Source organism: Cricetulus griseus (genome assembly GCF_003668045.3).
Source record: "Cricetulus griseus strain 17A/GY chromosome 1 unlocalized genomic scaffold, alternate assembly CriGri-PICRH-1.0 chr1_0, whole genome shotgun sequence".
Classification (NCBI taxonomy): domain Eukaryota; kingdom Metazoa; phylum Chordata; class Mammalia; order Rodentia; family Cricetidae; genus Cricetulus; species Cricetulus griseus.
The window spans coordinates 266,551,858-266,623,946 of record NW_023276806.1 but is presented as its reverse complement, the minus strand read 5'-3'; the positions used below and the strand labels follow the sequence as shown (position 1 = coordinate 266,623,946).

The following is a 72,089-nucleotide window of genomic DNA, read 5'->3' as shown; positions in this document are numbered from 1 at the left end:
GGTGGCGCTATGCTTTACGACCCTGGGTGTGCTTTACGGACAAGCGCACGACAATGACGTAGAGAGCATAGCAACCACCCTGGGAGGGCCTATGAGCCATAACAACCAGTTGACCAATCAACACAGGGCAAGCCCTCCAAGCCTGGAGGCACACCAATCATGAGCCTGTGCGTAAGCCTGTGCGTACCCCTAGACACTCCCCTTACGCTGCCCTATAAGATCTTTGGGGAGACCTTAGGAGCCGTCTTTTCTAGCTGTCCGCCATGGCGGGTGGGTGAAAGACCCGAGCTAACATGGGGTTAGTTCGTTAAATTACAATAAAGCCTCGTGCAGTTTGCAGCAAGCTCTCGAATCCGCCTGGTGATTGTGGTGACCGCGAACCTGGCCTGAGACCCCGGATACTTGAGTTTTCGGGGGTCTAACAGACTAGATTGTGAGTCCCCAGGATCTGCCTATCATTGCTTCCTAAATGTTGGAATTACAAGCTCGTGTCAGCATAACAGGCTTTTTAAGTGGGTACTAGGTATCGAAGGCAGGTCCCCAGGCTTGCATGGTGACAACTTAACTAAGCATCTCCCCAGACCCTCTGATTTTGAGCATACATCTGAAGGGACCAGCTCCCCATTTCGGCAGCCATGACAGTAACACGTGCTTGCCATGACCTTGCCTTGGTCACTAAGAGGTCAGATGCCTGCCTCGTGGCAAGGAACCAATCAGAAGTTAGCTAGCGGTGCTATGCTTTACGGCTCTGGGTGTGCTTTATGGACAAGTGCACAGCAATGATGTGCAGAGCATAGCAACCACCCTGGGAGGGCCTATGGGTCATAACAACCAGTTGACCAATCAATACAGGGCAAGCCCTCCAAGCCTGGAGGCACACCAATCCTGAGCCTGTGCATACCCCTAGACACTCCCCTTATGCTGCCCTACAAGATTGCTCTGCAGCTTTCTTTTCTAGCCATTCACCATGGCGGGTGGATGAAAGACTCCAGCTAACATGGGGTTAGCTCATTAAACAACAATAAAGCCTCATGCAGTTTGCATCAAGCTTTCGAATCTGCCTGGTGATTGGGGTGACCTCGGTCCTGGGCTGAGACCCCGGAGGCCTGAGCTTCCCGGGGGGTCTTACACATCTATAGCACGTGCTTGTGCTGGTGCATGAACAAAGCTACCAGGATAATAGTGGTGCAGCATCAAAAACCAAGTACAGTTCACAAGACGTGGTAGCAAAATAATCAGATGTGTTACTGGGTTATGAATTTACCATCCTTTATATCCCAGTTTCAGAGTGTACTTTAAAAATGTTTGCTGTGAGCTGCAGAGATGGCTCAGCAGTTAAGAGTGCATGTTGATCTTGCAGAGGATCCAGCACCCACATCTGGCAGCCTACAACCACCTCTAACTCCAGGTCTTGTGGATCTGGTGCCACCTTCTGGCTTCCTAGAGTACCTGCATTTCTTTATTCTACAAATCTTTATTTTTGAATATCCATGCCCGTATTGTCAGGTATTAGAAAATGAAGTATGTACATATACTATATACTTTGCACATATATTATATACTTATATATACTGTATATTACATTTTGTATGTATCATAGTATTTATATTTATAGTATATAAATTATATACTATTATATATAATATTTATACTATATACTACACTGTAAGTATATAGTATGTATACTATATAAGTAATTGTATACATTTATGAGAAACAATATATTATCAATGAAAAACCCAGCAAAATATAAATTTAATATGGAACCAAGTAGCACAGTTTTCTCATTCACAAATGTGAGCCAGTTAGAGTGTGCCATAAAAGAGAATAACCTATAAATTAATTACCCAAAACCCAGCATAAAATACCTAGAGACAAAAGTCTAACAAGAAAGTTAAAGCTGGGCAGAGTGGTGCACGCCTTGAAGCCCAGCACTGGGGAGGCAGAGGCTGGTGGATCTCTGTGAGTTTGAAGCCAGCCTGGTCTACATAGTGAGTTCCCGGACATCTAGGGCTGGTGGTAAGACCCTGTCTTAAAAACAAACAAACAGAAAACAGAAAAAAATAACAGGAATGTAGAAAGCTCCATGAAGAAAACTGTAAAGAACATCTCAGTAGTAACCCTGAGCAACGGGAAACTCGTGACACAGAAACACAGTTCTCCCAAGTTAATCTATTTCTCTGTTGTGATTCCAACAAAGGCACCAAGGTTTCCTGTGAAGACAATTATCCTCAGCCACAGAGAAACAAAGACACAAGACAGACAGTGTGATGATGGGGAGGGAATATGCCTGTATCAGACAGAAATACAAAATTGTGAGTCTTGTAGAGTGAATTAGTATAGTGTTTGTGGAAGACAAGATCAGGCCAACCCACCAGAGTTTAGAAGAATTTTTAAATCCCCCAAATAGGTCCAAACACATGCATAAATTAAACGAATTAAAGGTGACATCCCAAATCATTAGTTTTATTGGGTGGGTACCCGGACAGAAGTGTGCATTACGAAGCTGGGCAAGTAGCCCCCACCCATAACCCCAAAGCTATGGAGTATCCCTGGGCCTTGTGGCTCCGCCAAGGCTCACTAAGGACCAGCGAGTAAAAGCAGGAGTCACTGCCTTGACCCTGTCTGGTGAAGGAGGGGCAGAAATAGAGAGTCAGGAGAGACCACCTGCCGGACTTCTCTGCCCATGTTTCATCCTCACTGTGGTCACTGCAGCGCACAGAGCCCAGTGTCTTTGACTCCTCAGCGAGTCGCTCCTAAGGGAGCAGGGAGTTTAGGATGAACAGAGACTGCTGGGAGACAGGCAACAAGCCTCCAGCCGGGCCAGTGGCTTCAGTCACAGTGGCTTTCAGGATTCAGCATGATTTCCAAGCTCAAGCCACATCTTCTCTAATGAAACCCCAGCAAGCAACTGAGAGCAGCACGGCACAAACAAGAGGGACTGGCCATTTCCTTGGACCCCACTGATGCTCCAGTCCTTAAGCCACGGGCCTTAGGGCCACGTGAGATAGCGTTGCTGAGTGTGGGGGTCGAGACACACTGCCAAGCATAGACGGGTTGTGCAATATCCAAAGCTGAATTCCAAACTAAGCCTGTCATGACATCCCGAGGTACTTCTGGCTGCACTGGCCCAAAGTGTGTCACAGGGCTGCAATGGAGTCTTGTTCTTGAACACGTAACATACTGACTTAGTACCACATGTTCCGTCCCACCACCAAGCAGCAAAGAATGCTGCCCAAATCACCTCGGTGCAGTTGAGGCCACTGTTATGAACTGTGGTTTTTACCGTATCTATGACAGCTGCCTGGTCTTTTAAAAATGTAACAGTTTAGTGATCAAAAGCAAAGACGTTTAATATTTTCTTACAGGCATTCCTCAGTATGGAAGTATCACATTAGTATACCTTGGGATTCTGTTCTGTGAGAATACTAGAGTTTTAAAAACTTACGTTTGGAATGCTGACTGAAGTTTCATAAAATGAATTCTGGCTTGGGATTAGGGTGGCATCTCCAACCATTTCTGAAATGTCCTAAGTGTACTACTCCTCTCATTTTGTATTAATTTATGCGAGAGCATTCTCAGCATTATATAAAATCAACTATAAAATCAAAACATCAATGAACTCTGAAGAACACTGAACGCTGCTGTATAGCCTGCAGCATCAAATGTTCAAGATTTGGCTCTTTATTAAACAAACAGATATCATCAGTATGCAAATCTGCTTGCTTTCATTTTTAATAAAGGGTAAACAATCAAATACCATTGTACACCAAGGAGGAGTCGTAGAGTTGTTATTTATACCAGGAAATACTTGCACTGTTTATCTATTCCACATATCTGTCTACCTAGAGTTCCTTAAAAATTATTGGACAATGATGGCTTGTCCCGCGTGCTGTATTTTCTCGCCAGCAAGAAATACACGCAGGACACTCGGATCCTTCTGCAGACAAGCTTTAATGCATCTTGAGAGTGAAAGAGCATAAGCTTTCCAGAGCGGAGACACTGAACCAAGAAAACCATCCCTTATAAAGGCTGGCCAGCCGCCTGGGACGTGTTACCCTATGAATGGCTTCAGCTCCTCAGGCCAAATGAGCCACGGGATAGGCAGAGATCAAAGGAATGGAGATTACCCAGCGCCTGTGAAGTAATTTACATCTTGGTGTCTTCAGGCACCATTATTGTAATGGATAATGCAGGAACCGGCTCCCTACAATGGCTATGATAACGTATGCCTTTAATCCCAGCACTTGGGAGGCAGAGGCAGGAGACCTTTATGAGTTTTAGGTCAGCCTTGTTTACAGGGTGAGTTCCAGAACAGCCAAGGCTTTTACACATACATAGAAACCCTGTCAAAAAACCACACACACACACACACACACACACACACACACACACACACACACACACATATATATATTTGATAATGGAGTCCTGGGTGGGGAAAATGTTAAAGCCCTGTTCTGACAGGTCACCTTTGCTCTGGGGTGTCCCTCTGCCACAGCTCAGTGTTTGTTATCTGAGGTTCCCTGGGCCTGTATCCTGTTATTTTCCAGTCACCTGACAAAACCAACTCAAGGGAGGGTTTACTCTGGCTCAGAGTCTGAGGATGCAGTCTATCATGGTGGGTATTAAAGGTGGATCTCCAGTCATTAGTTGTTAGGTATGTGAAGACAGGAATGTGTACAAAGAATCTGAGCACTATACTCCACACCTGTAACCCCAAAACTATGGAGGCAGAGACAGGAGGATCCCTGGGGCTTGGGGCTCAGTCAGGGTTCACCCCAGACCAGCAGGTAAAGGAGTCACTGCACTGACAGGTGTGACTGACCCTGTCAATCTCAATCTAGAAACTCCCTCACAGATATGCCCAGAGGTTTGTTACCATGGATATTCTAATCCACATCAAAGTCAACCACCCTTTCTCTCCCCTTCATCTTTCGATGCACGCTCTGAAGGAAAACCCACGCTTTCCTATTTAGTTATATCTGTGTCTGCTTCCCCCGGGATTCAACTGACATAAATGGTCTCGGATCTAAGCTACAGTTTGTGGCCGATGAGAGGGTCTAGCTATAAAGGCAGCTAATGCCAAGCTTTTGACCTGAGTTTGAGCCTGGGACACCACATGGTGAACAGAGAGAATGCTGCCAGTTATCCTCTGACCTCCATACACACGGGCAACTGCATGCACACACAGTCACACATATGGGCACACACACACACACACACACACACATGTGCGTGCGCGTAAATGACCTATAGCTCTTTTTCCAGCTATTCCAGCATCCAGCAATCCCCCGTTAGCCTGTCTCTACCCCCCAGCACTGTGCTTACAAACACACGCCGTCATGCTTGGTCTTTTTATGTGGGTGCTGAATCCTTGCTAAGTTCTCTTACCAGCTGAGTGCCTTCTATACAGCCCCAGGTTCCATATTTCAAATACTGGTCTGAGGACCACTGAAGCAAGGAACCCAGAGCAGCTGTTACCACACGCAGGAAGGCCCATGAGGTAGCTGAAGATAATGCCAGGTACCCTCAGGTCTGTCTGCTCCACCAGCTGGGATGGCTGTGGACCTGGGCAAGCTATGCCACACTGTGTGAGCACACTTGACAAAACCTGCCTGCCTACACCTTATCACCTTATCACCCCTGAAGCCAGCAACTGGGTAGCCATTAGAGAAATTGTGCTCCCTCCACACCAGGCTTGGCCCGCTGTGCCTTCCAAATGTCCCATGGCCTGTCTGAGGGGTCAGGCTGCAATTGCAGCTGGAAACTCTTGTTTCCCAACCTTTGTAAGCAAGCACTGGAGACATCTCTGGAAGTGCAGCAAGTGCTAAGGCACTAGTACCTCAGCCGGCTCCCTGTGTCCCTGTAGGCTGTGACCTGCACAGGGAAAGGTATCTTCTGGTTTGAGAAAAGAGATAGCCAAGGTATATGGAAGGAGAGCACAGCCCCATAGGACTTAAGCTGGTCGGTCTGAGACCGTGGCCCTTGGAATCTGTCAAATGCTGTCTTCTGCTGCCCTCTAGTGTTTGGGGAATGAACTGCTTTTCATGGAGTCTTAGTTTCCAGGACGAGTAGCTGTGAATACCTGGTACTAAGAAACAAGAACTTCAGATTGCAGGAAAAGGCCACCAGACTGTCAACACATTACCACAAACTGATTCGGTCGGTTGGCATTCGGGTCACATTTTCCCTAGCGTTATTGGCTCAGGCCTCCTGGTGTAGGATATTTACTCACCGTCATCAGAGGGGTTTGTAAATAGATCAGAAAGCTGACCTTCCGGTTTGTGTGAACTTCCCAGTAAGTCCTACCAGGAAATATCTGATTTGTTGCTAGTTAGCATTTCTTTGTAGCTTATCTTTACAGGGCCCTAAACCCCACCATTCACCCAACCCTCACCATGGATGGAGAATAGAGGGTAAGGCCTGTAATTTGTAGAACTCAGCCAGTAGGAAACAAGTGACTATTAACAAGCTGAGTCCTGGAATGAAGTGTCACTTGGTGCCACCAATAAACTAGTCATTGTGTTTGTGATTTTAAATCACAGACCTAAAATACCAATAGAATTATGAGCCAAATAGTAAGCTAGATTATTGGAGGTCCCTCCCATGCAGCACATGTTTGGGTCCCCAATACTGGATTCCCTGGGAGGTAGTTCTGTCTTTCCTAATGGCCACATGGGTAAGACCTGGAGCCAATGCTCCCAGGTTAACTGGCCGTCATCTTCTCCTCCCTCTTTTTTCCTCATAATCATTTCCTCATAAAGATTGAGATTGAATTGGAAAATGGTTTCAGATCTTTTCATAAGGGGGTTGGCTTAGAGCAGGTCACACTTCGAACCACTTGGTCTGAGTTGTCCACACTGGCACAGAGGTCAGAAGCACATTTACCCATCAAGATTGTTCCAGACCCTTGAGAGCACACATTGCTTTGTGCCTCTGTGGAAGGAATTAAACACCGGTGGGGCTCTGCCCAGCCAGCTTCCAAAAGCTCTTCAAAACCACCATGACTGTGGTTGCAGTGCCTTTTGTGGGAACTGTCTCTACCCCAAGACCACCGCCCCTGAGGAGTTCTAGATGTTTGCAAACTTTCTGAGACAGTTTCAAACCACTGTGAGCTGGAGAGGTCAATGGAAAACATTTACTTTCTGCTTAGACAGCAGATCCTTTAGCTTCCAGGTGCCTGAGCTGTTCCCATCCAGTCTCTGAAGCGCTCTGCTGTTAGGGAAAAGGCATTTGCAAACAAGGTCAGGCAGAGATCAGAGGTCCCCTGCATGGTGTGGGGACAAACATGACACTCTGTCCATCTGCTATTTGCTTTCCTCCTGGGGAAGAGATGGGCTCCCCTTGAAGCAGTAAGGATGAAAGGCAGCATGAGTGGGGGGAAGGGGGTGACAGCAAGCTTGGAGCTATGTGTGGGTCAGGGCCTGTGTAATCAGGTCTTAGGAGGTTCATTTTCTGATCTACTTCAAGGCTTTGGAATCTGACTCAAGGGATGTCAACATGCTGGGTTCACAGAGGAAATTCTCAAGGGCTAGGGGTGCTGACCTAGACACAGAAGTGAGACCACAGAGGGACAAACACTTAGGAAAAGAGGTTGTCTTGCTGTTGTTGTAATAATGAGAACAACTGGCAGACTCCTGTGATGAGCAGTGCAGTCATACATAGGACAAGAGTGTGGCTCTGGGAAATAAGTCAAGGTGACATGAACAATTGCATCACTCGCAGAGAGAAGATACTGGGAGCAAATCATGGTAGTTTGCACAATGCCACAACACGCATCCAATTAAAAATTATTTGGACACACATTACTAGCTGGTCTGTAATTGGAACTACCTGCGTCGGGCACTACAGCACCACAGATCAAAGTCACAGGTGCAAGTGTCTCTAGCATTCTGCTTTAAGGAATTTGTCCGAATGGTAGCAGTACAAAATGAGATATAAGAGTCTATTCACTGAAGCAAAAGTTTCTGCAATTCCAGATTTTAGCAACCATCATTCAGGGACCTGCTTTAAGAGTTATGCTGCAGCCCCACGGGATATGATGCATCCTGAGAGAAGGCGGATCTGAAAGAGTGCCTCTGCATCCTAATACATAAGACTCAGTAACAACAAACCCTCCAAACACAAGTTTCAGAACAGACTGTATACTGTGCTATCATTTGAGGCTAACAAAGCAGAGAGAATGAAGAGGGACAGTTCGTCTGATGAGGGCCCACAGGCCCCAGAAGCCTTTTCTATTCCCATCAGTGAGGTCTGCAGAGGTCCCAACAAAGGGTAGGTTTGGCTGAGGAAAACACACCCACACATTTTTCCCCCTTTTCCTGTGTGTCAGAACTTAGGTTTTAATGAATATGACTTATGCAGGGATTGGGATGTGGCTCAGTGGCTAAAACACTTGCCACACAGGTATAAGGACCTGAGTTCAAATCCTCAGAACCCTTGTAGAATCTGGACACATAGCAAGAGTGAGTACTGCAGAAGGGTTTGAATCCCACCTGGAAGTCAGAGACAGCTCAAGCAGGCCAGCTAGCCTGTCAGGCTCAGAGGTAAAACACAAAGGGGTTTGTCTCAACCAAGGTAGAAGATGAGGACTACCACCCCACCCCCACCCCCAGTTATGATGAGAGGCTTCGATAACTCTGGCCTCCAGTCTAGAATTGTCTGTTTGCTAAGAGGCTATGTCACAGCTACTTGCTATGAATCTCTCTGGAGAGAAGAGGCCCACAAAACTCTTAAGTTATTACTTCATGATACCATGTGGACTCGAGGAGAGGAGACTCTTGTAAACTTGCAAACCCATAACAGGTGAGTTACCTATTGCCTTCCTCCATGACTAACATGCCAAGAGAATCCACTAGAGAAACAGAATTCAGAGCTAGGCTGGAAAGCTGGCTCAGCATTGAGAACTAAGAGTGCACACACTGCTCTTCAAGAGTTTCCTTCCCAGGACACATTAGGTGGTCCACAACTGACTCAAACTGCAGCTCTGAGGGTCCATTTCTCTCCTGGTGTCCTTGTTGATACAAGAACACCATGTATGGGTACAAACCTGTATACACGCACACAAATAAACACAAAAATTTTGTTAAAAATAAGACATCTAAGTTATCTTAAAGCCACATAGCCTACGGAAAACCTCAGCGCTAAGAAAAACTAAAAATCCCAGAGTCACTATAATAAAAAACATCAACAGTTTATGGAAACAATCCATGCATATGTTCAAAGACAATCATGACTGTTTGTCATGATTGAGCTAGAGTCAGGAAAGGGTATGTGAAGCTGGAAGGCAAGGCCTGCTCTGATATTTCTAGACATGTGTTAGCCATGTTTAGGTGTTATGGTTTGCAACTGAGATGCCCATCAGAGTGCATGTGTTAGAGGCCTGGCTCCTAGCTTGTGGTGCAGGTGGTGGGGCCAGCTAGCTTCAGGAAGGGATCACTGCGATGCTTCTTTGGGGAACTAGATTTTGCCTCAACTGCTTCTTGTATCACTTTACTCTACTTCCTATACACCGTCAACCATGAATAGCATCTTTCTCTACATCCTTCCACCAAGAGGTTCCTGCCTAACCTCAGACCCACCATCAAAAGATTCAAGAAGCTGTGGCATGAAGTCTCTGCAGCCACAAGGCAAGGGATCCTTCCTCCCCTCAAAATTATGCTAGGCATTCTGTCCTGCAAACAACAAAACATGATCAAGTGAAGTATCCTTGCCTATGTTATAGACATTGGACAAGAGTTCCAGTCAAAGCTTGGGGGGTGGTCAGGATCTGAACACTCCTAAGCCACTTCTTAACCATTAACGATTTTCACTTCCTGCCACCCTCTTGGAGAAGTGGGGGCTGAGCCCAGGGCGTCATGTATACTAAGACAGGCTCCTTACCCGAGTGTGCTTTAAATAAATTTCACATTCTGATTTGGATCTTCTTGGACATCACATTTATATCAGAAACAAGTTAGTTTCTAATGAGCTGATTTAAATGATAGGTATTTTTAAAAAACACAGTTCAAATTCATGTTTAGCATTTAATTTAAATATGTAGTTTTCATTAGCATTCCTAATTTTACAAAAGAATGGTTTCGTGTCTATTGCATTTTATTATAAATATAACCAGTGACTGAATTACCAAAGGTATTTGATTTGTTAATGAGAAACAATTGGTAGTACCAGTTGTGCATAATTTTACTTTTTTGCTTGGGAGTTTTACAAATTCGGAGTAATAAATTCATTTTTATTTTTTAAGTTCAATTTTAAAAAGTACTGTTTTATACTTCAAAACATACCATGTATACTTCAAAACATACCTTTTCAAGCTTGTCAGTGGCAGGCTGATGCCAAGTGTGATAAAGAGAAGGAAAGAGGGTAGGTATCAGGGAAGAAGACAAAATTCTTACAATAAAGATGTCTAAACAGAATTGATGCATGGGCACTATCATTTCATCTACATTAAAGCTGCTGTTTTAGCATCCCCTCCCTGGTGGTACCATGAATGAGAAGAAACCCAGGAAGATTTTCTAGCTACCTTAAATCCATCTAAAATACACTAATATCAGCTTTTAAATTCAGAAATAACACTTGTACAAATTAGGGTTTTTTTTTTTTTAAATTGGTTTTAAGGGTGTCTCAGTTAGGGTTTCTAAGTTGCCATGACTACAGCAACTCTTATAAAGGAAAACATTTAACTGGGGCTGGCTCATAGTTCAGCGATTTAAGTCCATTACTGTCATGGCGAGAAGCATGGCGGCATGCAGGCAGACATGGTGCTGGAGGGGCTTAGAGTTCTACATCTTGATCCACAGGCAACAGCAAGTCAACTGTCACACTGGGTATGGTTCGAGCATGTGAGACCTCAAAGCCCACCTCCATAGTGACACACTTCCTCCAACAAGGCTACAGCTCCTAACAGTGCCACTCCCTATTGCCCAAGCATTCAAGCAGGTATGGCCTATGTGTGCCATATCTGTTCCAACCAACCCAAAGGACACTGTCAAAAAAGGAGTTAGGCAAAGGAGCAGTTTGTTAGCAATGTTACATTAACATCAGAAAAGAAAACCAGCCCAAAGTCCTTGTAAGTCTCAATAGTCAGACAACTAGACACTGACACTCCAACCACAGAAGCACGGAGTCCCTTCATGGTGACCTAATGCTGTACAGACACATCTTCACCTCATCCCTTCAGCTCTTTCCAATACTTTTTCAGCTCCTTTGACAACAGCTTTGTTGCGGGGGGGGGGGGGGAAGCGGGGAAGGTGGCGGGCTAAAAACGGGCTTTTATGAATGGCCATTAATTACTGATGTTGAGTTCTCATCCTTGGCAACAAAAAAATTAATGTGTACAACTATGTGGTAGGTCAGTCTTCAACATGTACTGAATTTTGAAAGGCATGGCATAGAAGCCAGGCAGTGATGGCACACTCCTTTAATCCAAGCACTTGGGAGGCAGACGCAGGCGGATCTCCGTGAGTCTGAGGCCAGACTGGTCTACAGAGGGAGTTCCAGGACAGCCAGAGGTAGAGACTGTCTTTTTTTTTAAAAAAAAAGGGGGGGGGCACGGAAAGCTATTGACAGTGAGCTTCTTTTACAAACAAGGACAACCATATTCAACCACATATCATGAAAAGGCCTTTACGTTTCCCATTCCCTTCCTGTACTAAACGGCAAGCTCTTGAACCGTGCCTAGGAAGGCAGGATTTGAAGCTAGGTGGTTCCACGGTTAGAGCTCCCTCTGGGGAACTCTAACATCACCATGCATCACTGTAGGGCCTGCTGCTCCTGAATGGCTCTGAAGCACTTGGCCAATGCTGAGTCACCGTTTCCTCCATTCTAAGGACAGCACAAATCAGTTCCCTCCCAGACACCGTGGGAATGCAGGGAGAAAGTCTCTCCTGGAATTGCACTTGGGAAGGACTCTGTGACCGCACAGCTCACCCCACCCAGCCTCTTCCCACATGGCTCCAAACACAGTTTCAAACCCATGCCATCTACTTCACCAAGGGAAAAATCAGGCCTGAATTCCAATCCACTGGAGGAAATTATTTTATTTTCAAGTTTATTTTCAAAATTCTGATTATTATTTATTGATCAGGGGGTTGCTAGGAATCGAATCCAAGGCCTTGCACATTCTAGGCAAGCTTTCTACCAGTTATATCCCCCAGCTCAAACATATAAATCTCACATCTCCCCTCCGTATGTTCCACTGTTCCTGCTGTCAAGTTCAGAGATGTCAAAGCAAAGAGAAAGGCCCGAGTCTTCTGGAGCTCTGAGCGCACAATCTCTGTTACCCCATGTCTCTGAGATCTGCTCAGTTGTGTGGGGTTCAAACCACTTGTTCTCTAAAACAGAACAGAGGTTGAATAGTTACGCTTACAGTGACCCAAAGATGACCCTGAGACAGGATGACAGTTCCATGAGAACATCAAGCACGGCTGAGAAAACTGACCCTGCTTGCCCAGTAGCCACACTGCACCATGCCACAAACCACAGTGGCAAACTATCTGCCAAGGGCCACATGTGTACGCTACGCTGTGGCTTCCTGCCTTGTCCCTAGCAGAGCACCCGTGCACAACAAACCTGGGAGCGCATATGGCTATGTTCCAATAAAATTCTATTGGCAAACACGGAAGATCATATTAATTTTCACATTCATGATTTTCCTTTTAAAAACCTACTTAAACTCTAAATACATTACTTAATGATTAGGCCCTGAAAAGCAATCAGTCGTGGCTGGACCTGGCTGGCTCCACGGCTGGCTCTCCCGCGCAGGCCCTTATCAGTCATGGACAATGTCTCACATCTCTGACTCTGGAGACCTCTTTTCTCACATTTAAAAATTTAGATCACACAAGCTCTGTGAATATTCTCACATGAAAAAGTAATTCAGGGAGGAAAAAAGTCCTTACCTTAAAAAAAATGTTAGCCACACAGTTCGTCTAAAATTTACATAACTCAGAAACATGTTTGAAAAATTAGAATTTTTATTCTATGCAATAAAAACAATATGCATAGACTTGTTACATAATTTCTTAGGCTTTAGAAAAAAAGAAAAAGATGAGAAAGGTTTGTAAATCTTTGTTCATACTATAAAAGCTGCTATGATGTCAATAATCACTTATATGTACAAACATCAACCCCACACATGATTTATGGCTAGGAATCACTTCATCTAATGAGTCTGGAAGCTTCTTTGAGTACACAGTTACATCATAGCTTTGCCATAGCTGTGAAAGCAGTTATGGCCCTGGAACACAGAGGCCACACTTGCATGTAACTGTCATCAGTGTAAAAACTTCACATACCCACAGTATTGTCATCAGTGTAAAAACTTCACAAAACCACACGTAAAAGTGTTATAAGTGTAAAAGTCACTTCACAGTCTATCTAGCTCCATCAAACACAGAATGGTTCATTCACCACTACATGCAGATGCATGGACGGTCTCATCTCCAGTTCTTAAGCAAAAAGCAGAACTCTGCAGAATCTTCCTCTGTCAGGCTTGAAATAAAACAGAATGTATTCAACGGGCAGAAGTCCATTGGCTACAGAAAAAAGAACTGAATATCAAATGTAACCAGCCTTATCCTTTCTAATTTGACAACTTAAGGCATTGAGACCTAATTGGTTTCTTGTGCCTAATCCCAGAGATAACTCCATCTTCTATCTTAGTCCTCAATGATGTCTGAGCGTCTCACATTGCGGCGGATGAGATCACTTCGTCCAACTTCAGCCATTTGCTCTTCCCAAGACTTCATTTCGTTATCATAACGAATTCTATCATCTTTAGCAAGCTGAATGTATGCCTGAGAAAGAGTATTAGAATATTTTATTAGAAAAGAGCAATTAATCTCTGGAATGCTCCCACCTATACAGAAATTATACCACTATTCTCCATGCACCAAAGGAGAATACAGAAATAATTTTAAATAAAACGTTTGGAGAGAAAAGGTTGAGAGAGAAAGTGTTTAGGAAAGTGTTCTTTAAGGGTTGGTAGGTTGTTTAAGGACTTGTGGGGCAAGAAGGAGGGGCAGGTGGCACAAGACATGTTGTATTTGCTGACACACTCGTGAGAGAAAGCCAAGTTGGCCTTAATGAAGGCAGTCTCTGAGTACTGCCATCACTGGAGCTGCTGGGTGACGCTACATGAGCCAATCCTACCCTGACGGGCATATAAAGCCAGAAACTGTACTACTCACCTGCCTTTCATCACTAGATAGACTTTTCCAAGCCTCATTTATAGTCTTCAGTCTTCCCTGTAAGACAATGGAGAGTTAAGATGGACACACCTAAGAAGACAGCAAAGGAGACCATTCCCCATTCATTCCAAGAATTCAGATGCCGTTCACAAGCAACGTCAACTGACACTTATTTCTGTTGGACTGTTACATTTTCATTTACATTTTGAAATATAACATGAGTATGAAATGAGTTCTCTCTAGTTCTCTCTTTTGATTAAAAATGTTTGTATTCAGGTATAAATCTCCATTCTGTCATAAAATAACTTCACAGGTTTTTTTCTTCCCTGTAGTGTTTTATTCTAAACTTTGTGCCGAGGTGTTAGGAATCATCCTGGGAATAAGCAAGCATTCCTTAATTCTACTCAGCTGGTCACCTGACCTGAGCAGCATCACAGCAAAGAGGCCACTTTACATTCCTCAGGCTTTGTTTATATAAAGTAATGGGGGGGGGCACATTGAGTTTTGCACATTCCTCCAAATTTCACTAAATAAAAAGTTTAAGGTATAAAACCAACAGAAGAGGGCAGCACCAACATAATGTGGACAGTGACAGGCTGGGGAGGCAACTGGATTAACTGACACTGGCTGGAGTGCCTATAGGCAGTGAGGTGAACCCGAGACCATCAGATTTACAAGGCAAAATCCAGTGTCCCAGTGGCAGCACCAGGTGGCTGTCAGAGGGGAATGTGAAAAGAAGCTTAAATGTCCACCAAGGTACATTCCAGGACATTCATATTCTCAAGAGAGTAAAATAGTCACAGTGAAGAATAGGCAACTTGAGGACAATGACACTTTGCAAAAAAGCAACAGAAATACATGGAAACATACAGTATCTAGGAGATGGGAAAGAAATTCAAGACAGTGAGAAGACAGACTCAGAAGGTCTATACAAATATAAGCTATATAGAGTCTAAACAGAAAGCAACAAAAAACCAAACTCAAATTGGTTTCATCTAAACATTTCTAAAATTATATTTTACTCTGTGTGCACATGTATGTACGTACACAGTGAAGATCAGAGGACCACTTAGAGGAGTCAGTTCTCTCCTTCCACCATGCAGGTCAGGGGAAAACAAACTCAGGGCAGGTGCCTTTACCATCCCACCAGCCCAGACTTTATTTTTTTACCCCCTCCCCAGACAGGGTTTCTCTGTGAAACAGCCCTGGCTGTCCAGGAACTCAATCTGTAGACCAGGCTGGCCTTAATCTCAAAGAGATCCACCTAGTGGATCTCTGCCTCCCCAGTGCTGGGATTAAAGGCACGTGCTACTACCACCTGGCTCAGATTTGATTTTTTTTAATCTGTATTTTTTTGGGGGACAGCCTGGGTGGCCTCATACTCTCGATCTTCCTGCCTTAACTACTCAACTGCTGGTTATATTCTCAAAAATCATAGTGGCTAGAAAAGCAGTGGTAATTTTGAAATGCTGAAGAAACATTTTTTCCCAATCCAGAACTCTATGGCCAATCTAAAAACACAGGACAAACAGGCAGTTTTTAGACATATAAAACCTGAAATACTAATTTCACACATATCCTTAATTAAGGAAAAGCCAGAATGAGAGTAAATCAAGAAAAACAAGAAAAGGCAGAGGGGTACTAATGCAGAAGCTTGGCATGCTGGTGTACACTGGACAGATGGCAGCTGCCAATCCAAAAGAGAGCAGAAACTGACGTCATACTAGATGCACTCAAGGAGCAATGACAAACTCGGATTAAAAAATGATCTTAAGTGCAAACAAGATCGTAAATGAAGCTGGAAAATTTGAATAATGTTTCCTTTGTAAATATACTGGGGATTCAACTGCTGACCAGCCCCTCATGCATGTGTATATGTATGTGTTTGTTGTCTATGTGCATCTGTATGTGTATGTACCTATGTGTCTGTGTACCCTGTGTATACATGTGTGTGTGTGCCTGTGTGTATGGGCATTAGAAGGCTGCGGTGCTTGTAGATGTTCTCATGTGGCTCAAGCTGGCCTAGAATTCTCTGTGATCTAGACAGCACTGGTCTCTCAAGGACTGGGAGCACAAACATGAGCCACCCTCACAACTTAGCCAGTATTTTTAAATGAGTAAAATTATAATCAAGTTATATTTCTATTACCAAGGACAAAACCCAGTCATTCAGGCTTGTAAGATATTTCTAGGGTACGGCTGCATGCCAAAGTGGATGTATTCAAAGTTCTCACCAGCACAGCTTTAAAAACAAAAACACAAAGGTACCTAAACCCAAAGTTAATCAGTAACTGAGGAAATTCTAACGATCAATAAAGTGAAACTCTATCAATTAAAAAGGTAAGCTTTCATCTCATTATCATTGAGTCACAAAGACGAAAATCCCAAGGAGACCTTCTGCATGGCCGTGGCTGTTAACACTACCACCAACCCTTGCACTCTTGGCACTAAAGCTTGTGCAAGTGTACAGTCAAGATTTCACAGTGTGAACCCTAGCCCCCCAGGAGGCAGAGGCAGGTGGATCTCTTGAGTTCCAAGCCAGCCTGGTCTACAGAGTGAGTTCCAGGACAGCCAAGGCTGTTAAACAGAAATCCTGTCTTGAAAAGACAAAACAAAATAAATAAAGAAATAAAAAAGACCCCCCCCCCAAAAAAAGAACAAGAACTTCTGTCTTTTCCAGTGCTGGGAAGCAAAGCCAAGGCTTTGTCCTAAAGACCCAGCTGGTCTGCCAGAGAACTACATACACTCAGCTCCAAGGATTTTTTTGGTTCAGAGACATAACAAATTTCCAAATTTTCTATTTCTCTTCATCATGTGACATGCTAGACATACAACTTCCTACATGATTTTAAACAAGCCTACGAACAATCGAACAACCCGAAGCTCTGCTTACCGGAGCAGATCCATCTTTAGTCTCTTGGAAGCTTTCAGATACGTAAATGTTGTATGCTGATCGAGGTCTTTTTGGTTTTCCAAGCAACATTAATTCCTGAATAAAAAAAACAAAAGCGTCAGATACAGTCACCAGGAAGCCTACTATCTAAAGAAACAATTCACTACAATGCATAACAATCCTAATGAACATTACAATTTTGTATTCTTGAGACACGGACTTGCTGGCTGCCACCTTGTGGCCAGCCTCTTTCCTCTGCCTCCCAAGTGCTGACATGCAGTGGCATCTTGTTCCACCACCAACAGATTTGAAGTACTAGGCTTAGATGTGGCTTCCTTCTAAGGAAGAGGAGGGGCCTCACTCTCTCTCTCTCAGGTTGTGGTCTGAGCATCCTGCATGGTGAATCCTGCACCACCAGGGGCAGAGGACCTCGGTGGCTACTTACCTTCATTGTGTGAGTGTTCCCCAAATAAATGTTAGGACAGCCTGCACCACACCAGGAAATAGTGTGATCTGTATATAAAGTATGTTTGTTACATCTTAGAAATCAAAAACTTTTAAGCATAAAGTCTTAAAAACTGTAATATTATGGGCCATTTCTCCATAAAGAAAGGTATTTCCTTTACATGTTATTTTTGTAGCTTCCATGAACTGAATATAAAATTTTCTTAAATCATTTATTTAATCTCCTTGCAGGACACATAAAAAATGGCCCAATTAAAACATGCCTTCTCTGAACCTCAAAAACACAAGACCATTTAGTAACCTTATCTCACTCCTCTTCTTAATGGCTCGTACCATTTAAAATTCAAAAGATGTATTCAATTCTTAACAGTGCCAAGAAGAGGAACTATGGAATGGGCACATGGCATCTCTTGCACTTGGTCCCATGTTCACTGGGATAAATGCTGCACTCTATTTTCTATTTGGAGAGCAGCAGCATTTGCATTTTTAAAATCCTGGGGTGGGTGAGATGGCACAGCAGATAAAGGTGTGCATTGCACAACCCCTGTAAAGGTGAAAGGACAGAATCAACCCCACAAAGTTGTCCTCTGACCTCTAAGCCAGCATCCCTCCCCTCATTGCATACACATATACAAAAAAAATTGGGGGGGGGTGTCTGGGAGGTGTTAGGAGACCAAGGGTGTTATTAAATGTCTAAGGTCTTATCTACATGGGTTTTATTATAGAAACTGTAAGAGCATTCCCTAAATAAAGAAAAATGTAGCCTGACTTTGAAACAGTGACCTTTACGTGAACAAACACAAGAAACAAAAAATTTAACTATGCAGATAGATATTTTAATAGTTATTTCTTTGAAAGGAAATAGAATCCTACCATGAGGGAACTCCTTACTTGAATAACTGGCATTTTCCTCTGATGTGCTAATGAAGTAATTGAGAATACTCAGTAACCTTCAAACTCATGATCCTCTACAGACTTCAAATGTAAAGTTACTCTAGAAGGAAGACTTGGAGTTAAGATTCTAGCTGTTCATCATTTGCTTGCTTCACAACTCAAGCTTCAGGCCAGTCCTATTGACAGTTGCAACCAGGACTTCCCAGACACACCATGTGAGATATAATATCCTGCTTTTGTTTAACTGGGGTGCCCAGTAGTATTCTGCTATGTCATATCTACTGTTATGGACGAAAGAGAAAACTACCTAGATTTTTGGTTACACTGATTCTTTTCCACAGGAAAACAGCATTTCAATGATACTTACTCTCTTTTTTACTGAGGCTTTCTTTTTTAAACGTTTTTGCCTGACTTCTTTCTCAAAAGATACCAACTGAGCTGGAGTTAGCTGGTCTTTAAACTTGCTCAGAGCTTCTTTGTATGCTTTCCAGTCTGCCCTAAAATCAGCTTCATATACCTGTACATTAAAAAAAAACAAAAAACAAACAAACAAAAAAAAATCAATGAACTGGTGCTGGCAAGCTCAATGCATCACATTTGCCAGGGTGGACAAGGTGATAATGTGCTCTAAGATGTATTACTGACATGTTGCTAATCAAGATGTAAGGACAGCACCTGACCATTCTTCCTGACTATTGTCAACCATTTACCTGTACTCCATCCATCCATATCAACATCATATATGAAGCAAAAGGTATAGAACACCTGTGTGGACATGACTGTTAAGGGAAGAGAGAGGAAACTAAGAAGATAACTCAGTTGGTAAAGTGCTTGCCATGCCAGAATCTATAACCCTCATGCTGGGGAGGGGGTGGGGGCAGAGACAGGTGGAACCCTGGAGCTTGCTGGTCAGCCAGTCTCGTTCAGTTGGCAAGCTATGCGCACAAGTAGAGACCCCATCCAAAAGTAAAAGATATGAGCTACCTTTGAAAAAACATGCATCCCTAACTATAGAACAACTGGTCAGCAAAACTGAAAACATAAATGCTTACCTTTTTTTCTTCTTCCGGTAGTTCCCTCCATGCGGCTGCAATTTTTCTAACGAGGTCCGAAAGTTTTGCATCTACAAATGAGAACAGAATGAAAATGGATTTCTGGATTTTATTTATTGGGGGTAAAACTTCCACAAAGTTTGTAAATAGCCTAATGGCTCTAAAACCAAGCTGCTTAGATACATCTCTACACCCTATAGAAATAACTGTATCCAGAAATGCTAGAAAACTGTTACGTAGCTTTAAGAAGTATGTATCAGACTACCAAAAGCAGTCCTTGGAAAGCTACTGCTAGTGCAAGCACCTGGGTAATCAACTGCTGCTCATTTCTTACTTGTTTTTCTTTTCTTTTTCAGTTTTTCAAGACAGGGTTTCTCTATGTAACAGTCCTGGCTGTCCTGGAACTCACTTTGTAGATCAGGCTGGCCTTGAACTCACAGAGATGCACCTGCCTCTGCCTTCTGAGTATTGGGATTAAAAGGCATATACCACCACTGCCTGGACTTACTTCTGTATTTCAATTGAAACATTCTGTCAAGTCTTTCAGGAATTGTTAGTAAAACCCAAATAAACTATAGGTTAATCTTGATGGAACAATACCATCTTACATTTCAATTACAGAAATACCATTCTCTATTTCCTTTGTCTTAATGGGGATACAACTGTTTTATCAACCATGTGTTAGTGCCAAGTTTTACATTTTAGAAGACAGGGGTATGGGTAAAAGTATGTCTTTTAAAAGTTTACTGTCTGTCCCTTATCTACAACGAAGTACTTGAATTACAGCTCATATGATTTTCACTACTGCCTTGTGAGTACTCTAAGTAAGCAGGCTTTGGAAATCATAAGCAACCACCAACTTATTAATTCAGCTATTATCTTTACACTGTATATACAAGTGAAGCCCCTACAGCCCTTTCTTAAGCTATATGGAAATCTTCCCTATTTTTTTTTTAAGAACTCAGATAATTTCCAAAGACGTTAGTGGTGATTTGTATAGACCATTGTATTTTATGGACTACTTCCCAGTAAGTTATTTTATTGCACTTGACAAACAAATGTCCTATCACAGAAGTAACTAAGCAATTTGTTAGTGTCTTCTAAACCCAGGGCAAGTAGGCCTGAACTTTATCATTTTTTTTTTCTCTAGAGTGCTCTTCACTCTACAGGTTATTTTAAAAACACCGTTGTTTATATTTAAAAAATATCTATTAGTTATAAAATGTTATGCACACCATCAAAGAAAGTAACTGTTGCTAGATGCTCTGGCAGTGCAAATCAAGACAGCAGTTGGGAAAAGCAAATAAAGCAACCCAAATCACAGTAGAAAAGAGCATAAGCCTCAAACTTCTTACCTGGGTGTTTAGCTTTAAATCTGGGTAGCTGTTCTGTAGAAAATCGAAGGTATGAAGTCATAGGTTTCTTTGGATAATTACCCACGTTGGATGAAAAACATTTTGGAATACAGACAAGGCTGCACACAGATAAAAAGAAACAGATGACAGAATGTCGTTTACCATTACTACACATAGACCTCAGATTCTAAATACAATGTTAACCAAGGGGCTAAATAAATATCCAACGTCTTCACCAAAATTGCTAATAACCTTTAAGTGATTCTCCTGCCCTCTGCTGTGTTAATAAACTCAAGGGCTTCGTTTGTAGAAGCATGCTAGCAAGTCCTTAGAAACTTTCTACATTCCACAACCGTAAACTCCCCAGCCTGAGGACTTACTTTCAAACCCTACCCTAGCCAGGCGGGTTTGAATCCCAGCACTAGGGAGGCAGAGGCAGGAGGAGCTCTTTGAGTTCGAGACCAGCCTGGTCTACAAGAGCTAGTTCCAGGACAGCCTCCAAAGCCACATGGAAACCCTGTCTCGAAAAACTAAAAACCAAACCAAACCAAAAACCAACCCTACCCTAACCAAGCAAGAGGCTGCTGGAGCCTGCAAACGCGGTGCCCTGGGTGACCTAGCAAACGGAAGAGGGGGCTGCAGGGCGAAAGCACAAGTACTGACACCTTGGGTGACCTAGCAAACGGAAGAGGGGGCTGCGGCGGTAAAGCACAAGTCCTGACACCTGGGAGATCTAGCAAACGGAGGAGGGGGCTGCAGGGGTAAAGCACAAGTCCTGACACCTTGGGTGATCTAGCAAACGGAAGAGGGGGCTGCAGGGCAAAAGCACAAGTCCTGACACATTGGGTGAGCTAGCAAACGCAGGAGAGGGCTGCAGGGGTAAAGCACAAGTCCTGACACCTTGGGTGAGCTAGCAAACGGAAGAGGGGGCTGCAGGGCAAAAGCACAAGTCCTGACACCTTGGGTGATCTAGCAAACGGAGGAGGGGGCTGCAGGGCAAAAGCACAAGTCCTGACACCTTGGGTGAGCTAGCAAACGCAGGAGAGGGCTGCAGGGTAAAGCACAAGTCCTGACACCTTGGGTGAGCTAGCAAACGCAGGCGAGGACTGCAGGGCTGAAACACAAATCCCCGCGATCTGGGCAGAGTCGGGCGAGCTCTCCGCGCCACAGCTCCGGGCCCCGCCTCCAGGGCACGAGGAGGACGGCGGGAGCCGTGGGCGTCCAAAGGTAGAAGGTGACAGGAAGTGGGGGTCGGGTTCCAGAGGAGCGGGGCCCCCGGCGGCCCGGAGCCTCGGCCGGAACCAAGGCAGACGGGTGCGGGCGTGCGGCGCCCCTCGCCTGCGGCCTACCTGAGCGGCGAGGGCAAGCGACCTCCGCAGCCCGCGCACAGCTCGGCCCCCGAGCGCCCGAGCGCCCTTAGCGCGCCCCACAGCCCCTGGAACAGCGCCATCTTTGGGGCCGACGACGCGCAGGCCCGGCGCCGCCCGCGGAGAGCCGCCGTCGCACACACCACGGCGCCTACACCCGGCCCAGCAACCCGCGTGGGAAACCCGGGGGTTTGTTAGCATGCCCGCCGCGCGCGGGGCACTGTGGGAAACTCGGACTTCCGGTCTGGGGCAGGAGGCGGGGCGGACGGAAGGCGGTGTGCGTCCCCCTCCCCCTCCTCGGTGGGCGGGGCTGAGAAGGGGGCGGAGCCTGCGGCGAGGCCCGGAGATCTTGTTCGGAAGCGGGTGTTGCTGAGCCGCCGCGGCTGCTGGCTGCCCCGCCGCGCGGGCTTGCTGGCTGTTGCAGGGCAGGGGACCTCGCCGGCCAGCTCAGGTCAGTGACGCCGGCGCTGCGGCTTGTGTCACAGTGCCTGGCCCCTGAGGTCAGAGAACAGTGGTCCTGCCGATGCCCGAACTGCAAACTGCCTGAGAAGCCCCCAGGAGAGCGCACGGGGCTACCGAGAGGAATGCGGAGGAGAGGGAGGCGTGGTCATGAAACGCATCGCTATGTATGCCGTCTTCTCTTTAAATATTAATAGAGAAAGGGAGGTGCTAGAGCACAAGTCTGGCAAGCTGAGTTCGGCCCCAGGATTTACATGATGTGAAAGAGAACCAACTCAAGCAAGGTGTCCTTTGACCTCTTTGACCTTCACGCACAGATGCGAAAGTAAATGTGTCATAAAAAAAAGAAAAGAAAAAAAAAAGCAACCCAGCTTGCTGGTGCAGGCATGCAATTCCTTCACTTGGTAAGTAAGTGGAGGCAGATGCTCAAACATTCTCTGCTATATATCGAGTTCTAAACTAGCCAGGGGTGCATGAGACCAACAATAATAACAAAGCAAAAATATTAACAGCAGCCAATCTCAGAGGCCCTAAGATTCAGTTTCCCTCTTTGACGGATCATGTGGACTAGTTTGTCCAGTCACAACCCTGAGATTGTGTGACAATGACAACTTGAGATGGACTGATGTAGTGTACAGTTTGGGTCCTACAAATACTAGTTGGGCTTTTTTGTTTTTTTTTTGTTTTTTGTTTTTTTGGTTGGTTGGTTGGTTGGTTTGGTTTTTAAAGACAGAGTCTCTGTGTGTAACAGCTCTTGCTGTCCTAGAACTCACTTTGTAGACAAGGCTGTCCTGGAACTCACAGAGATCTGCCTGTCTTTGCTTCGGAGTGCTGTGATTATTTTTTTATGCAATGGCATGGAAAAGATTAGGACGATCTAGGGCGTGAAAATAATAGCATCTGCCCAATTGTTTAAAGTGAGAATTTGGCCCTGTGGGGAACAATGGTTTCTGTTAAAAGTCTCATTTTAGTAGACTGCCAAGTGCTATGTGAGCTCACTGAGGATCTGAGCTCAGTGAGAATCACTGGAAGCCAGGGTTGCACATACAACACCCCTGCCTTTTCAAACCAAAGTATGTTTGTCTCAAGTGTCCTCCAAAGGCTCTTGTCTGAGATGGGCTGCACCCTTGCCCCAGCTTTATGACAGAAAGTATAGCAAACAGGCCCAAGAGGGAAAACATTATGTCCTTGAAAACAGCTGAAAAGTTAAATTATTTTTGCATTAATCTACACATTGGTTCTGTATAGATGGGGTGGTTCTGCACAGACATGCGAAGCACATTTTGGTGTTGTATATATGAAAATAATGATTTTGTTTTATTGATACTTACAGTGGTGACGCACAAGGTAACACTGCTAGTTAGTTTCCATCAGTGACCACAGGCCTGGATAATTCCATGCTGGGTAATGGAGTGAGATGCACCGATGGCCTTCAAATACAGGGAAAAATATTCCTAAAATAGAAGACAGTTTTGTTTCTGTGGTTATTATAGGCAAATATGTTAGCCACAGTTAGAGCTAGGCCCGAGGGGGGGGGGGATCCCAATAGAGAATCCGGAGCCAAGCAGGATGTCACAGTAAAAGAAGAAGAAATAACTGCAGAGAAGTAGCATCATCAAACTGGGAGCTCACTAACACCCAGCAGAAACACCCTGTGGAAGGCAGCGCTTGGAGTCCTGGATAGAGCGATCAGGATGTCTCCTTGGTGAGATTTCCCAGTAAAAGAATGCAAAGCAACACACAGAGAACATCATCAAAATCAGGTGCTTAGAACACTCAGCAGAAGCTGTCTGAAAGTCGGAATCAGCTGGTGAGCTTTCTCTCCACGACGGCACCTCAGTCTTCTATCTCCCACTGCAGGCACTTCCACGGGATAAACAACAGTAGCCACTAGTGGTAGTCATTTCTCTTCTGGCTGTTTTCAAGGACATGATGTTTTCACTCACGGGCTGTGTGCTGTACTCTCCTCTCCATCACGGAGCTGGTGGGAAGAGTACAGCACACCCACGAACAAGGAGAGGCTTTGGAGGACAGTTTGAGACAAACATGCTTGGGTATATGTGAGTGGGTGTACGTGCAACTCTGGCTCCCAGAAAAGATTCTCAATGAGCTCACATAGCACAAGCCTATCCACTAATGTAATGAATGCAACGTATATTACAACTGAATGGATATAGCACAATAAAGAGATGCTTCTCCCAACTTAGAGGAAAAACGTATTTCTGGAAATGCAATATACTCTAAACACCACTTGCAAAGCTAATTTACTCAGCAACAGTTACAGGGCAGTGTGGTGGAAACTATCATTCTCTGGTTGTGGATAAAAGGACTGTTCACAGAAAAAGGATAAAGTATAGCAAGTTGAGCCGGGGTGGCGGCTGAGTTGATAAAAGGGCTTGCCACACAAGCATGAGGACCTGAGTTCAATACCCAGCACCCGCACATGTAAAGAGCAGGTGTGACTCATGCCTATAATTTCAGCACTAGGAAGTGGAGACAGGAGGCTATCTGCAGCATGCTGGCTAGCCTGTCTTGTCTAATTGTTGAGTCTCAGGTCCCACAGGGGGGAAAAAAAGAGAAAGAGGGGAAGAAACGAAGGGATGAAGGAAGGAAGGAAAAGAAAGGGGTGAGTGGATGGCTTCTGAGAAATGATATCTGAGGTTGACTTCTTTCCTGCACGAGTGCGCACGCACACAAACACACACACACAGTTAAATACACACACACACACACACACACACACACACATACAGACATACACACCACAGAGAGAGAGAGAGAGAGAGAGAGAGAGTGAGAGGAGAGACTTAAATACACACACACACACAGACTTAAATACACACACACACACAGAGATACATCCCTCTTAATGTGCACCTGCCTACAAAGGTACACACACTATTTTTTTTTACTAAAGGGTAACAGCTCACTGTAGTCATAGGAAAAAAAAATTACAAGTGGAGTATCTTACTTTTCACTAAATCAAGAGTTTAATAAATTACATGTACAGAAAGCTACATGTATAATTTTTTGCTAGCCATTTCATTTAGTTACAGTCTATTTGCACAGTGCTGGAGTTTGACTATACAATCTTTGTGGTTCTCAACCTTCCTAATGCTGTATGATAGTTTCTCATGTTGTGATGACTCCCAAGCATTAAATTACTTTCCTTGCTACTTTATAACTTTGCTACTGTTATAAATTGTAATTTTTTTAAAAAAGTGTCTTCTGATGGTCTTAAGTGACCCCTGTGAAAGGGTTGTTTGACCCTCCGTGAAAGAGATCACGATCTACTACAGGTGGAGACTCAATGTGTAAAAGGAAGAGAAAGGAAATAGAAAATCAGAGAGATCTTTTGACATTCAGAGCCAAGCAGTGCACACTCTACATAGAAGAATCTCAATCATTTCTGAGCAAAAGATGCCTGACACAGAGAAAAATAGGATAGTTCATTTCATTTGTGCAAAACTAATGTATGGTGAATGAAATCAGACTAGTGGTTGCCTTAACGATAGACTGAGATGGGAGATATCAACAAACCATCTCTCTGAAGTAATAGATTCATCCTAAGACTTGCTTGTTAGGGGTTTTGGTTTTTTGTTTGTGGGTTTTTTTGTTGTTGTTGTTTTCAAGACAGGGTTTCTCTGTGTAGCTTTAGAGCCAATCCTGGCACTCGCTCGGTAGACCAGAGGCTGGCCTCGAACTCAGATTCACCTGCCTCTGCTTCCCGAGTGCTGGGATTAAAGGTGTGCGCCATCAACGCCTGGCCTGTTTGGGGGTTTTTGCTTATTTGTCTTTAGAGACAGGGTTTCTCTGTGTACCTCTAGCTGTCTGGGAACTTTCTCTGTAGATCAGGCCGGCCTCAAACTCTACCTCTGTCTCCCGAGTGCTGGGATTAGAGAAGGCATTCTCCACCACCACTCAGCGCATCTTAAGTCTTACAATGGGTAGACAACAGGAATGTACATTTGCCAAAGTACTCTGAATAGGAAACCTAAGATTTATGGTTTTCGCTGTCTCTACCTTACCCAACAATAAAAACAGCACAAATAACAGCTTTTTCTACCTCGAAACCAATTGTCTGCATCAGCAGGAGATAGGAGAAGCAGAAAAGATGAGCACTTATGTAAATTTACAGGACCACAATTCATACTGCAGGAAATTCCTGGATAAGGACGTAGAGGTCAAGAGAAATCCATAATGGTTACATTGATGGGATCTGGCTGTTAATATGCTAACAAGCCCGTGTCTGCCCTGTGTCGTGGCAAGAACCTCATGAATGCCAATGGTGAGAATTTATTGCTCATCCTTGCGCCAAGCAGTTCACATACACAACACTAAAGATTTTGTGAGGCCTGCAAGGTGCTGTTTGTTTGTTTCTACTGTGTTCAGAGAACCATACATGCCAGGGGTATCATCTTGTCTTAGCCAAAATTTCCAGCTCTGAAGCTATACTTTGCTCATTTTAAATTACGCCGTGTGCAGTATATGCATGATATAAGTAAACATGTAATGAAGCTTTATGTGTGTGTGTGTGTGTGTGTATGTGTATACACAGAGGAGAGGTTGTCAGGTGCTTTCCTCAATGTTCTCCCACCTTTTTTAAAACTCTCTCTCTCTCTCTCTCTCTCTCTCTCTCTCTCTCTCTCTCTCTCTCTCTGGTTTTCCGAGATAGGGTTTCTCTGTGGCTTTGGAGGCTGTCCTGGAATTAGCTCTTGTAGACTAGGCTGGTCTCGAACTCACAGAGATTGGGCTGCCTTTGCCTCCTGAGTGCTGGGATTAAAGGTGTGTGCCACCAACGCCCATCAACAATGTCTCTTATTGAACTTAGGATTCACCACCTTGGACTGGGTGGCCAGCAAGCCCCGGGAATCCTCTTGCCTGCACCTTCCTGGCATTGGGATATACAGCATGCTGCCTCATCATGCTTTCTTCCCTGAGTGCTGGGGATTCAAACTCAGGTCCTTATGCTTGTGAGGCAAACACTTTACAGACTGAGCTAACTCCACAGCCCCACAGATCCACTCCCCATCCTTCCCTTTCTTTTTCATAAACAGTCTGTATGGCTTTGAGTACATTTTTCTTTAATCTAAACTCATAATTTTCATTATTGTCTTAATAAGGCTTGGATTAAGAAAACAAAACACATTCATGGATACCTATGTATTTAAAAAAGAGTACAGATACAAGTAACATCATACCAACTGAAGAGATTGAAATTATGTATTTAGGAATAGTATGTATGTGTGTATGCATTACATATGCATGTTTGTAAGTATGTAACAATAATTGATGAAAAATAGGCCATGATTTTGAAAGAGAACAAGGAGGGGTATATGGGAGAGTTTGGAGGGAAGAGAGAGAGAGGAAAAAGAGGTAATTAGTAATCTCAAAAAATAACTTGAGGAAACTTGGAAAGAAGAGTGCAGAATATTAAAAACTTGAGGTAATGGTGATCCCATCTATGTAGTACAGGAGCAAGTCAGCAATCTTTATTTTTATTATATGTTTTTATCGTAACTTTTCCTAAAATGCAATATTAAAAATACATACTTTTGTGATAATTAAAAATGTTTTCAGGTCCTCAGACAGGCCTGTCCTAGGTTGGACACTGTGATAAGTTCTAAAAATACCAAGATGACTAAGGCCTGACCCATCTGTTTCTGTTTGCCTGGGAGAGCAGGGGATGGCTTCGGAAAGTAGGTGACATTGGAACTGCTGTTGTCAAGTGCAGAAAATTCGGGGTGCCCCCTAAAAAGGGGAAGCTGCAAGTCACGAGTGCGTGTGAGGGCATGGTGTGCTGAAGACAAGACAAACACGCCAAGGAGCGACGGCGACAACCACAAAGAGGTTGGGTGTGGTTAGCTTGGGAAGAACTGAGCATAGTGCGCTACAAGAGGTCTGTCAGCAGAGGTGGCAGAACGATTGCCACATAGCACAACCAAGCTAGTTTCTAGGCAGTCTCGGATAGGAGCATTTTGAGACAAGGGAAAGGGGAAAAGCAGAAGAGATCACAGAGGAAGCTGTTGCCATCACACAGGAAGGGGGCTGAGAGTCAGAGCCGAGATTTTGTTGGCTCACACACCAAAGGCAGACGTGTGACCCAGATTTTATTGGCCAGGTGCTTGTGCAGAAGCTGTAGTTGAATTCGAGGTTGATCAGCTGTAGCCCATTCAAACTGCACGCTCTCTGTAAATGTCCCTATATGATTGTTTTCATCACACCGCTTGCAGATGACACACATACGACTTCATGGAAGCTATTGAATGAAGGTTTCACATCTGGCAGATCCATCTTCTCCACCAATTTTTGTTTTAAATCAGATATAATTGGTTTCAATTATATCCCACAATGCACCACACACCCACACAATAAATAGAGAATCGAGGAAGAAATCTGAGATTGACTGCTGGCTCCCCATGCAGACGCATGCATGTCTGCATATACCTGGGTGCACACAGAAAGAAAAAAGCTGATTCTAAAGTGCACGGGGAATTACAGTGGACGTGGCAAGTCAGTGACAAAGAAGAATGAAGCGGGAAGACCCATACTTCATTTAAAAAGTGACCCCGGTGCTACAGGAGTCTGGTGGGATAGAATTGAGAATCCAAAAGTAAGCCTTGGTGGGGTTTCAACAGGGTATCGAGTGATTCAAAAGGGAAAGAAATCTTAAACGAGTTATACAAGTCTGCTCTTTGGAAGCCCTGTGTACAAGATAACTTTCCCAAATGGGTAAGCTTATGCCTGCTACGTTAACCCACCCAGCGTTTTAAAATTAATGAAATAAATGTGATGGCAAACACCTGCTTCCTTCTTGTGACTTTTGAAGGGCACAGAGTGCCTACATGGTTAGCTCCCAGTAAGAACCATGGCCTTAAATATCTAATTGAGTTGTTGACTAAACGGGTCCCATGGTAAAACCCAAACATGCAGGCTATTGTCTAGGCTATTGTCTTCTCTCCACAAAGTGACAAGGCCCTACTGCAGATAACACCTACACAATTCATTAAATATGGAGAAGTCAAACCAGTGCCTACCTAGAGCCTTTACCCTTAGTGACTAGTGTCCACGGTACTGGAGGGTACTGCGCACACCACTAAAAGAGATGGGTGAACACCAACCCAGCTACAAAGTCTTCGATCAACAATGGTGACACGCCTTCACTATGCACCGGTGCAGTAGTGGCACAGAGCTTGTGGGAGTAACCAACCAATGTCTGGTTAGAGTTAAGACCTCCATGTGCTGGAACCCATTCCCAACACTGCTTGAGGGGCCAAAAGCTGGAGACTGTATAGCTAGGGACAGGGATCCAGGGGAAAACTAAATAGTACTTTTCTGTTAAAGGAGTGGAACAATAAAATGACACCTAATAACATGCTGCTGTATTCATATATCAGTGTCTTGCTAAGCCATCAACAGAGAAGTCTCCTCTTGCAGTAGATGGGAACTAAGACAAAGACCCACAGCTGGACAACGTGCAGAGAGTGAGAGTCCTTGAAACACACAGCCCTAAAAGAGATTCTTCATCAATTCCCTCCCCTCAAGGCCCAGAGAACCCTGCAGAAGAGGGGGCAGGAAGACTGTCAGAGCCAGAGGGGATGGTGGAACTCAAGGAAACAAGGCTTCCTAGACACAGCAGGGCTGATGCACACATGGACTCTTAGAGACTGTGGCAACATGCACTGGGTCTGCACCAGATGGGGTCTCAGTGCTGAGAGGGGAAGTGGACACAAGCTCCCCGTCCCTAGCACATATGCTCTCTTCAACTGATAACTGCTCAGATGAAAAATTAGCTTTCTGCAATGGAATCTCACTGAGCATTCAAAGGGGCAGGCTTCCTGTCCAGCCGTAGATGGGCAACACAAAATGAGCTCAATGGCATTTTTGGAGGTTCTTTGTCTCATAATGCTTCCCCGGAGCCTTTAAAAAAATACAAAAAAACAAAAACAAAACAAAAAAAAACCTACCTTACAGGTCCTTAAGGTTTCTATGTTTTGAATGTTTGAGATTTCTGTGTGTGTAAATGTGGTATCTTGTGTGTCTTGAGCTTTTTCTTTGGCTTTTTTCCCTTCTGTTTCTTTTGTCCCACCCTGTTTTTTTTTTTTTTTTTCTTATTTCATTTTATTATTAGTTAGGTGCCTTGTGTATCCTAATAAGAGAGAGAGAGAGAGAAAGGGTGTGGATTTGAGTAGGTGCATAGGTGGGGAGGATCTGGGGGGAGTTGAAACATAATGAGAGTATAATATATTTTTAAGAATCTATATTCAACAAGCATAATACCAATACAAAGGAAGTGTGGGCTTGAATTTCAGTGGCTTTCCAGGCATAGGTTCTGTACCCGGTCACTGCTGGAAGCTATGCTGGGTGGCCCCTTTCAGGCAGACCTACACGGCCTCATGCTTCCCGATCTGGTTTTTGTTGTTTTTTGTTAAAGGAGTGGAACAAAAAGAAAAAATGACACCTAATGACATTCTGTCCCCGCCTCGTCTCCCCTCCCCCCAGCTGTCTAGCTGTGGATCTGTGCATGGTACTTGTGAGAATCTAAGCTTTGGGGGTAGGAGATGCCAAACCTTGTCAATGTTTTACTTGGTGTCTCAACTATTTCACAGGTACATCAGTTTATGTTAAAATATTGCATGTTGAAATATGAAATTGGAGTGCTTAGCTTTGTGGGGCGGAGGTTGGGAATTAAAGCTACGTTTTGTTTTTGTTTTGTGTGTGTGTGGTTTTTTTTTTTTTTTTTTTTTTTTTTTTTGAGACAGGGTTTCTCTGTAGCTTTGGAGCCTGTCCTGGAACTCGATCTGTAGACCACGTGGGCCTTGAACTCACAGAGATCCACCTGCCTCTGCCTCCCAAGTGCTGGGATTAAAGAAATTCACCACCACTGGCCTCGGCTTTAAACTAGGTCTTTTCACATGCTAAACACTCTCTACCACAGAGCAGCAACACCCCTAGCTTGAGACACTCTAATAGCTTTTCCTAATAAGTAAACTGTATGGGAAAGTGTATTGTGCAGAACTCAGAGCCCACTGAAATCAAAACAGCTTCTGAGTGAGTTTGAGAAAGGCTCATGTATCTTCCACAACAGCAGGACCCAAGGTTTTAAACTGAAGTTTTAAAATAATTTTTATCGTACACAACATCCAATACTAATACGTTTGATGATTTTCTTTTCCTTCCTGTTAGGTCAATTCAGCTCACAATCTAAAAGCACATACTTAAATTATCATCGAGATATTATTGGATGGGACTAGCGAAATGGCTCAGCAGTTATGAGTGCTTTCTGCTCTTCCAGAGTTGGTCTCAGGATCCGTGTAGGGCAGCTAGCTCACAATTACCTGTAACTCCAGCTCCAGGGGAGTCTGACACTCACACACACATGCACACAGCTTTACACATAAACACTTAAGAGATAATAAGAGCCTATCTTTGGAAGAAAATATTACCGCATTACAAATTATTTCTACAACCCAAACATCAGCTCAACCCAGATTCTTAGTTATCATTACTACTGAAATTCAAGAGAAATGATTAACAAGTCAAGCTTAAGAAGAGCTCACAGGGCTGGTGAGATGGCTGAGTGGGTGAAGGGGCTTGCCAGCAAGCGTGACGACCTGAGTTCAATCCCTGGGACCAAGGGAGCCGACTTCAAGTTGTTCTTTGATCTGTATGCACATTTGTGTGAACAGACACACGCACACTCAAATTAACAAATGTACTTTTTAAGAAAAAGACGTTTTACAGATGCTACTAAGCAAGATGAGTAGTTATCTTCATAGTGGTTTACCTAATGAAATCTCACGGATTTCTACCAGCTGCCTCATTTATAAAATGCAGTTGAAGAACAAGAAAAGGGCCGGTGTTGCTCAGCCATAGGGTGTGTGCCAAGTATCCAAGAGGCCCTAGGCTCAATGCCCATGACTGGTCCTAAAATGAATGTGCAACAGGACTTTGTGACTCTACATGAGATCAAGTTTTTAAACATCATCAGCTGGACTAGAAACTGAGCCCAGTCCAAGCAGACATAAAAACAGACATATGAAGCCCTTCGAAGTCAGGGTCTATTTTAATCTGGTAAGGAAACTGATTTTCTAATCTTTCCATCTAAAAAAACAAAACAAAAAACCCCACAAAACCAACCCCCCTCAAACAGAAACAAATAAACCAAAAATACCTAGGAGTAGGTATATAGACCCATATGAAAACCCTTGTCCTCAATGTTGAAGTCCTCAGTGTCATCCTGAGACAAAACAAATGTAAAGGCTCGGGGTGTGGCTCAGTGGTTAGAGTGCTTGCCTGAATACACAAAGTCATGAGTTCTACCCCAGCAGCACATAAACCTGTGACCCACCCCAGTAGCTAGGATATAGTAGAGGCAAGAGGACCAGAAGTTCAAAGCTATCCTCTGCCACAAAGCAAGCTCTCACATTCTGTTTGTGATCAAGTCACTTGGGGTCTCTTGAGGTTGATAAGCAGATGTTTGGCTCTTGCTAGCAGCCTAGTGACAGGATTGCAAAAAGAGGATATGAAGCAAACCAGCAATTATACACAGCTTACACAGCATGTGTGTGAGGCTGGTCTATACGAACCACAGGCTGCCGAGACAGCTGGGGACAGTGAAGACATGACACTCAACAGCTTCCTATATGTGGCATTTACAAATACCTACAATCCAATTAACAGGTTCTCAACTACCTGGAAGCATCCAGGACTTGAAAAAGGGAGACCCTAGCCCTCTAAGACTCGATCTTTGACAGTCTGAAGTACTTCATGTTTAATTGGCGAAAGCCAAGTGGGATATTGTAATGTTTTACATTTACTTATTTTGGCATGGGAGGCATGCTACAGTGGAGTCCGGAGGGCAACTTGTGGGAGTCGGTTCTTGCTTTCCACCATCTGGGTCTTAGGGATGTAACTCAAGTAATCAGGCTTGGTGGCAAGCATCTATATCCACTAGCTATCACCCTGGCCCCTGAAAAGGCAGTTTTATAATCTAACTCCTGTTTTGTGTTAGTATTAAGCAAGAATGACAGACCCATATGGTGATCTGGTCTATGCTTCCCTGGGGAGTAAGATTATTTTAGTTAGAAGAAAAAAAAAAAGTGCTTACCCCTGAGGAGTCCACATGTAAGCAAAGACAAACAAGAGTTAAGGGCTGGAGAGATGCTCAAAGGTCAAGACACTGGCTGCTCTAGCAGAGGACTAGAGTTCAGGTCCCAGCATATACATTGAGCAGCTCACAGCTGGCTGTAAGTACATTTCCAGGGGATCTGATGCTCTCTTCTGGCTTCCTTGGGCACTAGCATGCATATGTATATAGAAACACACACACACACACACACACACAAATAAACACACATTACACACTTTAAAAAATACTTTAAAAGAAACACAAGGACACTTCCAAAAATAAATGCCATACAAATGGAAAAAGAAATTTTATTTGTTTCTTTTTGAGATACGGTCTCTCACACTATAGCCCTGGTTGGCCTAGAATTTTCTAGGTAGACCAGTTGGCATCTCACTCACAGAGATCCTCCTGTCTCTGCCTCCTGAATGCTGAGATTAAAGGTATGTACCACCATAGTCAACACAAATGATTTTTTAAAGTGATACTTTAAGATAGTCATGAAACAAAATCTCTTACTTTCACAATACACTATATATTATCTAAATATGAGAGCACCCAACCTCAGGAGACATGTAGCTCACATAGAATGGATAGTAACATGGGTTTTGTTCATGAGATGGCTACTTCAAGACATTATTATCTCTATTTCTCAAAGCTGGTATTTTCTTATACATCCATTTCACAATTCACTTAATTATTTTACAATCATTCATAAATATATATTTCCTAAGAGGCTAGCCTGTGCTCCAGTAATAACAAATCATGATAAAATATAATCAATGGAGTTAAATCTTTTACTACCAAGTAGTCCCATCAGATCATTTACTACCACTGTTAACGATGACACTCTCAAGTGTGATGTGCCTATGAACCATCAATGAGATAGGTGTTCAAGCTCAAACATTAGAACTTTGTTTTCTTTAAAAATCTAGAAAGATAACTTGCTTACTTAAATTGATTTTTAGCTGACAATTTATAAAAACAGAAGTACCTTTTTTTTAAATTGCTGATAACATACAGTAAAGACAGATGCTTTTCAAATTGTGATGGCATTAAAATTCTATTTTAGAGATTCTAGACTTTTAAAACATTGAGTGATGTCATGGCAGTGATACCGAGAGTCATTCCCGAGAGTCAATTCCTCCTAGTTATCAAGATTATCCCCCTAGTTATCTTTAGGGCAGGGAATACAAACCCATACTCCTTTTTGGACTTGTATAAGTAATCCATCTTGGATGTGGATAAACCCCAACTTCTAAATTCTCAACTACAAAAAGGGACCACAGCATACTACCTCACAGGAGACAACCTGATAAAGAGGTACTAGCCTACTGCAATAATGTTTATATGCAATTAGTGGCTATTAGAAATGCCAAGATAGGAGGTGGCATGGGCAGGGGTTAAAGGTGCTTGCTACCGAGACCAAAGTGACCTGGAGTTGGATTTCAAGGAACCACATGATGAAGAGACTCCTACAAGTTGTCCTCTGATCTTCACATGCACCGAGGAACACACCCCCAAATTAAAAAAAAAAAAAGTGACAACAAATTTCTTTTAAATGCAAAAAAAAAAATTAGATCACATTTTCCACATTGGAAATAGTCATCATGCAAAATTATAGAGTTTTGATCAAGCAGTTTTGGGGTTTGCATTAAGTAATCAAGACAAATAGTAGAAAAAGCATTTTATTTATATGGAAAAAGCTACAGTCAGATCTGTAAAAGGTGTCAATATAATATTGCCTATACAGAAAAAAAAATTCAAATGTGAAGAGCAACAACAGAAAAAGTGACACACCTTCCTACTTAGCAGTGCAATTAATTCACATTGCAATAAAGTTAAGTCAAGTACAATAAAACCGAAACAAGTGTTTCTCCATTCTAGTCAATATACTGAGAAATACAGTGTGAAGATCAGTTCTGGTTTAAGAAATATGCATTCAACCCACAGAATATCCTAAGACAAGGGGACAGGGGGCACAGTTAATTCATCATCAGCTGTTGGGGTTTCAATACTGTTCACAGGAAAAAGAAGTCATGAGTTGACATAGAATATATTTAGTCTATACAGTAAAAAAATACAAATTATAAAGTGAGCTAACAAAGAATGAAATCTGAATTCAGATTTATAAAAGTGACGACATCTTGGACAACACGTACAGTGTTTCTCATGTAAAAACATCTCCTTTCAGCAAGCAAAAAAAAAAAAAAAATCATCTGGTTGCTTCTCAGTCATGTTGAAGATCTCGCTTTGAAGATGCAGGTGTCCAAGTGTCTCAAAAACCAAAATAAATGTCCTCCTCAAGGAGCATAGAATGCTAAATGCTCTCCGAATAGTTTCAAGGGTAGCTTTGGAGGTTTGTTCTGTCTTGCTTCAGAAACACATTTAAAATGAGTAAAAACCAAAGGGTTCGTGGAACAGAGGAGACAGCAAATGGCACTCAACTTACTGCTAATGTTGAAAAAGACAGGTTTTACAGTACTCTGGCAGAAGTGGAAGTGGTTTAAAACATTACATTGCATATTTCTGAGTCCATTCTCTTGCGTGCCTGTTGTATCTGTAGGCATATAAAAAGAGAGAGAGAGAGTAAAAGCACACACGTTTAGCCGGAGGAAGCCACACTCTGTTCAGAATTGGGTCTTCTACCTCCTCTCGCTGACCACCAGACCTTCCCCTGTCACTGGGCTGAGGTAACACAAAAGCATGCCAACATAAAAGCAAAAACAAACAACTTTTAAATTACTAGATTCCTCAAAAAACAAAACAAAACAACAACAACAAAAAAAACGAGACAAAAAACCAACTTCAAATAGAAATCTCTAGAAGTCAAGCCTGAGGTAGGCTTAGGCACCAGGAAGGTGAACTGGCTAGAGAAGTTCAGTGTGTGTGGGCAGAGAAATAACTTTTCTTTCTAGGAGACGATGGGGAAACAATGCCCAGTGCCGCCCAGTGATGAAAGCCTTCCATGATGAATTTACTAGCTAGAAACGATGAGGGCACAGCACAGACAGAGGACATGATCTACTAGACAGTGACCCAGAAAGAGGTTTCTTTTTTTTGTTTCTGAGACAGTTAAAAAACAAACAAAAAACCAAAAACCACAACTTACACAGAATTAATTGTACTTCACATATAGTACACAGGCAGCAAACCATATTGAAACGCACACAACAGGAAGTGTACAGCGGGACACACTTACTTTTCTTTGTCTGATTTATAGATCTGTGCAATATCTGGTACTAAAGGATCGTCTGGGTTAGGATCACAGAGCAGCGAGCATATGGACAACAACACTAGGTTGGAGGAAAAAACAACAACATTCCATTGAGTGATGCCATTGCTGCTTTATAAACTTACCCACCTGAAAACAACTGCCCTGAACACAAAGGAAATGAAAGAGGAGAGGAACACTCAGAGGTAAGAGCACAACTCAGTGGCAGGTGGCTTCCAAGCATACCTGGGACCCCAGCAAAACAAAAAACAAAACACCCAGCGCTGTAAAAATATAAAAGTCACGTTTTATATTAACTTCAGTTGGGGGGTAAATATGATTATTTCCTAAAGTAATGAAACTATTATGTTTGACATTTTTAATTCTAAGTAATCTACGTTTACTTAAAACAATGTGTGTCATCCAAAGTAGCTGCTGGCAATCTTTCAAATCAAGAACTCGTGTGTGTGTGTGTGTGTGTGTGTGTGTGTGTGTGTGTGTGTGTGTGTGTGTGTGTGTGTCCCCATCCATCCATGAAATATAAGATCTTTTTCCAACAAATCTTCCATTCCTTTCACCTCATATTTAATTATATTCACTTACAAACAACCTGAATACCCATCTCTGTTTAACTTGTGTATTTTAAAAGATACATAGAAACTGTAAGGTATCTGTTGCTACATCATGCCAAAACTACTAATGCAAATAGCTACACTTAAACTATGCCAGGAGGCCAGCCTGGTCTACAGATCGAGTTCCAGGACAGCTAGGGCTGTTAAACAGAGAAGAAACTCTGTCTTGGGGGGCGGGGCTGGGGGAGGGGCTACACAATAAAGAGAAGCACATCCTAGTAGGCCCAGCACTAGAGAGGCTAAGCAGGACAAGCTGCTAACTGGACACTAGTCTGGACTACATAGTGAGACTTGTCCTAAAAACAAAACCAAACCCCACCTGCTTCACATGTGTGCGGTCCATCCAAGGAACCCCACAGAAGCATCTCCCAAGCCCCACCCACCCTCCTCTGCTATGATCTTTCTAGTCTACAGGTAAACTTAGAGCAAAGTAGACTTTCAAATGACAGGGAGACGGGGCAATGAGAATGAAGGGAAAACCATGTTTCTTTTCCTCATCCTACCCCATGAGACTCAGGCCTTCTATAGGAAATCAACAGGACAAGGTTATCTCTTCCTTTGTATATCCCCTTGTACATCCAGACTAAACTCACAGCAAAGGTCAATCGAGGCCTTTAAACACAGAAAAACGAAAAGTGTACCAATAGGTGTGTGAGGTCTGAGCTATCTCCTGACATGGACAAGAGTGAAGTTCCCCAACTATCTCCCCAGTCCGGCTGCCAGGAACCATCTGCCCCCATTTCACTATCACAAATGGCCCATGAAGAGGAGGAAGGGGATAGAGGTGTCCACCCCAGGGCTCGGTATGCACCAGGTGCCCAGCGGCCGAGTTTGGTAATTCTGTCACGATCCTGGAATGTGATGAGACCGGAGCAGTTTATGCTCCTAGGCTAGCAATACGAATTATTTTTTAGTCAAAAGCCACAGCACCACTGATAGTCATTGAGTACGTGGCAGCCAGCCATTTCTTTAAGTGAGAAGGACTTAGCAGCTTGTGGCAAATGAGAGCCATTTTGGGACACCATTCCAAGAAGAACTATAGTAATCTGAATAATTATAGACAGAATCTTTCCTTTATTCACTTTATGGTAAATTCACTGCTGAAAAAAAATTTTTTTTTTTTATTTCTGAGTCAGAGTTTCTCTGTGTAATAGTTCTGGATGTCCTTGAACTCCCTTTTTGTTTAGATTTGGCCATTCACTCATTTCTCCCAATCCCAGAGTTTACTAAAAGCCAGAATGACCGAAGAGTTACTAGAGAAAACAAAACAAAAATAGTAAGCACTGAGGGTTGAGGCATCTGTTTTGTTTGTCTGGACTTCGGTTTTTGTTTAAACTCTGGTCCCTAGACATTGTACAGTCCTCTCCATGCCTATTTTAAATCTGATAAATGAAATTACCTTTCGATACAGTCAAAGCTGGTGACCACTGGGACCGCAGGATGTCAAGACAAATACTTCCATTACTGTTTATATTTGGGTGGTAGATTTTTGTCGTGAAAGCAATCTACACATAAAACAGAACAACAACAACAAAAAGGTTGATCGTCACAAGCGATGAACAAGCAGAACCAATCCACTCAAGGGAGAAATGTGCTCAACTTTACACAGCTTTGGAACAGAAACATCTACATGCAGGTCCGCTATTGGGAATTTGAAGGAGACTCAGTTTAACCTCCTTTTCTCCTCCAGGTGCTGGGACGTATCTTGGGTGTAATGAGGATGTCTGCAATCACTGGGGTGACTGGCACTTGGACCAGCTGCTCTGGCTTTCATTACACCTCCAAATACTCTTCTTAACCAGCCTGTGAGTAACACCCAGCAGGCCACCTGGATCTATAAACAGGTCACCGAGTCCGTCAGAGCAGAAGTGAGATGATCACCCGTCCTGTAAAACCCACTGAGCATCTGAATTCCGACAAGAGTCACTGTTGTGTGATGTCATCCATAGGATTTTAAACTCAGTGTTTTAAAAATGCTACAATTATTTCCATAGCAGCAAATATATGTTTGTTTTCCCTCCTTCACACCCCCCCCCCATCACTTGTTTCTTCTTTGGCCTTTAAACCTTGGAGAATGTCTTTTCATTCCCTGCTGCCATTCAGTGTGCTTCATTTGTGGTTCCCATCATGCAGGGACGTAGTGGATGGTCAATGTATGTTCACTGAACACTTCAAGAGAGAAAACAGGGTCCTCTTTGGAAGGATAACACTGTGGACAGGAAAGTCTGTCCACAGACTATAGATTCTCAGACTATAAAAACATTCCAGACTACACATATCTCATAAGGAGGAAAAGCCCATGAGCCTAACTTGTAGCCACTGCAACCTTTTGTTTAACAGGCAAAGGAAACTACTTGACTAAGAAAGAGTATTTTAGCCAGGCAGTGGTGGTGCATTCCTTTAATCCCAGCACTCAGGAGGCAGAGGCAGGAGGAGCTCTGTGAGTTCAAGGCCAGCCTGGCCTACAGATCGAACTCCAGAATAGGCTCCAAATTCCAAAGCTACACAGAGGAGCTCTGTCTCGGAAAACAAACAAACAAACAAACAAAAAACAAGAGTATTTTAGATCTGGAAGTTGTACAAAGGACCTTGTACTAGCTAACCTGTGATATCATGAGCCTGTCTCTAGACAAACAGTGAGAACCCCTGCTATGGGATGCATCAGCCACAGAAATAAATACCTTTGGTGGTTTAAAGGGATAGTCTGTCGGGAAGTGGACAGTGAGGAAGAAGACTCCGCCTTGATACGCACTGTCAGGCTGCAATGAACAACAGGCGCATCAGTGTCCGGCCACAACATGTACACAAGACTGAATGTTCCCCCCCAGGTGTTGACAGTGTGAAAGAGAGGGTCACATCTTCTATACGATGCTGTCTGATGCTTGTAAAAAATGTAATCCTTGCACCAGATGTTTGAGTAATTTACCTGAGAGCAGGCTCCTTTCCAGGAATGAAGTTTTCCGAGGTGCCCACAGAGTTTAAAGAGAAGCAGACATGCATATAACAGTATGGTTTTAACCAAACAGGTCATTTACGGGGACCAGTGTAGACACAAGGACTGCTGTGAGGAAAGGTAACTTTCTAGAGCAGTCACCAGTATTTTTTAAAGGTTATGACTAATATTTACCTTGTTTCTTTTAGATTTCCAATGTCCACTTAAATATGGCCAAAGGGAATAATTTAGTAAGAAGGTTACACACAATTTATTCTCAATATTCAATTGCTAGTACTTTATATTGTACAATGTAAAACTCTAAAACCAAGTTGGATGAATTCAGGATTCATGGTAGATTGGATTAAGTATTATCAACTTTACCAAAGGAATTCAAGTTTGGTCACCTCCTGAGTGGCCACACACACACACACACACACACACACACACACACACACACACGATTAAAGGAAAGAAAATAGTAGCAAAATAAAATACCCCAAATTCCATTTTAATTCCTTCATATTTACTGGGCTGCACCATGGGTAATAAAAGCAACTCTTGTCATTCTTTCCCTGCTTAAAGTTCTGCATAAAAATCAGAGCACTGTATTAAATAATTATTCTTACTGTGTTGCTTAATTCTAGTTTGGTAAATGTTTTAAAAAGTAAACAAACAACAAAGATAAGCATGGTAGTAAATGTAAAAAAAATAGAAACAAATTATAAAGATAAGCGTGGGCAACGCGGACAGCAAGTGCTATTATAGAGGGTGGTGGAATGTGTTTGTGGTCCAGAAATAAGAGAGGTGTGCAAAACAACGTCACAATTGCTTACTACACATGATTCACCTGAGAATTACCATGGAGGCCCCAGCTCCAACGGTGAGGCATGCCTTTAGATGACAGGACTTGGAAGGTTCAGAGCAGATAAGCAGATAATGAACACCAAGCAGAAGGAACTAGCTTCTTAGGGAAAGCTGTTAAGTAAATATATTGCATTTTCCCCTCTCACATAACAACTTAATAGAATAATTTAGTCATTTAGGATAATTCCTCAGAGACTTTTCTTTGAAATTCAGCATTTTTTTTTTTTTTTTCAGCTTGGATCCGAGGGCAAATGATTGAAAACTGCATGACTCAGTAGATAAACGGCCCCAGGGGAAGTATGTATGGCATTCAGGAAGGCTAGCGTGTTCTCATCCAGAAAGGAGACTGGAGTAGATAGAGTATCTGCCTACTCGTTCACAATTAGCATTTCGTCCATAGAAAGAAAAGCCTGTTTCAAACCATCGATGCTCCTCAGGTGTAGGAAGAAATACAGACAACAAAGAGGGGCCAGTTTAAGGCAGCTCAGAAAACTCAAAAGGTGACAAAGACCACCCACAACGGGACTCCTTCACTTCTGCAGTCAAGAGTCACAACGAGACCCATTGCAAGCTGATGTTGGCCCAGTGTAGCAACTCCATTCCCCGGTCAGACTTACTTCAAACCTATGAAAGCTGTGGATTTGTGAGGAAGACTCCACTTCCTTTAAAAACAGTTGATGCTGTATTAAAAAAAAATTAATAAGACCAACACATCTGTTTGCACAGAGAGTGTGACATTGCTCTGTAATGGGGATGTATCAGCACAGGAAAATATCGCTGTGACCCAGCAGGTATTTGCCAGCCGTGCTTTAGAAAAACCACTGCAAACCCTGCATCATGTTTTGCTTCTTGAGTGATTCAGAGGATGAGAACACTCAACCTGAGTCATTAACATCTGCTCACAGGTCAAAAGGCAAGTGTGAAGAATGGCCACGGAGGGTGAGGGTAGCAGGGGTGGGGAGGGTGTTAGTCCACCAGTGTGAGTTGTACTTACGGGCCCCATGATGGTTGCTTGCCAGTGGAACACTGAAACACAGAGGGATGGTAGTCACTTACAGAGGCTCAAAGTCATATCCTTTCAATGGTAGCAAAACCTAGCAATAGAGTAAACTTACAGTCATCTCCTACGGGTCCCGCTGAGCAGTGAGCAGGTGGGTCACGCTGTAAATCACTTAATTCCTGAAGGAAAGCAGAAATACTTGCAGTTAATCCTCCCCTTTCGGAGGATACGGGCACTGAGAACCCAGAAAGACACAACAAGCTAGTGACGTTTCTTCAAATTATTTTAGGTTAATTCTGACTCTGCCCATGACATCTTGTATGAGATAGCACCAGCCGCTGAAGAGATTAAGCAGAGTAAAACAGTGTTTCCCTCGGGGCATTGGTGGCACCTGCATTTAATCCCAACACTCAGGAGGCAGAGGCAGGCAGATCTCTGTGAGTTGAGGCTACCCTGGTCTACAGAGTGAGTTCCAGGACAGGCTCCAAAGCTACAGAGAAGAAACCCTGTCTTGAAAAACAAAACAACAACAACAAAACAAACCAGTGTTTTCCTGTAAGATTCCTAACACAATTGGGCTGGAGAGATGGCTCAGAGGCTAAGAGCACCAATTGCTCTTCCAGAGGTCCTGAGTTCAATTTCCAACAACCACATGGTGGCTCACAACCATCCATTATGAGATCTGGTGCCCTCTTCTGGTGTGCAGATATATATGGAAGCAGAATGTTGTATACATAATAAATAAAATCTTAAAAAAAAAAAAAAAGGATTCCTAACACAAAAGTAATTCCTTAGCACCTCCTTATTCAAGATTGTATATGTCATTTCTACGAAGATGATACCAACATGGCAGGTCCTGGCTGGCATGCATGAGCCCCCCCCCAATTTCATTTCCAGCCCCCTAAAAATAAGGTCTGACTTCCAGTAAATTACAATCTAATGAGGGGGAGTGAGGGTCTGGGAAGATGGGTACTTAAGGAGTGACTTGAAGGATTCAAGGACCTGTGCATAGGATCTGTCCAGAGAGTGCTTGCTACACAAGTATGGGGACCCGAGTTCAGTTCCCAGCACGCATGTGAAAAGTCAAGGCCAGTGATGCAAGCCTGCAAACCCAGCACTGGTGACAGAGACTGGAGGATCCTTAGGGTTTGCTGGCCAGCCAGCCTGGCTGAACATTTAAGTTCCAGGTTCAGCGAGGGACCCTGTCTCAAGAACGACATGGAAAGCAATTGAGGAAGACACCTGACACCAATCAACGTCTGGCCTCCAAACCCCCACACGTGCATGAGTATTTGAACTCGTAAACACGCAAGTACATATACAACATATGAGTCCACAGTAAGTAGGAAGGAAGTCAGGCTGTGTTCTGAAGCCTGCAGTATAGATTCATGGGCCCTTCTCTATCCTCAAGGTTTTGAAGGAAAACGGAAAAAGGCAGACACAGCTTTCAGGTTAGCCAGCCCTGGCCAGGAATCCCAAATACAAGTGACTCTATTGCTTTGAGGAAGTCACTTAATCTCCCTAGCCTTGCTTTGGAAAGAACTGACCTTCCCCAAATGAGAAAGGTATGGCTTCAGTATTAAATACTGTACACTGGAGAGACGGCTCAGTAGCTGAGAGCAGGCAGGACTCTTGCAGAAGACCTGAGTTCGTTTACCAACACTTACACAATAGCTCACAAACACCTGGATCTAGCTGCAGGGAATCCAGTGCCGCCTTCTGGCCTCCACAGGCACTTGCATTCATGTACACACACACACACACACACACACACACACACACACACACACACACACACACACACACACACACACACGCACGTAATTAAAGATGAATCTTAAACAGAAAAACAGTATCAGAGACCATACAGGCTGGGGATGCAGCTCAGGGCCAGAGTATCTGCCTAGCATGTGAAAGCCTTGGGCTCCATCCTTACCACTTCACAAAGCAAAGATTATCCCTGAAGAACCCACTCTACTTTGGAAGATCAAAGACGGTCTATCCCCGATGAAGTCAGTGAAGGTGAACCATAAGGATGAACGGGAGTTGGCACTGAGTGGGTAGAGAGATAGGAAGTAAGCCTGGAAGGCATGTGGAAGCCAGACAGGAAAGAGAACACACACCCCACAAAGGACACTGTGTTATACAATGTGCTTGGAGATGCTTTTTAAGAAATAGTGGACTCCATGTTATTGAGTGGCTTTGGGGGGAGGGAGCGGGGGAGTTTGGTTTTGTTTCATTTTTTTTTTTTCCTCAAGACAGGGTTTCTCCGTGTGGCTTTGGAGCCTGTCCTGGAACTAGCTCTTGTAGACCAGACTGGCCTCAAACTCACAGAGATCCAACTGCCTTTGCTGGGATTAAAGTCATGTGCCATCACTTCCTGGCCTTGTGGTTTTTTTTTTGTTTTGTTTTGTTTTTGTTTTGTTTTGTTTTGTTTTTTTTGAGAAAGAGGGCACAAAAAGTTGGGTGGGTAGGAAGAGGGAAGGAGCTGGTCAGAGTTGGAGGATGGGGAGGAGTATGATAAAAAAAAAAAATCCTGCGTGAGATTCTCAAAGAATAAAAAGAAGCGGCATGCTCTGATTTAAAGGGCGCTGCAATGTCAAGAAGGCATGAAGGCATGAGGCAAAAGGGCCATCTGCAAGACCAGTTACTGCAGGCAAGATGGGGGGTGGGGGCAAGTGGACCAGGGGCTAAACGTGGAGAAGTGGCAGGGAGATAGGAGGCACTGGCCTGGGACACTCTGGGGGCTTCCCTACCTCAGGATCTATAAGAACAAAGTAAGGAGAGGCCACTAAACATAATGCGTAAGATAATGACATTGGGGCAGCTGAGGGCTCTATGGTCTCTGTCATCTTGACTGTCTTCAGAGGTTGGTGTCGGCAGATTCATTCTACAGATGAAAAGCAAGATACTATGCAATCTGCAAACCCCGGGAAGCCCAACTCCTCACTTCCCAGTTTTACAGATGTTCAAATTAAAGATTCGTTCACAGAGGTAGGGACCTCTAGAAGACAAGGTGGTGAGCAGAGTGGCTAGGTTGAATCTATGATTCCTATGACGGCAACAACAGCATCTCGGTGGAAAGATCCGAGGCTGAATAGCACATTTCATCAGCTCCAAAATGCCCACACCTGTGGATCATCTGACTTTGCGCAGCAATAATCGAAGACATATGGTGCCAGTTAACACTAAGACACTACCAATCACGTGTCTGCACTTCAGAAATCCTAAAACCTGAAAGACGTCAGCTCTTGATGGAGGCAAAACAGTCATGATCGCCATCAATCTGGTGTTCTAATAAAGACAAGGAAAAAGACATGACCCGATGCACGGCTGGGAGGGGGCCCAGGGCAAGCCCAGGGGCCTCCTTTCAAGCCCATGTCCCTTCAGTGCCTCTTACTACTTTCATTTCTTTTCTTTCTTTCTTTTTTTTTTTTCTCAGTCAGCTCCTCTGTTGCTTCCTGTACAGTTAAGCAAGGGAAGACTCCAGTCTTCTGCTTTGCCTGCATGTTGAAACGCAAGACTTTGACCCTTCAGCCTGGGCACTGCCACTCACTTGCCTGGTGACCATGGGAAATAACTTTTGCTTTCCAGGTGTTGTTAAAATACAGTGTGACATTTCTGGTTCATCTGCAGTTTCCATGACAACTGCAGGTCAAGTGTGCAGCAGGTCTCCCCAGCCCATAGCAAACATCCCAATAGAGGTTGAGACAATATGGAAGTAGTGTTTGCCAGTTCTCTGGCAGCCGAAGATAATGGTTTCAACAGCGTGAGTGAGTGGGAGAGGGGCTGTTCTCAGTTACAGCCCCAGTACAGAAGGACTGCCTTCTGACAGGTTTTTCCTAATTTGGGCTTTGGGAAGTGCTTTTAAAATCACTTGTGAAGTCATCTTCTAAACAACATTAATGTATCCAAACAACTTCCTCCTCCTCCTCCTCCTCCTCCTCTTCCTCCTCCTCCCTCCCTCCCTCCCTCTCTCTCTCTCTCTCTCTCAAAGACAAGGTCTTACTATGTAGCCCTGCCTAGCCTGGCTTGGACTGGCTTGGAACTCACAGAGATCAGCCTGCTTCTTCTGCCTCTTAAATGCTGGGATTAAAGGCAGGAGCCAAGCTGCCTAGCTCTAAACATTAATGTAAATGGTACCCGTTTGCGTTTGTTTTACCTAGTTAATCAGAAAAATGCAGTCTTTAACTATGGCTTAAAAACTATTAATGATCTGCATGTACACATTTGCATTGTGATAAGGATGAATCAGACAGATACAAGTGCACACTAATTAATTTTGCTTATTAACAAGACAAGCCCAAACCATATTTTAGCTGCAATAGCCTTGAACCATATTCAAATTCAAATGTCAAGCTGTTCTTCAAATCTCTTTAAAGTATTATATTTAAAAGAGATATTTTCTCATTTTTTTTAATGTCCTGATTCCACTTCCTCTTTAGAAGAGGGAGGGAGATGGATGAGAGGAATAAAGAAACGGAACTAACAAGTAAACTCTGCAAAGGGCAGGTTCTTAAAGTGTCTACGGAAAGCTCACCTGCTGTGTGTGTGTGTGTGTGTGTGCGTGCGTGCGAGAGAGAGAGAGAGAGAGAGAGAGAGAGAGAGAGAGAGAGAGAGAGCTGACACTCCACCCTGCTAGGTCAGGGAATATGCAAGCACAGCGCACAGTTCAGGCAGAATGAACAACAGACAGGAAGGCTGCAAGACACACATGTTCCTCTCTCACCTGCAAAAATACAGACCTTAAATGCAAGATAGAGAAACGAGGAGACTTAGGAAATTCTGAGATGAACTAATTATAGAGCTGTGAATATACAGTCCATGAGAACTGCATTCAATCACACCAAAAATCCACCTTTGTCAAAGTCAGCTCAGTAGTCAAAGTCATTCTAGGGGACACAAGAAGTCAAGAGTCACTCAGCCATCTGCTCTTTTTAAACCCTCTTACAATCTGAGTGGCACTTTGTCCGCTATAACTGACATGGTTACGTTATCATATCATGTATTTGATAGTAAAAATAATTTGGCGATAAATCAAGTTTAATCACCTAATTACTCAACTACTCAGTCACTGCAAACTAATCACTTAACACCAATCAGAAGGTCCCAATATAATAATCTGAACCTCCTTTACCTTTTGCAGCCCTCTTAAATCCAGCAATGATATTACTGTGTTGTATTTGTATACTAACAGCTGATTTTCATCTAAACTTTTCATCAAAGAAATACATCGAATTGACTTCACTTGTACCTATCAACTGGGGCATACATTTATATTAATATGAAAGTAAAATACCAACTTCAATCAATACAGTAAGATGCTTCCTACTTTCCTTTTTCTTTTCAGTCTATTTGCATAGCCTGCAATGCCAGACACCGAGAGGTCAGTGCTAATATCATTGTATCATTCGTGTGTATTTGGAATTTTTACTTTTACGATTATTTTAGTAGGTCAATAGAAAATACCCAATTTTGACATACAGACTTCACATCTGCTCTAAAATTGTCATGGATACCCTAAGAATGTGATTAAAGATTTATGTTTGGCGTGTTAAAAAAAATAAAAATAAAAAATAATTTAGTGGTGCTAAAGGCACTTGAAGCCATGCCTTATGATCTATCTGAGTTTGGTCCCTAGGAACTACATGGTGAAAGGAGAGAATTTACTCACATAAGCTCCAGACGTGGCATGCATGTACAGCTCACACACACCCTTCACACAGAGAATAATGACGAACTAAATAAATTTTAAAACAATAATGATACCATGCTAGGCTTAAGTTGTGTATCCACTTATTCTAATCTTCTGTTCTCTAATTGTTAACACTATAATTATACAGTTGGCTAAGGGATACAGGCTCCTTATAGGAGCCAACCACACTGTAGATTCCACCTGGAGTCTCAGACACAACCACAGGTAGTCTTCTAGTGTTTTATGGAACCCTCAGGCTTCAGGCAGACCCCTTCCTAGCCATGTTGAACCAAAAGAGCTTCAAGTTCTTATGACCAATCTTTTTATACTCATGATGGCATCTACACATTCGTATAAAAGCAAAGCACTGACTCGTGGGGACAACAACACTCGAGATCTATGGAACACCCGCCAGACCAGGACCCAAACAAAACCATTGTTACCAGATTAGAACCTCCCATTCACAGCTCAACTGGGACATGAGCATGCAGCTCAGTGTGGGAGGGGTGCGTGTTGAAAGACAACTTTGGGGAGGGCAATTTGGTAGTGACTACAACAGTGGACAATGCATTTGGTCCTTGGCCCAGTAACTTACCTCATAGAAATCACCATGCAGATAGATATACATACACACACACAAACACACCCTGAGGATGTTTGACTCAGCACCTTGTCTAAGCACAAACCACTGACCGTAACCCTTTGGTTCACCAATAAAGAGATGGCTTACAAACCACACACTATGAAATTGTGACAGCCATTGGGAAGAACAACATGGATCCCACAAGCTGACAATGAAGGATGTGGAGCAAAGGTAACACAGCATTCAAAGAGAGTACACTAGTTTAGTCTCTGCTATTACAGTCTCCAGATTTATAAACTACACACACATAGGACACAAATGATTGAAAACACACACGTGGAGCTATGGGCAACGCCTATCCCTAGAATGGTTTGCCACTTCTACTGTGTCGTCTTGTTTGAGAGAGTCACTACACGGCCCATGCTGGCCTGGATCTCATGTAGCCCCAGTTGGCCTTGAACTTGAGTCCTCCTGCCTCAGTCATCTCCTTGTACAATTTAAAAGAGATGGGGTGGCATTGTTTTTCTTTTCGTTCTGTTTTTAAATCTCTCTATAGATTTAAAGCATTTCTTCTTTTCATGAAAAACTTCCTTTAAGACCAGGAAAGACTGAGTGACTCTCATAGACTGCAGGGTGTACCCGCAAGAGACTGGGCGAGTGTGTGTGAGTGTGCGAGCCTAGCTGAACCAGGAAGCTGAGTGTTCTCTCTAAGCTGTTTTCCACATGCTAGCAACTAACTGCACCGTGGTTACATCAGCTGTGGACATCATGGGAAGAAAGTGTTTCGACTTCCTATATTATGTTCAAACCTTGCTGGAATATTAAAATTATTTTGTATTAATTAATGAATGTTGTGGGTGCTGAACCCAAGTCTTGTGTAACCTTGGCAACTACTGAGCTAAGCCCTCAAAGACCATTATTTTTAATGATTTACTTTGGTGCGTGTGTGTGTGTGCACTGACATACACCTGTGTCTGTATTGGGTATGTGCTTAAGAGTGCAGCTGTCCATAGAGGTTAGAAGACAGCATGAGATTCCCTGGAAATGGAATAACAGAAGGCTGTAAGCTGCCATGTGGGTGCTGGAAACCAAGCCTGGGTCCTCTGCAAACGCATCAAGTGCTCTTAACCCCTGAGCCATCTCGGCAGCCTCAAAGACCATTTTTAGAAATAAATGGTTTGGAGTCAAACTTAGTTATGTTGAGTCTTGCTGTTGGCCTTTGCTAGTGACTGTGTAGCCCTAAGTATTTAATCCCCCTGGGTCTCAAGTGCGCAGGGCGAAATGTGGGGATATCACCAGTAACCTTGAACTCTACTGAATTGGAGAAAAGCACATCACTTAGTACTGGGCTCCTGAAATAGATGCGTAATAAATGGAAACTTCTCCCTTTCCTCTTCTGCTAGAATTGTGTTTTGCTTTTATTTTCACTTATATTTCAAGGAAGGGTCTCCCTAGGCAAACAAGTTAGTCTCAAACTTGCCATCCTCTTGCCTCCACCTCTCTAGGGCTGGAATTGCAAATGTGTGCACCTTGTCCAATTTGGAATGGTTTTGTTTTGAAATCAAGACCTACCTTCATGCCTTCTGTTCCTATATTCCTCTACAACTCCTGAAAGGGTGTTTTTGACATACACATGTTTGGTGTAATTTGTGTCATGTTTCAGTCAAATTCCTGAAGAGATGGGGGAATGAATAGATTCGGCAAACAAATAAAAACCACTTACTCCCCCTTGACAGGTATGTAGGTTGCATGGAGCAAAAAGTTTAGCTGCAATCTGAGAACTGTATGGGTCATTTAACCTGGAGTGTCCTTTGTAATAATGTATCATTAAATATCATGGTACCCGAAAATGAGTGCCAAGAGACCATCAACCATTGAGTATTACGTCACAGGGATTTCTAGTACATGGCATGTAAGGTGCATTTTAGAAAAATCTCCAAGCCCAGAGGGAACTCCCATTAGAATGTTCTGCATTTTATTTCTTGTTTAGAAAAACTCTATTCCCTCCTGTTTATTTGGGACACTGCTGACCTACTTTTGGGCCACTGCTTTGCGTGGTTCTTCCCAGTGCAGTAGAGGTTTATGTTGAACTAAACTCACCTTAAAGTACATGGGACCCTGACCACTGGCACTCCTCAGGGTCAGCAGTGCCCCACACAGCTGTGGTCTGTGGTGTGCATGGAGACCTTAAAAGAATCTATTCCCTGCTCAGTTTAACCACTTGGGCTAATTATAAAAGTTCAAGGGTTCTTTCCACAGGCTTCCCTTCTAACAAACATCACCCAAATTTGTCATTTGGTCTCGGCCCTACCCTGCTGAATCTGTCTTAAAGACTAAATGGTGGTAAAAACCTGCTCAGGTCACCCGAGAGGTTGTTCGATGATGATTAAACTGAGGCATGGAGTTCAAGGAGAACGTGAACATTGGTAGAAAGAGCATCTTCGAAGGGTGCAGTTTGGAAGGACCAGGGAAGGGGGTCCTCAGATTCTCTGAAGCGTGAACAGCAGCTATAGCCAAGCTTCCCAGGGAACCTACGTAAGATAAAAGTCTCAAGGATAATCTTAGGGGTGTGATCCCCAAAGGTCACGGACAGAAGAGGGGCTTACTACAGAACTAGGGTAAACTACCTTCACTGGTGCAAAGTCCCCTTAAATACAACAGTAACACCAAGGGACTGGGGAGACAGCTCAGCCCCATGAAGAGCTGTAACTCTTGGCACTCACATCAAAGCTGGGCACAGAGATAGTTTCCAATTCCAGTGCTGGGGAGGGGGAGACAAAGGACCCTTGAGGCTCACTGGCCAGCCAACCTAGCGGAATCAACAAGCTACAGGTTCAGTGAGAAACCTTGTCTCAAAAAGCAAAACAGTGCACCGACATGGTGGAGCAGGCCTTTAATCTCAGCACTGGGAAGCATAGGCAGGCCGATCTCTGAGAGTTCTAGCTGACCCGACTCTGTGAGTTCCAGGCCAGCCAATCGCTACATAGTGAGACCCTGCATCAAAAAAGAAAAGGAAAGAAAGAAAAATAAGTAAATAATAGAGTGGGTTGTTGACCTCTGGCCTCTGTGTGTGCATCTCTGTACACAAACACATGCATGTTCTAAATGGGCACGGCTCACCAAGGATATGCCAATTAAAATCAAGTCCTACTCCAGCATAAGAGGACAAAGAATAAAGTATTAATGCTGAGAAACAAGCGGAGCAGAAAACGGTTGGGTGGTGAGCACCAACTAAGCCCAGACATAGTGTGAGACCCAGGGGACCTACTGGAAAATACACACCTGACACAAACAGGAACACATAGACTTATCTTGGGGGTCTCATTTGCAATAGTGCCAGTCCAAGGACAACCTGACTATCCACCAGTGACAGCAGAACTCGCTGTATATTGAGGCAGTGAGAGTGAAGCAACTTGAGCTCCATGAAACAGTTCAGACGAAGGCCAGAAACAGCACACAGGAGACAGCAAAGGCAAAAGGGGACACACCACAGGGTTCACAACTATCTTCATTTTGTAAAAATCCATCACCTTTCTATACGCCCTGTCCATGTGTTTCATAGGTCGCCAGAAGTTTACAAAGAATTGATATGATAGCTTTTGGGAAAATATTTATTTTATTTTTATTGGGGTGTGTGTGTGTGTGTGTGTGTGTGTGTGTGTGTGTGTGTGTGTGTGTAATGAAGGGTTTTGAATCCAGTGGAGCTGAAGTTCCAGGTCATTGTGAGTCCTGGGAAACAAAGTTGTGTCCTCTACATGAAGAGCAAGTGCTCTTGGCCACTCCACCATTTCTGTAGCCCAGCATCATAACTTTTAAAACGAGGCTTCCCTTAAAGAAAAGCATGGTAATATTAAAAGCATAGGCAAGGAAGTATGGAGGTCACATCGTTTGAAGGACAGCCGTTAAATAGAGACATCAATTACACGTCACAGCAAGCTCACCGGGTGAACGCAAGTGTACCTTGTAGACGTGAGTTTCAGCTTCATTCCAGAAATCCGAAAGTGGGATTGTTGATTTGATTGGATTTCTTCACATCTGACACAACGCTTAAAAGAAGCCAACTCTATATCTGAATATAGACCAAGCAATGAATAAATACCATCAACACGGACGGGAAAACGCTCCCCAGAGGAAACTGGTCTCTGCCAAAGAAGCAATTTTCTAAGTTCACGTGAAGGACGTGTAGCAGGGTATGTAAACTTCAAAAGGCAAGTTATTAATAGGTTACAGGCCAATGTCCTTATAGCTTGACTAGAACCATTAAAAAAAAAACAAAAACAAACAAACAAAACCCTTGCAAGGCTGCAAAAATGTGTACTTAAGGGATTTCTAGAGCCTTCTGTGGCTAGACATGTCTATTCCAGTACAGCCTTCTATAATCAGCAAGACACAAAGAGAAACACTGGGAGGCCTCAACTGAATTTAAGTGGGCACAGATGGTATGTTTATAATACTCCCACAATATGCTAAGTGTTCTCCACAAAACCAACCGGGACACAGCCCCTGCCTCTAGGGACTTAGTGTCTAAAAGTAGCTTTAGGCCCACCTAAAACAAAGAAAGTAAACAAATACAAGGAAATAAAGGCAGGGGTGGAGAGGAGGAGGCTGTGTCCATCTCCTGGCTCCCAGAAGAGTAGCAGCCCCTTCAATCAGCAGAGGGGACCAGCAAGCCAGAGCGGCCTTATTTACCCTAAGGTTTAATAGGACGCTGCACAGTAAACACTTCTGGAGAACTGACGCTGAGCATCCTGAAGATAGATGCTTTTGTGGTTTTCTAGCTGTAACAGGCACATGGTCTGAACTTGCACATGAGATAATATACGCCACGATGGGCGTGTGCAGAGGGAAGCTCACAGCCTGTGCACGGGGGCCTTATTTATGGCCTCAAGTTTAAATTATTCAGTGCCAAGCACGGGAAAGCATTATTTCAAAACCCCTGGCTTCACCAGCAATTAATTAATAGGATAAAAACATCTCTCCCTCAAAACCCCAAACCAGTCAGTGACTCTTACAGGACTGCATTTTCTTGTTTCCTGATTTGGTGTTGCCTCTAAAGGGGCGGATGAGCTATTTGTCTGTAAATAAACGTGTTACAGGTTTATAGTTCAGGCTGATTTCCTCAACCAGGAGCCTGGAGCGCTTTCAAAAGAGAGATGTCAGTCAACAATGTCTCCCCACACAGGACCTCTATGCATCTGAGTTAAAGGACATCTTGGTTTTATACCACGTGGTTTCTTCCTTGGGGGATTTCAAAAGGCTGGCATTCAGTTAGTTAAGTAATAGGAGGCAAGCTCACTGCCACAAGCTCGTCCTGGCTGCTTCACACATCTGGTATGTCTGCCGAAGGCTGCTTTGAGGGGTTGTCTATGAATGTAGGTGTACGTGTGGACTCAACATCCACAGAGAAACCACAGGTTAACCTCAAGAGAGGTTCACCTTGTTTTTCAGTTTTTATTTATTAACTATTAGTGTGTGTGCATGTTTATGTATGATATTAACTATTAGTGTGTGTGTATGTTTATGCATGATGTATGTGTGCGTGGGAGCAGGTGTATGAGCACACCATATGTACACATCGTGGCCAGCTCTTGAGAGCTGGTTCTCTTCACTGATGCAAGTCTCCATTGTTTCTGCTGATTACACCAGGCTAGCAGAGCTGGGAGCTCCTAGGTGATTCTGCCAACTCTCCCTCCCATCTTGCCATAGGAGTGCTATGGGTACAGATTTGTGCCACCACATCTGGATTTTTCCCCATGGTTCCAGGGATCCAACCTAGGCTGTCAGATTTACACAGCGAGTGCTTTTACCCACCAAGCCATCTCAGAGGCTCTGCTGTTTTTTTAAAGACGGGGTCTCTCAGAGGCCTGGAACTTGCAAAGCAGATTAGGCAAACTGGCCCCAGTGAACCCGGTGACTCTGCCTGCCTCCCCAGCACTGGGATTACAGGCACACCCAGGTTCTTAGATGGGTACTCAGGTCCCCACTTATGTATAGCAGGCGCTTCACCCACTAAGTCATTGTTCCAGTCCAAGGCAGCTTTCCAAAGGGATGATGTGGACAAATTCCATGGAGAGTGAAGATAGCCATGATCCTGGTGCCTTTGTCCCACTGGTGTGCATCGGAACCAGAATCCACTTCCCCAGACTTCTGAGCAGCCACAATGGCTGTATTCCCCAACTGCTACCTCTAATTTCAAACAGCCCTTTCACTTTATTTATTTTTTTAACTGAGTGTGTGCATGTCTGTGCTCTAGTTAAGCGAGTGTGCATGCATGTGTGTACCATGGAGGGCATGTGGAGGTCAGAGCACACCTCAGGTTGGTCCTCACCTTCCACCTTGTTTGAAACAGGCTCTCTGTGTGCACCGGGATAGCTGACTTGCAAGCTTCCAGAAGTTCTCTGGTCTCCACCTCAGCACAGGAGGGCTAGGATTCTGACTTCATGCAGCTTTGGGGAATTCAGACTCGGGGTCCTCACTCTTGGGTGGCAAGTCCTTTATCCACTGAGCCATCTCCCCACGTGTACTCAGTGACTTCCATATACACATACACTTACATACATATTTCCCTTAGAGGAATTGCCTAAGTAAAATATACTTTAGACAAGTCCAGGCTATATATCTACTTTAGGAAGTCTTAATGTTAAAAATGCAGTTATTCATGCCAGTGACCTAAACTCTAGCTTTGGGCATCTGACTGCTTTCCATCCTGACCACCCTAGCTTCTCACACCCTCTCATTAATAAGTACACCAAGATGTTCTGAGTCTCCTTGGTCCTCATCCCTCCTCAAAAAGGGGGTCCTGAGGGCAACTTCATACATACTAGTGGTCCACAGGGTGAAAGTGGGGGATGTTATCAGAACAGAGACCCATAGGGATAAGGAGCTGGAAAGAACTCACTAAACTATCCATGGTAGTGGTAGGGATGCAGTTTGAAGACACTCCCATCTCTAAGATTTAACTTGAAGGGCCAAGCAAGACGGGCAGGAATGAGTGGGTCAGAGCAGCTCCATAGAGCCCATAAGTTTTCTTGCCTTCTCACTTCAGTGTCTCCTGCCATCACTCTGACTTGGACCCTAGCGATAACACTCGAACATGAACAGCGGTTTGGGTTTTCCCACCTAACGCACTGCTGACACCAACATGTCCACAGGATACCATGTCAAGCCTTTGCAATCTTTTCCATTCACCATAAAGTAAGGTTTACAGCTGGGGTGACGGTATATGCCTGTGCTTCTCAGACCTCACAATACTGAGAATCATGAGTTCAAAGCCAGCTGGACTACATTATAACTTTAAGGCAAACCTAGACTACTGAGCTAGGCCCAGTTAAGAAAGGAGAGAGAGAGAGAGAGAGAGAGAGAGAGAGAGAGAGAGAGAGAGAGAGACTTTGCATTACTCAAAATGACTTTCAGTTTTTCAAAATATTATCTTGTCTGTATTGTCCAACATGGTTTCAACATAGCTTCCTCTTAGGAAGGTTCTTAATTACTTCCCCTCTCAATTCACACACACACATTCACATTCTCACTAGCCCCTCCTCTCCTCACCCCTCCTCTCTTCCTCTCTTTCCCACTCGTTTGACCAACCTCACTTTTTTTGTGTTTGTTTGTTTTGGTGTTTCCCAGACAAGGTTTCTTTGTGTAACCGTGGCTGTTCTGGAACTCGCTCTGTAGACCAGGCTGGCCTTGAACTCACAGAGGTCCACCTGTCCATGCCTGCCAAGCGCTGGGATATACCAACCTCACTATTATCTTCAGGTCTTTCCTTAAACATCATTTAACTAGAGGTTTTCTCTCACCCTCAGTCAGTAGGTCCCTATTCTATTCCCAGAACATCTTGCCCACCTTTGTTCAGAACATTCATTCATCAGAATAACACTCACACACAGGGCATGACGTTGCATCCTTTCAGGGCAAGGATGCACAACCAGCCTCAGATTAGGAGACTCAGATTAGTTCCATGGCTTCACCAGGCAGGCTCTGTATTGAGTATATAGTTCTCAGCATGGTCCTTTCAGGTCCTCCATTTAACCAAGGCCCCATGCTCTACCCCACCAATGTTCCTCAAAGGCATGGTTATCTGCTCCAAATTAGTCATGAGGTTTCTAGTGTCTTCTGTTCTACAGCTTTTCTGTATAAACAGGGCTTTCCTGTGTCTTTCCAATCATTTCATGTTCCTCCAGATCTATGTCTAAGCCCATCTTTCCCAATGAAGAGCTCCTGAATTCCTCCAAATGAATTTGCCTTCCCTGAGTTTGACTTCCTTCCTGCAAAAATACATTGTTCTTTCCTTGTGGTATTTCCCTATGTCTATCTATTTATAGTTATAGTTTTTGTCTTACCCTTATTGCCAGTTATATCTACTTTCCTGGGGTTCTCCTTATTTGTTTAGTAAACCTCGTATCAGAAGGTGTTCTATAAATGCACAGCTCAGGATCCCTAAAACTCTACAGATGAGGCAACTATGCAAGGCAGCTCTCTAAATACCGGAAAGAAACAACCCTTAAAGGACAAAGACACCTGTCAAAGAGATGGAAGCCAAACAGAATTAGAAAAGCACATTACATTATTAGCCCATCATAGAAACACATCTTATTTGCATCACAAATAAGTGACTTGCAATCAGAGGACCTACAAACATTATAGTACACATTATGATGCCAATATTGAAAAGTCCTTAGAATCTCAAATTCAATAGGATTTATCTCTGATGCCTGCAGAGCACACACAGCTCCGTTTTTTACCACAGTGACAAGTTGAGATGTTTGCTGAACAAAACAAAATTTAAGTTTGCTTAAACATATAAAGGGGAGGCTCTGTGTATCGCTTACTGGTAGAGGGCTTTACAGAGCATTTAGGCTCAATCTCCTACCGAAGTGGGGGGAAGAGATTGATATTATGCATACACACACACACACACACACACACACAAACACACATACGTGTTATGGACGCAGCACACATATCCACAGAGGGGACCATAGAAGCTATGACATTCACCCATGAGGTTTCTAGATGGTGAAAATAATGACTGGTTCTCTTAGCCAAGGTCAAAAGATAAAGCTAGAAAAGAGGTTCAGATCATCTGATTTCCACTCCAGTATTCTTCTCACCCCGGGACTGTGATACCCGGAGTGCACTGCCCTACCTGACGCCCCTGTGCTGAAGTGAGGTTATGTGCTCAAAAGAAACAACAGACAAAAGTAAGAGAATGAAGAGGAATTCTTTGTTTCTGTCTCTCAAGAGCACTGTCTATTACAAAAGGTTTGAAATGACACTACCTCCTAGGCTTTGAGGAGTCCTTGTGTTGAAAGCATTTCTAGGACCAAGAAAAACATGACAGGAAATGACTGCACACAACACATGGCAGATTCTAGGCACAAGGAATGTGCTACAGGTCACCTTCTCCCCACCCCTTAGTTTTATTTGCTTATCGTATAGGTTCATTTCAAGATGTTTTTTAATTTTTATTATTTTGTATGTGTGGGTGTCTTGCCTGACTGCATGACAATATGCCTTGAGCCTGTGTAGGCTAGAATGGGCCATCAGATTCCCTGGAACTGTAGTCATAGACAGTTGTGAGCCATTATGTGGGTATGGGGATCAAACCAGTGTCATCATAAAGAGCATCCAGTGCTCTTAACCACTGAGCCATCTCTCCAGTCCCCTCACGACCTTTCGAGTGCAACACTATCAAAACTTACCATTTAGTTCATGGTCACCGAGAAAGATGGTATTTCAGGAAAAAATAGAAAACAAGAGAAAAACCTATTTTTAAAATATACATAAAACATGAACATACCTACCAAGTACTTATTACTAAGTAGTGATTTTCAGAGCTCCATTCCTTTAAAAATTTTTATTTTATTTTTACGTATGTCTCTCTGTGTATATGCACATGTGCGTGGCCACCTGTGGAGATGAGAAGAGGGCATGGGACCTCTAGAGCTGGAGTTGCAGGTAGTTGTAAGCCTCGTGATAGGATGTGGGTGCTGGGAACCAAACTCAGGTCCTCTGAAATAAGACCAAACACACTGAGCTATCTCTCTCTCTCCAGTCCCTAGAGTTCCCTGTTATAATTTTAAAAAGTGACTCATGAGGGAAAGATGTCATGAGACACAGCTAGGGTGAGGGGTTTTTTATTAGGGGAAGTGAATGGGAAGGGGGGGAGAGGAGAGAGGGGGGACCAGCCTCTGGGGACAAAAGCAGCAGAAGAAAGGGGGGACAGAGAGACAGAGAGACAGTGAGGAGGGAGAAGGAGGGAGAAAGAGGGAAAGAGGGAGAGAGGGAGAAAGAGAGAAAGAGGTGGACAGGGTCCTTTTAAAGGGAAAGCAGTAAATGTACACAGGTGGTACTCTTAGTGGCTTCAGCTGAGGGCGTATCCTATCAGAACCCCATGAACAGGCCAGTACAGGTGCCTGAATACTAACATTCTCATCTTAATAATTGGCAAAGAATAGGCATATAATAATTGTTTGTGTTTGAAAAAAATCCCATCTTAAACTGGGCATGGTGTTGCACACCTATGATCCCAACACTCAGGAGGGAGAGGCAGAAGGAACATGGGTTTGAGGCCAGCTATACAGATTTTATGTCAACATAACAATAAAAAAATAATCAAGGTGCTACTCCAGCTACTGTGGTTGGAAACACTAGCTGGATACTCTGTTGCTACTTGAGGCAGAAAACAATGGAATATTGACACTTTGTATTAATTGGAAGTGAATCCAAGGACAGAACATTTGATCTTGTGTATGGATGACTGGTGGGCATCAATACACTTTTTTTTTAATGAAATACAGTTGGAATTTATTAAGCAAAGATTTTAACACAGATTGACGCCTAGGTGATAAGAGAGAGGACATCCAAGGGCAGGAGAGTTGCCTCTGGGTCATTTTAGTAAGTAATTTTCAAATCTTTCCTTTCAGCCACCTACATTGAGAAATAGATTTTACATCATGACTTGGTACACACACAGAGTTCCCTGCACCTCCTAGCTATACTATTCCCAAACTCTGGTACCAGGGGAAAGACCCCACCATAAGCACACCAGAGGACGTGGGTTATCTGAGCAAGTTTAATGTGAAGGATGAAGCCCAGCCCACTCCTTTGAAGAAGATACTTCTTATTGCTTATTCTTCTGGTGTTGCTTATTGCTTCCAAATAAGCAACATGGTATCATTAAGATAAGCAACAAACACACAACTGGAAGAAAGAGTGTTTGGCCAGCCTGTGTTGGTGGTGGCATGTGCCTTTAATCCCAGCACTCGGGAGGTAGAGGCAGATGGATCTCTGTGAGTTCGAGGCCAGCCTGGTCTACAGAGGGAGTTCCAAGACAACATTCAAAGCAATACAGAGAAACTCTGTCTGGAAAAGCCAAAAAAAAAAAAAGGGGGGGGTGGTCAAAACCCAGGAAGAGTCAAGACAGTGGAACCCAAGTGCTTCTAGACCTCACACTGCTTCCTCTCCAACCCAGAGAACTCCTGCACATGGAAGGCCCTTGTGCTGTCTGTGTGAAGCTTAACCAGAAGTAAACTAAATGTACATGGTCTCAGCTTCTTAGGGCTCACGTAGACCAAGGCAGTCTAAAACACCGTTGGCATTGTCACACATATGTTCTTTGATGGGGGGCCTGAGAACCTCTCCAAGCCCTGGATTACAAATCTGGGCATATTGTGCAGTCCCCTGTCACTCCAGGACTTTAACAGGTGAGGAAAGAGACAAGTCACTTAATACCTGTTTGCAATGAAATATCATTTCTTCCAGTATTTAAAAGGTGGGTGGGGTTAGGACCAACACATTGGTAGGCAACTGTTTAATTCCTTTGGTTAGCAACACTGAATGAAAGTACAGGTCCAAATGTTTCTGTGGACCTGTGTGTGTTTCAGGGAGCTGAAGGGGCAGGGAGCCTCCTGGCTTCCTGGAGGCAATCTACATCCTTCGGTTTTCATGTGTCTGACTCCCCTAAAGAGGCGGCAACAGTCTCATCTAGCTCTATGTTATCAATTTCCTCAGAACTTCTAGGCTGTAATAAATTATCTCATCTTCTTGCACCTTTGTTATGTTAAAGGAAGAAGAGTACAGACAGGCAAAAGACCAAGTTTAATTACAGAGGCTTAAGGGCAGGAAAACCCCCACTGTGGCTTCCTTGAGAAAGAACACTGCTTCCTCTCCTCTCCTCTCAAGGCAAACTGTTCATCCACAAGTGACAGAGATACCAGGCTTCTCATGTCTTCTTTTAGGCTATTTCCCTCTTTCTGTATGTAGTCTTGCACTTAATCTTACCATGTGAATAGTTTACTACTCAAAGCCATGACAGGCACTTAAACAATTGGGCCAATTTAAAATTATGTCATGAAAATGCCACAATGAAATGATACCAACAGACTATTTAAAGAACTACAGGCGATTGTTTTTCTAAAGCCTTTTGGAGGAGCCAACATTTCCAGTGGCATGGGGAGATGAATGGAGTTGTTATTCTCCAGGGTTTAGTGGTGAGGGTCATCTCGGAGGAGAAGGGTGGCTGAGCATCGCTCACAGCTGAGCTGTGGTGGTGATTAGATATGCAGAGGCCTAATTGCATGGTGCAACATCATATTGCTAAGAGCTAGTCTCTGTACACTCATCTGACTCTATGTCTTTCTTCTTCTCTGTTTGTTTTTGAGATGGCGTCTCATACAGCCAGAGTAGCCTCAAACTCAGTATGTAACTGAGGAAAACCTTTAGCTGATGCTTCCTGTCTCCACCTCCTAAGTGCTGGGATAACAGGAGTGAGACACCATGCCAAGGATGTATGCATGCCAGGTGAGCACTTTCCCACTGAGCTAAAGTCCCAGACCCTTGACTCCTTGTCTTTTAGTTTAGAAAGACAACATAAAGGTCCACATGATGGAAGAAGCCTGAACTGAAGCCAACACTGTGAGGACTGTCTGTCTTGGAATCCTAGCCATTTTCATAGGCCAGATATTCGATCCTGAGTAGCCCGGTTAACAACTCTGTGCCTTTGTTTCATAACCTGCAGGGTGGGAATTAGACTGTTTCTAGCTCTAAGGCCTCATGAAGGACTCAAGCAACTCATGCAGGTTAAGCTCTTGGTGTGGAGTTAGGCAGAGCGACCTCCACACATGGTGGTGGCTGTCATCCTTGGGGACATCGTGTGGGTAAGAAAACAGAAGTTGGTTAGCCACAGAGCCAAGAGCAAAAGCTAGATCCTCTTTCCCTGGATGACGACCCAGACTGGGAGGGTCAAGATGCTTAAGATACCATGTTTACTAGAGCAGCACAAATACTATGATTTGTCAAATCAAAGTCCAAGCAGCTCATAATGTTTATAAAACTGCATTTTCATTTATGTGCATGCACACAATTTAATTATTAAAAAGCCCAAGGGTCAACTTTTGGAACCAAATGCAACTTATTTTTTCTTGTGGTGCTGCTGGCAGTTGATCTCTGGGCTTTGAGAGCAGTAGGTGTGTGTTTTAACATGGTGCCACACTCCCAGCCCCAAATGTTTCATTTTGGGAAAGAACACTATACAAGGAAGGATAATTATCTGTGTTGCGATATTTATGAAAGAAAAGCCTTTTGTTTCACTTTTCAGAATACAGACAAAAAAGGCTGAAGTCTAGCACATACCATCCAGGGTGATTATTACCTAAATGTCCTTATGTAAAATAAACACAAAGGGAACCAGACAAAGATGTTGATGACGGCTGCATTAGGGTTCCTTTCTCCCCTAGGTCTCAAAGTGTTCAGTATTATATTAGAACATGGATAGTTTAAAAAGTGATTTTTCAAAGCAAAAATGTACTGAACACTGAAAAACAGTGTTCGCAGAAGAAACACCTAGAAAACAGCTAACAATAGACACCAAACTAAAAGCTGCTCTCCTTTTTCAAATTAGCTCTCCTTGGATTTTGTGCAAACTTTATTCCTTCAGAGATTTAGGTGACTGTAATAACATCTTTCTCCATGTCTAAAAATAGGCCACGGGTGTGTAAATTTATGAGCTGAAATGCAAAACTGGCACAGAGTGTCTAAATTAGAGCACTAAATCATTTAGTCTACTCTGGCACAGAGATACATTTGAAGTGCTCATGTCCACATGCTTTGTATAAAGGCACAGTTTGAATCCAAAATCTTTGTTCTTTTCCCAGGTGGAGAAATGAGAAGCTGTGAACGTTGTTCTCAAATGTGCCAAATCACTTCTCAAGAGATTAACTCTGGGTAAAACCCTTCTCGACTCCAGCCTCCGGTTCCCTATGTGGATAAAGGGAACAGACTAGAACAACAGGGCATTTGACCTTTCCATGCCAACCCCCAATTCAACCTAGAGAGTCAGCATCTTTCCACTGGCAGCAGTGGGGTCTCAGTGGCTCTGTTCCCTGCCCTAGGGACTGTCTCCATGCCTGTACTCTCCAATACACCACCACACACCTGAGTTTCTGAGCTCCAAGATACACTAGGTGAAGAAACAGTACAATCCAGTGGCCTGAAGTTATCCAATTACTTTAAAATATATTCAAGGCGCACGCCTTTAATCCTAGCATTCAGGAGCAGAGGCAGGAGGATCTCTGTGAGTTGAAGGCAAGCCTGGTCTACAGAGTTCCAGTATGGGCTCCAAAGCTACAGAGAGATCCTGTCTGGAAAACAACAACAACAAAACACACACACACACACACACACACACACACACACACACACACACACACACACGGAGGCCAGGGGTTGGAGAGATGGCTCAGCAGTTAAGAACACTTACTACTGTTCCAGAGAACCCTAGTTCAATCCTCAGCACCCACATCAGACAGTTCACAACCTGGCCTGTGGCTCTAGCATCAGGGGACCAGATGCCCTCTTCTGGCCTCTGTGGGCACCCATAACACACGTAGCATGTACTTACAAACACACACATAAAAATAAATCTTGATTTATTTTGTTTTTAAAGGCTGAAGGTTAGCACTGAACTCCATTTGTTGAAATAAATAAGATTCAAATAAAAACCTGAACACTGAGGATATCAGGGAGGGAGCATTGGGCAGCTTGTTCAGCCTGGACTTGGTTCTCAGCAAGATGACAGGTGAGGAAGGAGGAAGAAGGTAGAGCCAGCTGGTTTTGAAGGGTTGGCTGGCAAGTATGACTGATATGATTTGGGGCAGTCAATGTCTGATGACAGGAAGGGAAGTCAAAGTCTGATACTGAAACACAGTATCATGTGACCTCCAATGTCTTCTCCAAAATGTCCATTTGTCATAGGTTTGACATTAGTTGTTCTTAAGTGTCACCATTGTTAGGGGAGCGTAAAAACCACTACACTACGGAAATAAGTGTTACCTTTGTAATAGACAACTCTGTCTGCAATAGACAACCTACTAAAAACAAACAAGTAAACAAACAAAAAAGATGTGGGCATTTGCTATGCTAACGTCATGGCTGACAAGACTTGTCAAGTCTGCATTTACAATAATGCCCCGTTTTTCCAAACAGATATTCTACAGATAAATCCTATGGTATCTAAGAGCTACTGTGTGGGAAGCCACATGGAAATGCCTCAGCACCGTGAAAGGAAGGGAAGTTAGAAACTTCCTTGGAAAAATGTGTGTTGTCTGATCCAAATGGGAACCAACATTACAGTAAATGTTCAGAAGTCCGCTGATGACTGCAGCTTCAAAATTAGGTCTGTTTGTTTACATGGATAAAAATAAAACACAACCGTGTTATTTTCAAAAGAGAAAACGTCATTACTTAATAAATGCTGGTTTTACATTTTATAGTGAGTTGACCTTCAACGGTACAAAGAATAGCAACGATCAACACACACACACACACACACACACACACACACACACACACACACACACCATAAAAGAACCCCACATATGGCTGGGTGTAAAAGTTGCTGTCCTCTGTACCGTAAGATGTCTGTCTGCTACCGCTCTAAATTCAAAACATTTGTAGTGAAGTGTAGCTGGAAAGGTTGATAAAATGTTCGGGGTGCCATCCATTTCTTGTGAAATCAATTACCAAACACATTACCCACTGTTGGCGCACTTGCTTCCAAAGCGCTCCCATACACCATGTTCCCAGCAAGGACTACTTCTGTAAATGTTAAGACTTGAATAAGGGGACAGGCCAACAGGAGAAATGGGTGCGGTAAAGAATACAAAGAGAGGGTTGGGAATGGATCGGATGTGTTGATTGACTGTTCCTATTTCTTCCTCGTTCTCTCCTCATGCGTCAAAGCATCCAAACAATTTAATTTGTGGTCCTCGCTCCTATGTCTTCAACTCTATATGTAAGTTTATCATGACGGTGTTTAAAAAACAAAACAAAACCAACAACCTGCTTGGCTTGCCTCTCCATGAATCACAGCCAGGAGGTCATCTTGCTGTGTATCAGCAACTATGTTCTCAGTACAGCTATGTGACCTGAAGTGGCAGCTGCTTGCAGAACCACCAAAATAGCAAGGGCAAGAGCTTTCTGCTGGCTCCTCGGCCCCGATCCTGCTTTTCCAGCCCTTTCCTCCCACTGAGCACCAGCCAACTGCAGAGACCAAAAAGACCCAGCCCCACGCTCTGAGAATAAAGGCCGTAGGCCCACCACACCTTCCCTCTCCTCCCGGGGAGCTCGGGTTGCCAGCACAAGAAGGAGGGCTCTGGGGACACTGTGAGGACGCACGGCTTGATAGGGGACGCAGGCCGCCCATTGCAGGGCAAGCACCAGCCCAGCGGGTATGCACACACCCCGGGACAATCTGGCCGCACCCAGGGCTCTTGGCTCAGCCGGGAGAGGGCACGGAGGGATCGGGTCGCTCCGGGTTCCAGGCACCCGGACCCTACGGGAGCACGCTTCACCTGTGCGGGGCCGATCGGCACCCCGGCCTCCCCAGTGCCCACGCCCCTCCCACGTCGTTTGCCCAGGACTCCTAGGGACCCCTCGGGGACGCCCAGGTCGGCCCTGGCCGCCACTCACTTTCTGGATCCGCTTCAGCGCCATGGGGCAGGCGGCGGGGGCTGCGGCGGGTCCGCGTGTCCCGGGCTGCCGCCTCGCGGGGCTGCTCCGTGTGCGCCCAGGCGCGGTGCGCGAGTGTGCGGGCGGCGGCGCCGGGCTCTTTTGTTTCCGCCTTCGCTGCTGGGAAGGAGCCTGCGCCCTCCCTGCCGCGCCCCGCCCGCCTGGCACACTGGGAAGTGTAGTTCCAGGCCTGGCCTCCTCGGCCGCCCGCGCGGACGTCGTCCAGTCACCCGTGGGTGACAGCTGAGGCCAGGCTGCTGCTCCCTGCAGCCGCTCTGCAGAGCAAGCTCCCAAATCTGCAAAACTGGTACAGCAGGTGAGCTGTCGCTCTTAGGAGCTGCTGAGGTCCACGGGTCGCTCCATCTCTCACAGACCTCCAGCGGGTCTTAACTTCCTCTGCAGATATTTCTGTCTCTTCTCCGCTCGCCCCTGGAGGCACGAGGAAGCTTCCTCAATTGCGCTCCACCTTGTCTTTTGAGACAGGGTCTCACACTGAACAAGAGGCTTCCCTTTTTGTCTTTTTTTGCCTCCACCTCACAGCAATAGGATCGCAGACGGCCTCCAACACACCCAACCCTTTCATGATCTCTGGCATCCGAAATCAGGTCTTCAGACTTGGGCAGCAAGCATTTTTACCCACTGAGCTGCCCTCCAGGCCTTTCTCAATTCTCTGATCTTGCTTTTTGAACCATGACTTCTGGGCTTCACACCAGCAGATTGGGCTCTCGCTTTGGTCACTCTCAGATTTCTATGGCGTTGGGTAGTCTTAGGTTTCTCGTGTCTAAAGTCAACCCATTCCTTATCCGAAATAGTTTTGAATCCATTTTGTTCCTCAAAACACGTCTCCCCCCCCCCCCCGCCCCCCCCTTCAACCGGGTCAGCCACTTCTGCGAAATTCTCATCTAGATTTTGGCAGCGGTGGGCAGTAGACCATCCTCATGCCTTCTGCACAAGCTAGAACTGGCCTGCAGCCCAGAAGGGTCTGAGGGACTGGGCTTTGCAGAGGCCCACTCAAGCAGTCCTGCTCTGTCTGCCCATCGGTCCATTTTCCTGTTTCCAGGTCCTTGTCAGCTTCTCTTTCCCATGGCATGGACCTTTTGCAGCCTTGCCTCTACTCTACAGTGTTCTTCCAGGTACTGTTTTTATTGCTTCAGGACCAAGCTAACCCCTCTACCGTGTGTGTGTGTGTGTGTGTGTGTGTGTGTGTGTGTGGGTGTGTGTGTGTGCGCGCTGATTTCACACACAGTCTCCATCATGCCTACCTTTTCACATGGGCACTGGGGATGAAATTAGTGTCCTTCTGCTTGCTGGTCAGCACTTAACTGTCAGTGTCTTCCCACCAACCAGCTTTGTTGTATTTCCTGTCTCATCTTCCCAAAGAAAAGAGTGGCATTAATGCCATTCATCTTTTTAGCTAGGGAACAAACCCTAGATTGACTCTTTGTGTCATGGAACCCAGGGTCTCATGCACACACACTACAATAAGTACCCAGGGAACCATTGCGCATACTCCAAAACCCAGCTTGGGAATGTTAGGATATACTCTTGGTCAAAGAAGCTTCTAGGAAACACCAGCTAGGTCCTGCCTTCTGCGAGGAGCTATACAGAGGCTAGATGGATGGAAGCCTAGGCAACATCCTTTTGTTCTGAAACTGGAGCATTACCTTTATGCTTTTCTAGGGTGTCCTTGAAAGTGGAGTCAGGGTTGTTCAGTCTGGTCTCAAACCCATATTGCTTTTGATATCTCATTCCATGCTGTTGGCCTTCGGGTGTCATGTCGGAAGGGAGGCCATGGTCACCTGCTACCCTCATGGGAAACCATCACTTCCAGGTAACTCGTTGCCAGGAAACTCAGACAAACCTCCTGCAAGATGATTGGCACTAACCAACCCCATAGATAACAAAAAACACACCTTCCTCCAGCATCACTGTAGAAAGAAAACTTTTGTCTCAATGTCACTAAGGGTTCAGGACATAGACATCAAGTTTTCTCTCTTCCAGGAGGTCCTATAAACTGTTCAAAGAATCAGTAATGGAACCACCTTCATGCTTGAAGATGTAGACACCCAAAGCCCCAGCTTGGTGAAAAACTCCATCACAGTTTATCACCATACTCCTTTCCAACCCTAGCTCACTGGCTGTCATTGATGAATACTTTGTGCTTTTGTGCACCATCAGGGCATAGAAGGACCATTTACCCAACGAAGTCCTACATATCCTTCTAGACATAACTCTATCTATTCACCAAGGTGGGGGAGGAGAAATGCAAAGGAAAGGGAAAGGAAGGGAAGGAGAAGGAAGGGGTCATAGTTATGGTTCCCTAAAGGAACAAATCTGGTATAGTGGATATATATTACAGGGGATTTGTTAGATTGGCATATGAGACATAGTCCATGAAGACTAACCATGGCTGTTCCACACTAGAGAGTTCAAGAATCTGGTGGTTGCTCGGCCCATGAGGCTGGAGGTCTCAGCAGTTCCAGACTGGTGCTGGGGGCCTGGGGAATTCCTGTAGAACTTTGATGTACATTGGAAGTCCAGAGGAGTTGGTTCTAATATTGATGGAGGAACAGGATAGTTTAATGCCCAGAAAGAATAAGGGCAAGCAGGAGAAACCCAGTAGCCTTCTTTCATGTCCTTTGTCTGTTTGCTTGTTTGTTTTTGTTTTGTCTTGTTTTTTGAGACAGTGTTTCTTTGTAGTTTTGGTGCCTTTCCTGGAACTAGCTCTGTAGCCCAGGCTGGCTTCGAATTCAAAGAGATCCACCTGTCTCTGTCTCCAGAGTGCTGGAATTAAAGGCGGGAACTACCACCACCCAGCCTTTTAATGTCCTTTCATCTGGGCTGCTGCCAGAAGGTGCAGCCCACATTGAGGGTGGCTCTTCCTGCTTCAGATAATCTGGCTAAGAAAACCCCTCACTTGAGTACCCTGCAGCTTTTATTTTAGTTGATTATCTGGTCAAGCTGACAACCAAGATTAGCTAGAAGGGAGGGGATGGCAGGGCAGGGAAGAAGACAGGAGAGGAGAAGAGCCGAACTCGGAGGGGAAGGGGAGGTGATTCAGCCTCTACACACCTTCTGCCTCTATGTGGTTAGAGGGACAGGGTATGTGACATTCTTTCACAGAAATCAGGACAGGTCCTATGCTGAAAAGCTGGTGCTTAGCAAATGGGGAAGGAGTGCAAAGAAGACACTGTTGTCGTCGTCCCCATGCTTGGTCCCAGGTCCTGCTGAGAATACATGTGGTGTCTCCTTAAGCTGGTAATGTTCAAACAGTGGTGTGCAGATGTGAATGCATAATGGAAGAAACAGAGAGCTTTCAGAAATGTCCAATGTCCAGGCCTCTAGGAAGACTCCCCGAAGCATGTGGCAGGCTGTTTCTAAACAGAAGTTCTTTTAAATCAGAGATGCTTGAGCTTTTAGTATGTTCTCAAATGGCACTGTGGACCACAGTTTCTTACATCCCCGCTCTGGGGTCCAAAAAGTGGTGTTTCTAACAAATCCCCTATGATGTTGATGCTGTGGGTCTGGACCACTTGGTGATACTCACTGCTCTGGATCTTTGCAGTTCCAAAGATGGCCCATGGGGCAAGCGGTCTCTACATCAGACATGCTTCTGACCTGGCAGTTGGGTATGATCCCGGTTGCTTTTCTCATTGATATAACAATGGCAATGTAAGGGTTTATTTTTGCTCACAGTTTGAGTGAAGTTATTTTTGGGTAGAAGGCATGGAGGCAGGAGAGGGCAACTGGCTATATTGCATCTACCGTCAAGAAGCAGAGAGAACATGACTTTCTCCTTGTTGTTCAGTTCAAGACCCCAGGTGATGGGGTGCACTGCCGCATTCGGGGTAAAACTGGCCTCCTCTGTTAAGTCTTGCTAGAAACAACCTCATAGATATCCTAGTGGTGTGGTCCCATGATGATTCTAAATCTAGTTGAGTTGACAATGATTGGGGGATGCACAGTGGGTGAAGTGTTTGCCATGCAAGCAGGAAGCCCTAGGTGTGATTCCCAGGTCAGTGTAAACCAGCCATGGTCCCACATGCATATAGTCTCAGCACAGGGCAAGTGGAGGCAGAAATATCAGGTGTCCCAGACCACCTCATCCTTGGATACACAGTGAGTTCAAGATTACATGAGACCCTGTCTCCAAAAAAAAAAAAAAAAAGACTTTAACATAGAACAGGGTCCAAGTACCTATTGCTACTCCAGATGTGGCCCATAGAGAGTCATCATTTGATAGTATACCAGATATGTCTGCTCTAGGACCTAGCTCAGACCTTCCAAGCCATGCTAAGCACACAGGATCTGGAGTTGCAATGTCCAGCACCACAAACACACAGAGGAACACACACACACACACACACACACACAGAGACAGAGAGAGAGAGAGAGAGAGAGAGAGAGAGAGAGAGAGAGAGAGAGAGACTAACTTAATCAACTATCCCGTTTTATTTTTTTTAAGGCAGCAAGTATTGGCAAGGTTAGCGAGACTGTCTCCCCCGTGAATATGAAATGGTGGGGTTTACTCTAAATACTAAACACGAAGTTACCAAGAGTAGTGAAGACGGCCAACCACACAGAAACTTGCTTACTGAGTATTCATTCACCCTGGCATTTTTTTCATAATGGAAACGTATAAACAAAAGTCCATTTCACTGCCCAATAAGAATAAGCTATGCGGTCTGCTGTAGTAGGGAATATTATTCTGCAATAACATGGAATATATGTTCCAGTGTGCCAGTGAGGAGTCCAGTCCCAAGAAAATTAGATGCTGCTTGATCCCGTGTATGTGAAATGTCCAAATGGGTTGACAAGTAGATTAAAGGTTGTCAGGCTTCTGGGAGGAAGGCTGGACGTATTTAGAAGGGATTGGGTGTGGGACTCATCTGGAGATAATGAAATTGTTCTAAAATTAGATTATGGCTATTGTTACAGAACCCAGTGCTTAAAATCACTGAATTGTACACTTGAGCTTGGAATGCCTAATTATATCTCAATAAAACCGATACAAAGGAAGGATGTTCTAGCCACACTCGGACTTGAATCTTTGAGTGTCATGAGAATCATTCTTTTCCCTAGATCCTTCCCATGGCCAGCCCTATCTGTAGCATTCTCCAAGTTTGTTGTTTTGTATCTTCATCTAAGTAAGAGAGGAACTAAGAGCCCACAAACCCTCACCTCAACCAAGAAGAGCCCTGACTGTGCACTGGAAAGTCTGTGATCACATTTGAGAAACCCCAAGTTGAAGCTGAGAATACAAGGTGTATGGGGGTGGGGGAGGCACGTGCACTTGCAGGGTTGGGGCCAGCCCTGGCACAGGGAGACCCCAAAAGCTCAGCTCTGCAGGCTCCCCCAGCCTCAGTTCCCTGGAGCCTGACTCAAGCAGCCCTAGAACAGAGTGGATGCTGGGTCTTTGTTGTGTATATTTCCTTATGTGTGTGCACAGGGATGTGTACACATATGTGGAGGCCAGAGGTCAAACTTGGGTGTCTTCTCCAGTCATCCGAAACTTTCCTTTTGAAGCAGGGTTTCCCACTTTTGACTAGAAATGGCTCATTTGGCCAGGCTAAATGGCCAGTGCATTCATCCAATGAGCAGCTTGTCTCTGCCTCCTCAGTCCTGGGGTTCCTAGCTCAGACTCAGATTCTCATGTTCATTCTCAGAAATTGAATGAAGGTGATTGAAACATTTACAGAAACCTTCAAAGAAGATCACTGACCAAGTGAAAGATGTGACTAAAGAGCTCTCTGGAGCCAGGCAAGGTGTGCCCACTGAGATATACGTACTTGATGGAGTCAGTGGCATGCAGGAAGTTTTCAGGGACCTTGGAGGAAATGGCATGGTGACAGAGTCAGATATCCAAGAGACTACAATCAACAGGGAATGTGCCTGGAGTATAGGCTGTATAACCATGGCCAGGGGAGGCCAACAGAGGGACGCTGAGATGCCAGGACTGCCACCAACCAGGCCCTCTCTGAAAGAGAGGCAGTCTGATTTGTGATTGTGGATTTAGTCTCCATAGAGAAGTGTCTGTCTGCCTTTGCAAACGCCAGGAACCCCTTTGTGTCTCCTCTCAGAGGCTGTGCTGCCTAGCAGTTATCCTTGCTTGGAGCAAGCCACCCAAAAGTTGTCTCCACCCATGGGTGCTTTCTTTGGGTTGACCAGAGCGCTCATTTGTCCTGGGACAGCTCCTAGTTTCCAGGCCATACAGGCCTTCATCTACAACAGAGCCCTTTCCTGCTTGTGGTTTAGACGTCCCAGAGTGGTAAAACCAGAATCCCCAGGAGGCAGGCCTTTAGCAGGAGAACTGGGAATGGCTGGTAACAGGTGTTTGGCTCCTATGCACAC

At 44.2% G+C, this 72,089-nt stretch overlaps 2 protein-coding genes across 2 annotated transcripts; both read right to left on the bottom strand.

Moving 5' to 3' along the window:
• Positions 1–12,954: 12,954 nt before the first annotated feature.
• On the bottom strand, positions 12,955–22,432 carry Tfam (transcription factor A, mitochondrial). The gene is made up of 7 exons (XM_027395118.2): positions 22,201–22,432; positions 20,852–20,970; positions 19,497–19,567; positions 18,812–18,961; positions 17,086–17,181; positions 14,193–14,249; positions 12,955–13,799 (listed from the first exon to the last, which is right to left on the bottom strand). The coding sequence occupies exons 1-7, from the start codon at positions 22,299–22,301 to the stop codon at positions 13,662–13,664; spliced, it is 732 nt and encodes a 243-aa protein (XP_027250919.1). The 5' UTR covers positions 22,302–22,432; the 3' UTR covers positions 12,955–13,661.
• Positions 22,433–35,475: 13,043 nt separating this feature from the next.
• Ube2d1 (ubiquitin conjugating enzyme E2 D1) lies at positions 35,476–66,046 on the bottom strand. The gene is made up of 7 exons (XM_027395120.2): positions 65,700–66,046; positions 42,566–42,629; positions 42,445–42,476; positions 40,333–40,410; positions 39,051–39,156; positions 37,008–37,101; positions 35,476–36,365 (listed from the first exon to the last, which is right to left on the bottom strand). Exons 1-7 carry the CDS (start codon positions 65,721–65,723, stop codon positions 36,320–36,322), a joined length of 444 nt encoding a protein of 147 aa, XP_027250921.1. The 5' UTR covers positions 65,724–66,046; the 3' UTR covers positions 35,476–36,319.
• Between the last annotated feature and the right edge of the window lie 6,043 nt (positions 66,047–72,089).

What these genes read in the sequence shown, in the direction of transcription:
- Tfam (XM_027395118.2), bottom strand. Translation starts at nt 22,301, where the DNA reads ATGGCGCTGTTCCAGGGGCTGTGGGGCGCGCTAAGGGCGCTCGGGCGC. An exon ending in ATTTAAAGCTAAACACCCAG is followed by an intron (nt 19,568 to 20,851) that starts GTAAGAAGTTTG and finishes TCTCATTTGTAG; the next exon opens with ATGCAAAACTTTCGGACCTC. An exon ending in TATCTAGTGATGAAAGGCAG is followed by an intron (nt 13,800 to 14,192) that starts GTGAGTAGTACA and finishes ACTCTTTCTCAG; the next exon opens with GCATACATTCAGCTTGCTAA.
- Ube2d1 (XM_027395120.2), bottom strand. Translation starts at nt 65,723, where the DNA reads ATGGCGCTGAAGCGGATCCAGAAA. An exon ending in GGGACCCGTAGGAGATGACT is followed by an intron (nt 42,477 to 42,565) that starts GTAAGTTTACTC and finishes TCTGTGTTTCAG; the next exon opens with TGTTCCACTGGCAAGCAACC. An exon ending in TATAAATCAGACAAAGAAAA is followed by an intron (nt 36,366 to 37,007) that starts GTAAGTGTGTCC and finishes ATATGCCTACAG; the next exon opens with ATACAACAGGCACGCAAGAG.